We start from the raw sequence: 72,089 nt of genomic DNA on the forward strand, positions 1-72,089 counted from the left end.
AAGGGTTGCTCCCTCTGTTTGATGGGAGCCAAGAAGCTTTCTCAACACTGAGAGGCGGCCCTGCCTGGCCCTGTCTGTGTAACACAGAAGAAAGGTGGTGCCTGGCAAATCTGAACTGAAAGAGCAGCTACTGAGCAGCGTGGGGCCAGGAGCAGGCCATGCTGGGCAGAACCTCTCTTGCTTATTTCCAGGAAAACCCCCCTTTCCTTTACCTGAGAAACAAAAGCAAAATGCCTTCAGACAGAACAAAACAGAAACAACCAACAAAACCAAAAACATAAATCATACCCTGTCTCTCACATATGAAGCACCTGCAGAGTACCCAGAAGACCCTCATAGCTTTGCAAACAGCATTTTTTTCCTGGAGGCTTTTATTTCCTCTCGCACGTTTCAGGTAAGAATGCTAAATGTCTGTCCTGTAGAAAAACTAAATTTTCCTCATATTACTTTCAGTACTGAAATCTGAATGTCTTGGTTGCAAATCATCTCTGATTCTGTGCTTTGAGCTCAGGATGGTATTTACTGCTAATCAACAATCCAATAGACGTAAAAGAAAAAAGTGCATATCTTCAAATTAACTAAGTTACAAAGTATGACACATGTCATAGTTCTCTGCTCATGTATGATGAAAATTAAACTCTTCAAGAAGAGAAATCTGAACAGGAACTTCTGAAATAAACAAATTTGTAAATGGATATGTTCCCATAGTGTAGAATTTCTCACAGGCTTTTGAGTTGTACCATTTCAGTGATAGCAGTTTGGGGTTTTTGGTTTAGAGTGTGCAGAGACAAAGATATGCCAGTCTGCGGAGTCACTTAGTTACTAGGATCAGAGGATGTGAAATTTGGACAGGGATGTTGGTGGGGTGCAGCAGTGTTGGATTTCTTTGGAGATTAACTAAATTTCTGATTATTCAATGGAGCATGTCCTAACATTCCATACGTACATTTTTGGCACTGCTCTGAGTCAATCAGCCAGCTTTCTATTTCTTGCTTTACCATGTTGAAGAAGTAGGCAACGTGAGAATTGGCAAAATAAAAGAGTAAAAGTTCTCCTAAGTCAAAGTAAGAAACAAAGAGAAGGTAGGGTTGTGGGAAATGAGAAAGAAAGTTAAAATATGTGTGAAATATGGAGTAAAAGCCTCCTTTTCTTTCTCATGCTGAATTGCAACATCAATGATTGCTGCTTCCTCATAATGATGAGAGTGTTTGTGGCCTTTAGCTCTGCCAACCTTGGCCAGTGAATTCTCAGACCAAGTTCAGGCAAGTCCTGGTTTTCCATTTTTTCCAGGGGGAATATGCCAAACTACATCTATGACTATTAGAGGTTAGAGATGACCAGAGGCCACAGACTACGGGTTTCTTCAGGGTCCTGTACTCTGCTGGAACACACGGCCACCATTTTAGTGGATGCACTTAATTAGAAGGCCTTGGGCTATAATGGAGTATCCTCTGGAAGTGGCTTCAACAAGAAATCAAGAGGTACATGGCCACAGCCAGGGTTGTAACATTGGCTCAACCATATCACAACATCAAGATGTTTCTTCCCTCTCCCTGGCTGGTGTTCTCAGTGGTTAGAGCATCTTCCTGGGCACCGAGGGGTTGCAGGTTCCACCCCCAGCCCCAGTCAGGGTGAATGCAGGAGGCAATCAATTGATTCATCTCTCGAACATTGACGTTTTTTCTCTCCCCCTCCCTCCTTCCTTCCCTTCTACTTTCTCTAAATATCAATGGAAAAAATATCCTTGGGTGAAGATTATCAACAACAACAAAAGATGTTTCTGCCCTTGAAATCTGTCATTCCTATAATGGTGCATTTGATCCTCAGGTTTGTCATCTCGTGGTCACAAAATAGCAGCCACAGTTCCAAGCATTATATTCTTTCACAACTACATCAAAAAGAAGAAGATGGGGTAACAAGGAAAAATAATTAACTCTCCTCCCATACCTCTCTCATTTTATCAAAAAGAAAAATATCTTCTAGAATTCACCAAGGTAGAAATGGCCAGGACTGAGTCACATGGCCAACCCTAGGTGCAAGGTAAGGCTGGAAAGCTAGATGCTTATGCAGCATTTCAAGTTTTTACCATGGGAATTGGTGTCTGCTAAGAAAGACAAGGTGGGAAAATGGAATTGTGAAGACATCAGTGTCTACCATCGCTGTAAGTTCAGAAAGACTGCTGGCTATCAAGAGAAAAAGTCATTCCTGTAAAAATGATATTTAGGGTTCTTACTGGGATGCAGGACTGTCACAACCAAGTAATTCAGACTTAAGGAAAAAGTCAACTAAGGTCCTTCAGTGACAACCCCCACTATCCCTGATCTGATTGACTCCGTAGTCTAACCTTAATAGGGAAAAACATAATGCGGAGGGGTCCACCGGTTCAAAGCTTTTGTACCATGAGGCTGGTTTTGCCCTTGTTGCCTATCTCCCGCCGTTCTATTTCTTAATTCTGCTAGTCTCAGATGGGATTCACTCTGTACAACTTAGCTTTCATTGATTCCCTGGGGGCCAATGTTTTTCACTGAATTGCTGGAGTTGAATATTTTCATAAAATTTCCCATAGAGAGATGGAGGGTGAGAACCCACCCAATCCAACAAAAACTGCCATGTCCTCCTGCAGGACCTCCCATCACCAAGCTCAGAATACTGCAGCTCAAACACACCATTTATTTTTCTGCTTAAGATGAAAGGCATATTTTAAAATAGCCAGTACTTCCAGACTGGGCTCATCCTTGCTCAAGAGTCTCAACTAATTCAGATCATCTTACTTTACCTTGCAGAAAATCTCCAGTTCTTTTTCTTTGCTTGAACAATGTTTTGTTTGAGAATTTTAAATTCTTCCCATGCTAGGAATGCAAATATTCTTAGCTCTAATAAAACGATCTTCCTTTAATAAAAGAACAGAGAGATCACCCACAAAACAAAATACTTAGTCTGGGTTCAACTTGAAGAATTGAAAATATTTGTGTTATCTTGGTTTTCAATAGGAGTTGCCCTGTGGGATCAAATCGCTATTTGTCAGGGCTAATATCCCCACCTCCTGTTTGGCCAGAATCAGATGTATCAGAGAAAAGCAAAATAAAGAGGGGAAAGTCAAGCCCATTGCACCTGGCCCATTGTGTAATATCCCACGCTGGACTGCGAGGTGGGAATTCCTTCTTGCCCCTCCCTCTACATGTGATCAGTTTACATCCTGGAACATGAGACTTCATTTCCTCGTATCTTCTTTGTTCTAGCTCACATAGCTTTAAATGTTAGTCATGCTCATAAAATTATCTAATCCTTCCTCAAATCCTACTGTCCCCTACCTCAGCAGCTCCCTGTGGTAGTAAATGCCATAGATTGACTCTGCTGGTTGGGTTGAACGGAAGTTGGTTGATTTGCATCTATTTTCCTCCCATTAATTTGTATTTTCTATCTTCCAGTGGCAATGAATATACCCTGTTCTTATTTGGAATAAGCTAAAAAATGAACGTATTTCTTTATTCCCCTAGATCTCCCATTTGATCTTGATTAAGTGACTTATCTGAGAATTTTGTTGGCTCCAAAACACTAGCTGAGAGATGTACTCTAGAGAAAGTGAACATACTAAAGTGGAAGCAAGGTACGACAGAGAACTGAGAGAGTTATCTAGAGCAGCCTTTCTCAGCGTTTCAGTATATGCTATTCCTGATGACCATAGGCAGATGTAAGGGACACACATACCATGTCTATGTGAGCTTCCAACTCATAAGTTAAAGGCTCTGAGAGTTTGGCAGTAAATAGAAAACTCCATGTATTTAACACTGTGTTTTCCAAACTCATTTGTCCTTGAAACTATTAATTTCTTGTAGAACCAATGTTTGAGAAATACTGCTTAAATATTTTAGGTAAACATCTCCTATTGCATAACAACTTAATCATTAGTCACTGCTTTGAACTCTTGCAGTATTTATCCCTAGAGGTAAGGAGTCAATATGCAATAGGGGCAAGACCACAGTATGTGGAGTGAGAAAATCTTGGGGGAAAATAAAGCATTAGACAAATGTTTTTTGTTATATTTTACTATTTATTTGACGCTTAGAATATATTATCTTGAATTCTTTACTATTTATATACTTTTCTATTTTTAGCTGGGTTAGGGTTATTGCAGGAACAAAAACTCCTCAAATCTCAATGCCTTTATATAATAAAAGTCTTATCTTTTTCTTTTTTTTTAATCTTCACCTGAGAATATGTTTTTATTGATTTTTAGAGAGAGAGGAAGGGAGAGAAAGAGAGAGAGAAACATCTATGTGAGAGAGAAACATCAATCGGTTGCTTCTAGTACATGCTCAGACGTGGGATTGAACCTGAAACCTAGGTATGTACCTTGACCAGAAATTGAATCCATACCTTTTGGTGTATGGACGATGCTCCAACCAACTGAGCCATTGGCCTGGGCAAAAATCTTATCTTTTTCATCAACACTTCATTTCAGATGTTTCTGTTCAGGTATTTATCTTGGGTGGTTTTCCTCTAAGCAGAAATTCAGGGGCCCAGGTCCTTTCTATCTTGTGGCTCTACCATACTGTGGCTTTAAGGTCACCCTGGCACTATCCAGCCAGCAGACAGCAGGAGAAGCTGGAGTTAGTGGAGGGACAGACAAAGTCATTTAGGGCCTGAAATTGGCATACACCACTTCTCCCATTCTATTGGTCAGGACCAATCATGTGACCCCCTCTTCAATGCAAAAGCCTTGGAAATGTGATAGTACTGTGAAGAAATGAAATATCTGCAGAAATATATAGCATTGTCTCAGGCACAAGACCTGGTTCTCAACTGGCCTATAAGCCCCTCCATTTCTAACATTTGAGCCCTAGCTCCCAATAAATGTTAATGCTATTAATGAAGCAATTTAAGCAAGTTTGTTTTTCTCTCCAAGTTATTTACAATGACCTCAATCAGTTAACATTTGGGACAAAGAGTTTCCAAGTCACTGTGCACAATTATAGAGAAAACACAGGGAAAATACTCTTGCGGAAATGCAATCTGATGAGGGAGAAAGAACCCACATAAATATATCTAAACACCAACTACAGACTCTGCCAAGTATTCAAAACCAACTGCAGCTGTGCAGAGGAAACATAAATCTGAAGAGAGTGAGAAAGGCATTATGGAAGGGGATGAGCTGGATGTCTGAATTAATTGGAGCCAGAAGGAAACCATTGGGAAGACTAAACTTTATACAGTACTTTTCAATAGCATATAGTTTTCCTAGTTAAGAAAGGTACAAAATTTAGAAAACACAGAAAAACACAAAACATTCTTTAAAAAGTCACCCATAATCCTAATACCCATCTACACTCCATACACATTGTCTCTGTGGAGATGACTTCAATTTCTTTTTTGACATAGGCTCTTTTGATCTTTTTTCTAAGCATACATTTTCCCCTCAAATATCATACTCTAAAGGTTTTATAGTTTGTTTGTTTGTTTGTTTGTTTGTTTGTTTGTTTGTTTGTTTTAAAAACCAACCAGTGTAGTCTGAATAGTTCCCAATATTCCAAACATGCCTTTTAACTGGCTGTATATTCAACTCTGGTCAGGCCAGAAAATTGTTTCTAATTTTTCACTCTTATAAAAAATGGCGTGTTGAACATCTCTTTATATCCAACTTTGTGTACATCTCTGATTATTTTGCACTCCAAAGGAATTATAATAAATGGAGACAAGCGTTTGTTGAATTTTATGATGTGTTTACCCTGAATTAAGTTTCTTATATGCAATATCTCATTTAATTCTCAGGACAACCGTACTATTGCTCATATTATTAGTATCATATTCATTTTACTGGAAGGGGAACAATAACTTAGAAAGATTAACTTACTTGCCCCACATGGCAGAACTGGGATTTCAGCCTGGACTGGCTGACTTCAGTCTAAGCTCCATCCACTGTGAGAATACTCTGTCCCAGGGGTCCACTTAAATTCTCACTAGTAGATTAACCTCAATGGGAAGTTGACAGAGTAATGGATATGGCTTGAGAAGAGGCATGTATAATCAGGAAGAATGGTTTATGTGATGGCTTAGAGAAAAGAGAGGGTAAAGTTTTATGAGGGATAATAATTTTTGCCAGGTCGAAATAAAAAAATATGAGTTAGTCTGTCCAGGGAGGTAAATTTGTTTCAAAGGAGGGTCTCCAAGCCAAAGTTCAGGAGTGTTTAAAAATTATTTAAAGAGACAATGGGAATGCCTGCCCCATCATACAAAGGACAGTGGTGTCAAAACAATACTCGATAAAGATGTACTTTGTTTCATTCTTTGATTTAGGAAACTGGCTTTTGGCTTGTGCAAAAAAATAGGATCCAAGCTTCAGAGGTCCTTTTGGAGACCTTTTGTCATAATTTTCTTCCAGTCTGACATGTTCTCTGTGGGAATGCAGCTTTCTTCACAGTAGCTGTAGAGTTTGAAGGGAGCCTGAAAGGCAAGACCTTGGATGCCTCTTCCATTTCCAGGCTCCAGACACAGCCACTCTCTGAGGGCATTCCAGATCCCAGGTGGAGTCAGGGTGGGACAAGAGACAAGAATGTTGACAAGAGAAATGTCAGGACACAGCATACCTCAATGGTTATGAGCGCAAGTTCAGTCCTCGGACCACCTGGGTTCAAATATTGGCCCCACCACTAACTAGCCATATAACTTTGGATAAATTACTTCTCTTTTCTGTGTCTCAGTTTCCTCAACTTTCAAATGGGATGTTAATAATGCCTACTTCATGTAATCATCGTGAGGAAATGAGTAAAAACAAGTAATAAATGCCAGCTGTTATGTCCACAAGGTAACGGATGATCTCCTGATAATATTTGCACTTGACCTTCTTTCCCCAGCTCTTGGGACACTGTAGGTCTTTAGTAGATGTGTATGGATTCAAACTGGGAGGCCAGTTCTTCCTAAGTCAGATAATTCCTTCCCCTGAGGAAAAAGCACCTGTTGATGGAATGGCCTACGCATCAGGGTTTACAGTCACAGACTGCCCCCTAACACTTTCCGTTTCCCCTCTGAACTTTCTGGACAGTCACACAAAGGCCCAAGGCCAGCACTATGCACCACACTATGAACAGCACAGAGAACTCTCAGCACCAGGGCCCTTCCCTCCCCTCTCTTATGCGTGTCTGACTTCCCTCCTTCTGTCATTGTTCACTGCTCAGTGAACACACGTTTATGTAAGTTTAACCTTGTGCCCCTTTCCTTCTGTCCAAGTCCTTGTACTGTTACCTTGGTGGTGATTGAAGTTGAATGGGGGCCAGGGGCCTTTTTCTTTCTATTTCTCCCTTTAGTCATAGTAATTAGATGGAATTAGACACCTAGAGACCTAGTATCATCTATCTCTAGAGTTTTTAAAAGTACCCCTAAGCCTTCTATAGTAATTACTCAAAAGTCTCTATATACTAGCTCAAACATCTACAATGAAACTAATCTTTTTAGATGTTAACATTTAAAATAGTGTACAAAGTGATCAGTTAGTTTTGTGCCAATTCATTAAGAATATTAAACTTAAATGATAATACAAGAAATGCACAATAGTTTGCTACACTATGGGTTAAATAGCACTTAGAGGGCAGTCTGGGAACGAACTCCTATGGGTGACATTGTTTCTATGGGAAAATGCACTCTGAATTCCAGACAAACCATTTACTCACTAACTTTTGGGATATGACTATTTAGTAAGTTGGAGACTGACTAAAAATACCAAATATTTTTATGTATTTTTTTTATCAATGCATTAAAAACACATTCTTTGGTTTTATCTTAAGAGATTGAAGCAAATTCTAGACTCTTTCAGAAGAGTTGCTTTTCCGACCTCCGAAGGACAAGCAAAAGAGGCCTTTGGATTTTCTGCAAAGAAAGGGCCTGGCTATTTTAATTAGTTTAATGTATGTAAGATCAATTATTTTGAGACAGCAGACAAACAAAATCATTCATATCATTGGCAGGTTTGCACAAATGATTTCACAAAGGGAACTCACTTTCAGGTTGCATAGGACACATGCAGGCAGCCTGTGTGAGAATGTTTGGGAAATACTTTGTACTCTTTTTTCCCAAAGGCATACACTATGTGCAGAATTAACTGGAATCTGTTTCTTTCATTGTTTTCTTAGTACCCACACAATAATGATGGGTTCCTACTCACAGGGTGATGTGACACTGATATGTTACCAAGTTTCCTTTTGACCATTTTTTAAAGAATGCAATGCTCGCCCTTTGCCACTGGATGCTGGGTCCCCTCTGAGGTTTTGACACAGGAGAATGAGTTGAGGAAGCACATTTACGGAGGATGGTCTGTTTGAAATTCATTTTCACTGAGACGAAAACTGCAACCTCTGGAGTCGAAAGGGCCCAGGACTGGTCAGAAGACTTCAGTTTGGGGCCTGACTCTTGAACTGAGTGACTGAGCAAGTCACTCACCTCAGAGCCTCATTATCTTAATCTGCACTGTGAGGGGTTTGGCATTTGTACTTGAAGTTCCTTTCAGCCCTGTGTCTTGTTTCTTAAGTAGGTAATCATGTAAAGAAGTGGGGGCACCTCTTGTCTTTCCGCTCACACCACCTCAGTGCAGAGCAGAGGGGGACTGCCAATATCACAGTGCCTTCTCTTAGTTCACATTAACTTTACAGTGTTATTTTAACAAATACCAAGTGAGGTATCTGTGAATAACAGTCAACATTTCCCCACATTTGACTTCTTTCTTTCCTCCCTCCCTCCCTCCTCCCTCCCTCCCTCCTCCTTCCCCCTCCCCCTCCCTCCCTCCCTCCTTCCTTCCTTCCTTCCTTCCTTCCTTCCTTCCTTCCTTCCTTCCTTCCTTCCTTCCTTCCTTCCTTCCTTCCTTCCTCTATCCCTCCCTCCCTCCCTCCCTCCTTTCCTTCCTCGCTCCCTTCTTTCCTCCCTCCATCCCCCTCCCCCCTCCCCCTCCCCCCCTCCCCCCTCCCCCCTCCCCCCTCCCTCCCCCCTCCCTCCCCCTCCCCCCTCCCTCCCCCCTCCCCCCTCCCTCCCCCCTCCCCTCCCTCCCTCCTTTCCTTCCCCCCTCCCCCCTCCCCCCTCCCCCCTCCCTCCCTCCTTCCTTCCTTCCTTCCTTCCTTCCTTCCTTCCTTCCTTCCTTCCTTCCTTCCTTCCTTCCTCTATCCCTCCCTCCCTCCCTCCCTCCTTTCCTTCCTCCCTCCCTTCTTTCCTCCCTCCCTCCCCCTCCCTCCTCCCTCCCTCCCCCTCCCCCCTCCCTCCCCCCTCCCCCCTCCCTCCCCCCTCCCTCCCCCCCTCCCCTCCCTCCCTCCTTTCCTTCCCCCCTCCCCCTCCCCCCTCCCCCCTCCCTCCCTCCTTTCCTTCCCCCCTCCCCCTCCCCCCCTCCCATGCCTTTAAGAGGCCAAGACAACAGCTTTGGCTTTTGAACACAGCTCTGCATGTCAGGATCTAACAAAGGGAAATCCCTCATGTGCTGGAAGCGCACTGCTCCAGAAATGAGCCGTTTGTGAAAGCTGAAGTACCGCAGGGGTTGGCCAGGAAGCCGCTTGTGATTCCAGCCAACTGACCACAGCCCAGACCATTCGGAGGGAAAGGCTCTGCCCATCTGCCTCGAGCTGCCCGAACCCAGCGGGGGCAGCGCCTGCCCGGCGAAGCCAGGCCTGCCGAGCGTGCCACGCTTGCTCTTTTGCGCGGCCGCACGGTCCTTTTCTTAGCTTCCAATATTCTTTCCCTGGATGTGGAAGGTCTATGTGAAGATTGCTTTCATACCTTTAGTTTCCTCCACTTGTTAACTTTTAAAACTCATGGTAAACGGGACGCAGGTAGGGTGGGGTTGGGATGGGGGAGGGTGGGGGAGGGGATAGGAGCTAAGGGTAGGCTGGGGTGGGAAGGCAATGGGCGGAGATAGAGAAATGCACAAATAAATGACCAAATGAGAGAGCCGGCAAATAAGCAAACAAAACAAAATATTTCTTGCATGCCTACGACTTGCTAGGTGGTATTTTGTTAGGCGCCAGGCACGTAGCAGTGAGCAATGCTGCCAGATCCCCGCTTCATGGAACTTACAGTCCAAGGAGGGACGATATTAAACAAATAATAACAAATACTTTAACCATTAAAATGGATGCAATTGCAATGAAGAAATACAAGGGACCTTGACCTAATCCGGGAGGTGAGGAGGGTGGCGTTCAACAAAAGTTGGGTATTTTTATACCATTTTCCAAATAAAAATCTAGAAGTAAATTATATTGCAATATAATGTTTGTTTTTTCTACATGAAACCCAAGCATACATCTTGCTCTGCCCCACCCTGCACCCCCACACAGGAAGCGCCCCCTCCTCTCAGGATCAGCCTGGGTGTTCTGTGGTTCTTACTCCATTCTTTTTTTTATTATTAAAATATAGTTAACATGCAATATTATATTAGTTTCACGTGTACAACATAGCTACTCAACATTTATATACCTAACAAAGTGACCACGATCCTGAGAGCTCCACTGCCGGGCTCCTTCCCCCACCGGCCGCCTGCTGCGGGCGCCGCCTAGGGTTTGCCGGACACATTCCCACAGCCATAGAGCGCAGTGATGCTTACATCCCTAGGCTGTTGGCTAGTTTTGGGAAATTGAATGGATAAATAATTAAAAGACAAATGAAAGAATGAGTGAAGGAGCCAAACAGCAGGCAAATACACAAATAAGACAAATAATTTCATTCACTGTCCTTGGCACTCAGAGTGAGTGGAGAGGACTTCCAAGTTTTCTAGGAAGAACGGCTTTCTCCAGGCGCTTTCCAAGATTTGTTTTGCAAAGCTGCCAGGGAGAATTATAGACAATGAATTGAAGTGGGAAGTCTCATGGTGACATCCAAAGTGCTTTAAATCCAAACCTCAGAGCTATAAGGTTCTAAGAATATGCCTACAGTGAAACCAAATTTGCTTCTTTCTTGCTAATAACTATCTGATAATTTATCGAAAAGTCTATGATACAGAAACACTTATGGCATTAAGACAGAACCAGCCGTTGTGACTTATGGTGCAGGCTAATATTACAGCCACCAAGGAAAGGAAAAACATGCATGAGGTTTGTCATTTTTAAATCACTGTAAGGCACGATAGCCAGCTCTGTGCCACCGCAGTCCACCTGGCCCGGTAAGAACAAAGAAGCATGTTTCACAAAGGCTGTCACATATATAAAGAGAAAGACGGAGCTCATCTTTCCCTCTTGCACTGGACATATCCTTTCTCTCCCGCAAAAACTGGCCCCAAAGGGAAAGAAACTAGATAAGGAAAAATCGCATTCACTCCTCCGTTCACTCATTTCATTTCAACCTTTATTAAGCACCTACGGTGGTAATGTCGAGATGAAGGAAGGTTGTGTTCCAGGGTGCTTATGGTCTGGTTGGAGTAGGTTGACAGCAGATGCCAAGACGGTAGCTATGACAAGAGTAGGCTGGCCGGGCGTGGCTCAGCAGCTGAGCGTCAACCTAGGATCCAGGCGATCGGGGCTCAATTCCCAGTCAGGGCACATGCCCGGGTTGCGGGCTCGATCCCCAGTTGGGGGCGTGCAGGAGGCAGCTGATCAATGACTCTCTCATCATTGATGTTTCTCTCTCTCTCTCCCTCTCCTTTCCTCTCTCTGAAATCAATAAAGATATATATATATATATATATATATATATTTTTTTTTTTTTAAAGAGTAGGCTATTTCTAAGTACTTTCTAGAAATAGTAAGCCCAGGGTATGGAGAGCATGGGGAGGGTCTCCTGACCAGTTTGGAGAGGACAGAGAAGACTTCCCAGTTAGAGTGCTGGGTCTGTAAGTACCAAATTCTTGGAAGGCTAGGTTAGACACAAAGCTACTTACAGACTCAAAAAGGTGAAGGTTATCACTTTTCCTGAAAACTTTTCCATCTAAGATATAGAGTCAAAAGAGAAAAAAGTAATGAAAATGAATATTACTAGACTCCAAGTTCCAGAAGCGTAAAGGCTGTTTTTATCTTCATTTTGACCTTGTCTTCTCCTGTAGCTCTATCACTTTCCCAGATGTCTAGCAACATAATAGTCATTCAGTAAAAATTTGTTAAAAGCTGGACAAAGGCTGAACAGAAACCCTGTTATGCATAGTAAAAAAAAAAGTTTGTAAATTAATATTTTAACCACCCACAGTTTTTGTGCAAGTTGGTTTACTGACAAGCTTTCTTTTTTTAAATTTATCTTTATTGTTGAAAGTATTACAGATGTCCCCTTTTTTCCCCATTGGCCCCTTCTACCCCACACCCACCCCCTGCCCTAGGCCTTCACCACACCATTGTCTGTGTCCATGGGTTATGCATATAAATTCATTGGTTAATCTCTCCCTCCCCTCCCTCCCCCTTCCTCTTAGATTCGTCAGCCTGTTCCATGCTTCTATGTCACTAAATCTATTTTGTTCATCAGTTTATTATGTTCTTTAGATTCCATGTATAAGTGAGATCATGTGATATTTGTCTTTCTCTGCCTGGCTTATTTCGCTTGGCTAAGTGAAATAAGGCATGTTTTCTTAAAAGCCTTCATTGGCTTTCTATTTTCAACATCACCAGATTTCAATGCTTTTGCCTTTTTTTCTACTTCACCCAATTTCACTGCTTCTACCTAGTTTTCATTTGCCCACATCAATTCAATTCCTTCCTATGTCTCCAGATTTCTTCCTTCCTACTCTTCCACAGGCATTGCCATGGCCATTTGGGTAGGTTTGTTCACAGTTCCACCAACACCTCCCGCATTCTCACTTGCAGACATTCACTGTTTAGCTTTCCCTCATCTGCTTTCACTCCATTGTCTCTCTTTCTCCCCTTGCTCTTATTAAACTCATATATACTCTACAGTCTATGCCACATGAATGAATCTTAATTACATAAAACCCTTACATCTTTCACTTTTGTAGGTGTTAGTCTTATCTTCTCTACTAGACTCCAAATTCCTAACGGTTATGGTTCATGCCTTACTCTCCATCTGTTTAAAATAGTCACTTGGCTGACACCGAGGTTCTGAATAGGTGGTGGTGGAAGATAAAAGTACAAGGAAAGCTGGGTCCAAGTCACAGAAAACCTAGAGTGAGAGGTTAAAAGATTGACTTTGGCCCTTAAGCAGAAACAAGAGCTTGTTCCACCATGTGGGTTAGAGAAAAGGCAAGCTTTTCTAAAAAGCATCCTTGCCCTAGCCAGTTTGGCTCAGTGGTTAGAATGTCAGCCTGCAGACTGAAGGGTGCCAGGATCGATTCTGGTGTGTTCGGAAGGCAACCAATCGGTGTTTCTCTCTCACATTGATGTTTCTCTCTCTCTCTCTCCTTTCTACTCTCTCCAAAAAGCAATGGAAAAAATATCCTCCTGTGACGATTAAAAAATAATTAAATAAAATAAATAAAAAGCATCCTCTTATCCATAGGTACTTCACCTTTAATAGCCAAGTGGTTACCAATCACTCATTAGAAAGAAAAATCATGGCGAAGAAAAAAATTTAGGAAATACCTTTTCTGGTTTTCAGCATCTTGATTTCCATGTTGCACAGAGTTTTCTGAGAATGATTTTATGTGTCAGGTGTGTGGTTAACTAAAAATCCTGCACTTAATCCCTCCTATCTCTGTTATTAAACTCATATATACTCTACAGTCTATGCCACATGAATGAATCTTAATTACATAAAACCCTTACATCTTTCACTTTTGTAGGTGTTAGTCTTATCTTCTCTACTAGACTCCAAATTCCTAACGGTTATGGTTCATGCCTTACTCTCCCAATCTAGTCTGATGGGATTTCAAAGGTGTTGTGTCCCAGCCAGGGTTTGACGGGGCTGAAATGGCTGATGATACTACTTCTGACTGAATTGCGCAGAGCAGCTATCCAAAGGTCTGTGGAAGAACTGATAAAAGAATAAAAAAATAAAATTAAGTATTGCATTTGTAGACTCTTTTGTTTAATGAACTCTTCTCTCCGGAGGCAAAAATTTCATTAAGAACTTAATTTAAAAGAAATTCTGGAAACTTCAAAGGCAAATGCTTTTTCTAAAACTCTTCGTCTATATGGAACAATGCATTAAACTAAGAGTTGCAGCTTTGGACTCAGAGAACTTAAATGAGTAGAAACTAAAGGCACACATTTAGCAATGATCTGGGGTTTTGCATTCAAACATTTAGGCCAAAAGAGCAATGTTTCATTTTTTCTCTGAAATGTGGGATTTCTTTTCCTGGACTAGTACAATAACTATGTTAGGAAGTAGTCTATCTATTATTCATGGATCCCATAATCATAAATTTTTCTACCACTACAATTTATTTGTTACCCTAAAATCAACATTCATTGCAGTCATTCACCTACTTGGACACAATGGTGAAAATCTGAGATGCACACGTTCCCAGCTGAGGCTGAGCAAGGTCATGCTCTGTCCTTTTGTTTCAACTCCCAAACAATTAAAAAATTGTGTGTTGCTCGGCCTGCGTGACTCGGTGGTTGAACATCAACCTATGAACCAGGAGGTCACGGTTCGATTCCCAGTCGGGGCACATGTCCGGGTTGCTGGCTTGATCCCCAGTAGGGGGCGTGCAAGAGGCAGCCAATCAGTGACTCTCATCATTGATGTTTCTATCTCTCCCTCCCCCTTCCTCTCTCTGAAATCAATTTAAAAATATATTTAAAAAATTGTGTGTTCTTTTTGTGGTCTATTTTATGCCATGTTTTTGCATTTTTGTTGGCATATTTGCTTTTTAAAATACCCCCCTAAGTGTAGTGCTGTCTGGCTTTCTAAGTGTAAGAAGGCTGTGAAGTGTTTTATGGAGAAAATATAAGCTTTGTGAGATAGGCTTTGTTCAGGCATAAGTTATAGGGCTTTTAGCCATGAGCTCAATGGTAATAAATCAGTAGCATATTACAAATAAGGAATCTTTAAACAGAAACACATATAAAATAAGATTATGTATTGATTGGTTAACAAAAATGCTGTGATCAGAGACTATCAGGTACTTTACCCTACATTTCCTCTAGGAGCTATGATTCAGTATTTGCTAATTCAGTGTCTGTGGTGACTTCATAGCACATAACTACCGTAATAAAACAAGAAATAACTGCACATGGATAAAAAGGCTGCATAATTCTTGATGCCCCATGATGAGAGTTAAACATTTGACAAACTAGTAGCCTACACGAAATGTAATGCCTCAGCTTTGATGTCAGATGGATTTGGGGTTGAAACTCAGACTGTCTGCCCATCCACTGAGTGACTTTACACAAATCACTTTCCCTTTCTAAGGCTACATTTCAAGGTTGTCAAGAGAATTAAATGGAACAATGAGCACAGAGCCCAGCACAGTTAGCATATGGTAAGCCCTTGATAAACTTTTACTATCAATTGTTCCATTTGATCTCTCAAATAGTACACTCTTCATTTTAATGGCTCGTGAAATTAGAAGGATGGAAAATGACTTTCTGTTGGCCATGTTCTCCTCTCTGCAGCAGGGCTCACAGAGTCCTACTCACATAAAATCGCATGTTAAGAGCCAAACAGGAAGCTGGGATCCCAATTTACAAAGTATGTGCTTATAGGTTTAACATATTCCCAGGCAATTTTCTGTCCAAACAGTGGCCCTATAGTTACCACATCCCAAGCATTATTCTGAACTCTACATATATTAAGTTCATTTACGTACAGACAGTAACAAAATGGCCCTACCGTCAACACCCAGTCGCAAGGATAGAGTCCTGAAAATTGTGCAATCTCTCCTTCAGTTCAAAGTTAAACGTCATCTCCAGGCCCATACAGAGTTCACCGTGCTGGAGTCTCAAAAGTGACTCCTCCAAACTACTTGACCTGCCCCTCTGCTCCTCAAGGATGGAGCATTAGTCCTGAGCTCCAGGGAAACATTCCCTGGCCATGCCTTTGAATATTAGAATGCACTCTTCTCTGAGACTTCGTCTCCCAGATGGACAGTGATGCCCAGACAAGTCCAAACCCACTGCTGGGTGGAGAGGCAGAAATGGACTCGGGATTCTGCTGATGCAGAGGAGAGGGGACAGAAACCCTTATCGTGTTTTGGCCCCAAAGGGAAGCATCTAAGATTTAATCACACATTCTTCATGGAGAAAATTAGCCTCCTTTACCTTCTTATCACAAAAGAATGGATGACTCTTTCCCAGCTCTGAGTTATATTTCCAAAATAGATCTCCTCTCGTCTTGCCTCCATAGTGGGTAGTTGCCAGGGAAGGGAACTTCTCCCTTACCTGGTACAATGAAGTCTCGTCTTTTCTTTGAAGTGGGGTGAAAAAGAGAGATTCAGTAAAGAGAAATAGCACTTACAGTCCCAGCCAATTGAACACTGCTGGGGTTATTAATCACGAGGGCTTATTTTCCAAAGACCATCAGAGCACATCTGGAAATTAAATAAAAATAATAGGAGGGTTCAAATCAACTGACATTTTCCAGAGAGTTCCTCAAGACAATTAATAAGATGCTGCCCACAGAGGCACACAGAAACTTTGATTCTGTTCTGCCTAAACAAGCTTTTAAAAAAAAAAAAGTATCAAAATTCACCTCAGATAGTTTGGTTTTTATTAACTGGCCTCTCTTGAGGGGCCCCACATATAGAACTGAGACCTGCCTCCTTTGTATTTGCTTCCTTTGATTTGGTTTTGTGCAGACGGAGTGGACGAGCGGCTGTCCCTGAGCGCTCTTCTGACACTGCGTAATTCTCACAGCCAGGCCGCTCTGGGCGGGCAGGGGGACGTGGAGGCCGCATTTCTCCTGAGAAATACTTTGATTAGGTGACTCTCGCCGAAAAGCCAAGGTCAAAATGAACTCTGCATTAAGCTCTCCCATGACAAGAGGGAGGCATTCATTTGAAGATCTTCTTTGTTCACAAGATGGTTGTTAGGGAACTGAAGTGACTTCAGCTTCTTCCTTACCTGGGGACAGCCGTGACCAGTCCCCCTGGTCTGGCACAGCCAGCTGGTCAGGGGCCACCAAGCTGGGCCGAATGGAGGCGGGAGCAGAGGAAGAGCCAGGCCTGGTCTTGGCAGCCCCGCCCGCCTCTTCCCTGCCGACTCTCCCCATCCGCCTGCCCCTCCAGCTACCTGGGGACCTCCAGCAAGTCACCAGGTGCTCTAGGTTCCCCAGATCTCTTTAAGTAATCTAACTTGGGTGTCATGAGTTGAAATGTGTCCCTCAAAATTTATATGATGAAGTCTTAACACCCAGTATCCCAAAATGCGACCTTATTTTGAAGATAGGGTGTTTATAAAGGTAAGCAAGTGAAAATGAGTTCGTTAGAGTGGGTTCTAATCCAATATGACTGGTGTCCTTATAAAAAAAGGGGGGGAATTTAGAGACAGACATGCATACAGAGAATATCATGTGAACATGAAAATAACCATCAACACCCCAAAGAGAGAAGCTTGGAGTACACTTTTCCCTTATAGCCCTCAGAAGAAACCAAACCTGTAGACACCCTGATTCAGACTTCCAACCTCCAGAGCTGTGATACATTAAATTTCTGGTTTTGAAGCCATTCAGTTTGTGGCAGCCCTGGCAAACTAATATAGTAGGCTACACAGTTCCATTTGCTATATATTTGGTTCCCAAAGTGTGAACCACCAACCCAAGGGAGCCTTGGAATTCTTGCCAGGGTCTCAGATTTATATAGTCATTTTATTCTTAATTTTAAAGCCAAGTAAATATGCTGTGTGAGGTGCCCAATGATTGCCTTTTGCATTCCTTTCTAGATCTAACTCTCATCACTCTCTCTTATCACTTTATTCTAGCTGAACTGACTTCCTGGAGGGAAACCTGTTCTCTAGCCTCGGAACTTTGCACATGCGGTTCTCTTTTCCTTCAAATACCCTACATATGCCAAGTTCTGGCCAACTGGCAGAGTTGCCCCATCTTTGGGAAGGCCTTCCCTGAACTCTGCCCAAATTGAGTCAGACGCCTTTCCTCTGTGACCCCCCAGCACCGCCTGCTCACTTCTCTTCTATCAGCAAACAGATTCTGCGGTGACCACTTCTGTACTTGGTCCCTCGCTTGCTAGGCTGGGGAGGGGCTACTTCATTTTGAATCCCATCCTCACAGCACCAGGCTCGGGGGGTTCACAACATTCCCTTTCACGCATTACAATAATGCACCGGAACATTTTGGTTTTGTGAATTTTCTTAATCAATAGATATGAAACTACTATGTTGGGAGACCTCACTTTTTTTTAACATTGAAAATTGGTTCTCATTCTCAAAAGTTTGGAAACCATTGCTCTAATCCAGAGGTTCCACAAAAGTGGCCCAAGGGCCTAATCCAGCCAGCAGATGGGAGGGCTTGGCCAGCCCAGTGCTCCAGATGTCTCTGGATATGGACATTTCTCCCGGGGAGGGGGTGCTCTGCAGGCACCGGAGGCCCTTTATTCCCGCTCTCCAGCATTCACCTCTTTCCTCATTAGTGTTTCCTGTCTGGACCCTGAGGCATTGGTTCCTTGAAAACATTCCCCCCAGATTCTTCATCAATATTTCCTTTCCCGATATTCCCTTCCCCAAACTTTTTAATCTAATTTGAAACAAAGATTTCATAGTTGTCTCTTTCAGACAAAATCTGTATTTTATCCAGAACTTGTGAAGGGGGTGTTGTTTGGGGTATAATCGTGCAGGCAATTTTTTTTCTGTAATCCTGCAAAACAAAACACTCAAAGGAGGGTAATCAGTTGCTCCCCTAGAGTTTCACTTGTCTTGTAGAAAGTACACAAGGCCTGCAAACAAATTCATTTTGATCAACCTTCATTTTCCTTTCTGGACCCTGCCAGACAGTAACAAGCAAAGGAACTGGCAAGTTAGGGGAAAGTGTGGAGGCAGGAGGGGGGGAAAGAGCCTCTAAGCCCCAGTCAGAATGGCCAATCTCTCCATAGTGGCATATTCGATCACTGGATGTGGGGTCTAAAATGTTGTTTTATGAACTCTCTTATCTCTTTAAACAACTTCAGAAGAAGGAAAAATTAGTTTCATCTTAGAATATATCCAGATTGCTCTGGATTCACACTATGATAGGTCTAAAATCAAATAGAATTGCTTAGTGTCTTTCCTTTGGAGATAAGAAAGAAAGAAAGAAAGAAAGAAAGAAAGAAAGAAAGAAAGAAAGAAAGAAAGAAAGAAAGAAAGAAAGAAAGAAAGAAAGAAAGAAAGAAAGAAAGAAAGAAAGAAAGAAAGGAGGAGGGAGGGAGGGAGGGAGGGAGGGAGGGAGGGAGGGAGGGAGGGAGGGAGGGAGGGAGGGAGGGAGGGAGAGAAAAGAAAAGAAAGAAAAGAAAAGAAAAGAAAAGAAAAGAAAAGAAAAGAAAAGAAAAGAAAAGAAAAGAAAAGAAAAGAAAAGAAAAGAAAAGAAAAGAAAAAAGAAAGAAAGAAAAAAAGAAATGTGCTGTGGAGCTCAGGCTGACAACCAGGCCGTGATAATGCAGTGCCCTTCCAAGTGGAGGAAAAGTCCCCACAGAAGAAACCTGTCTGGCCCAGGCGAGATGGCTGGGTTGGTTGGAGCGTTGTCCTGTACACCAAAAGGCTGTAGGTTCGATACCAAGTCGGGGTGTGTAGGGGAGGCAACCCATGGATGTTTCTCTCTCACATCGATGTTTCTCTCTCTCTCTCCTTCTCTCTCTAGAATCAATAAACATATCCTTGGGTGAAGACCAAAAAAAAAAAATTCTGCTTTCAGCCCAATTCTCTCTAGAGTTCCACCCCCCCCAACCCCCTGCCATATAAACTTCCCAGGGGGACACCTTTGTGTCTTTGGGAAGCCCTGGTTGGTACACTAAATGTGGCTTCAATTCTGAGCCCTCTTATGATCCCCTTCTTGAGGCTGACACATTTCTGTTCATAGTTACCTTTTCTTTCCTCCCTTGTTGCCAGTTTTCAGTCCAAGATGCCAATTGTCTTCACTTCCATGACTTCAGACCTTAAACATTTCAACCAACAGTGGAGGATTCTGTGGAGCCCTTTCTGAAAAACGGAGACTATAATCTCCTCCCTTCCCCCATCCAGCTCACTGGGGCAGTGATTTCCTCAAAGAATTCCAACAAATTACTTAGGCTCGACTCCCCTTCCTGAAACGATGCTAGCTGTCTTTAATCAAGCTTGCTTTTCCAACTGTTCCCGATTTGATACCTTAAAGCAGTTACAGAGTCCTTCCCCCTGACCAGCTAAACTGACGGGCTTATCTTCCCGTGCCCAGCCTACCCACAAACACTAATAACACTTCAGGGAGGGGGTGTGGGTGATGAAGAGGGAAAAGATTCATTAAATCTTTCAACTTGAATAAGTTGCTCTTTTCACAGAGAATTTTTTTTTTTTTTTTTAAGCCCAAAGATAAATGTTTAACATCAGAATCCCAGAGACAGGCCTCATAAAAATCAGTCTCGGTGCTTTAAAAATGTTAGTACTTCCTCTACACTTTGGAACAAATGTTTAAAGTAAGACCACCTTAATTATTTGATGCCAATGGCGTGAATTTCCTACACTAATCATGGCTGGTATTTACTTGGTGTTTGCAGTGCCGAATCTCAACGTTTGAAGTCAAGAGGTTAAGTTATAAATACAGGCTATTAGATAGCTGTAAAATATTTGCCTGAAGGTTTTGACAGTTTAAAGCCCTCCATAATACGTATATACAGATATGTATATTCTTGTAGCTATGTATAGTTTAAGATACATATGTATCTCCACAACACCTCATGTGTGGTCATGATATCCATCACATAAACTTCTGCATTTTCCAAACCCTGGGATACAGTTTCAAACCCTATATAAACTGACTTTATACTGCGCATATGACCGCACGGGCCCTACCACGTGGATGGCATCATTATTTCCACACAGCCTCATTCACAGTCCAAACCCAGGAGAGGGTCTCCAGGAAAAGATGTTTTAGGACCAGGTTTCCAACTTGAAATTCTCCATGGGAATTTCCAAAATAGCTCTGATACTTCAAGGGGGAAAAAAGTGAAGGACTGAAAACCAGAACCAAAACCAAACAAAAGGAGAAGCATTAAAAAGTTATGTGATGAAGTGGGATGCTGTAAAGTTTTTATTATGACTTGTTTGGAAAGAGCTTGCTTAACAAATGCAGTCATCCTCTATTCAAATGCAAAGCAATAAAAAATTTTATAGTCCGCTATCACATGCCATAATGTGTATGGAATGGTTAAGCCCAATCAGATCTTGGAAAAGAATGTTTTGTTTGCTCTTCTAGGAAAGTTTGCCCTTGAAAACAGAAAAATAAAAATAAGTGAGGGAAGAAAGAACTTCTGCAGAGTTATGGGGATGAGGCATTGTCTGGAAATTATATCGACTGAGGGATGGATGCAGAAAGGGGAGCTATCTGTTTACTTGGGAAAGAGAAAACTGGTGAAGGAAATGAGAACTGTCTTCACATATTTTAAGGGCAACTTTGTAGAAGAGTTACTCATTTTTTAGTTAGGATGTGAAGTTATAAAGTACAGAACTAGATCCAATTGGTAAGTGTTGGGATGAAAGGAGGGGGGTAGATTTGACTCAATAAAGAACCTTCTGACATGATAGCGTCTAACAAAGGAACAGTTTGCCTTGGGATTTATTGAGTTCGCCGTGTCTAGAAGATGACAAAGGGTTTCGGTGCGCATCAGATAGCGGTGTGATGCTGGAGGGGCTCCTGCAGCAGGCGGGCTCTCACCGGCTGACCTGCATGCTACCTCCCGTATCTATAAGGTTTGCTTATAATTGCAAATTGGCAGAGACATTTCACATCCTCTGTAAATCTGAACATGCACCTGAATAGGATTTTCATTAGAAAAAATTAAAAAGTATAAATTCATTCTCATTGGTTAGTGCGCCCTATTAAAAGGGGGAGGTTACAGTGGGAAATGTCGGAAGTAAAGCCTTTTTTTATCTCAAGTTTGGAGCACAGAGTTTTTCTATTGTTTATTCATAACCCTTTTTTTTGTCAAATGTTTTCAAGTTGGGAATTATAATATGTTGAAAGGCTGTGGGGAGAATCGCAAAAGGTGTAAAGAAATCGAAATCAGAGCTGTCAAATTCTGAACAGAAATTTGATGTAAGTAATAAGCAGATTCTTTTCCTTCCACATTGTCACCTCTGATTCCCCTTTTTTTTCACATCACACATCTGCCAAAGGCTCCCCTTCCTTTTGATCCCCACCCCACTCCCTCATTTTCACCTCCTGTGTCTTCCTAGGTTTTGCTCTTGCCTCCCAGAGCAGATTTCCCTTCCGAGGTAAAACAAAAGAAATCTGTTGCTATACCTCCCTCCTTAATAGGGGACACCCAACAGCCTCTCTGAAGGGACCAGGGGTAAAACCGTGGGAGAATTGTTGAGCTGGTCTGGCGATCTTACCCCTTGTTTATCCTCAAACTTGCCAAAAATTGCCCAGGACCAGACTCCCTGCTCCACCATTTAAAACTTTTCTCTCTTTCTTCTACTTTCTTGCCAAACTTACTTCACGATACAAGGGACTCTGAGACGGGAGAGGGCAAGGTAATAAGCCCAGGATGAATTTTATCTTTATTAAGTACCTTTCATTCCTCAGAATCCCCAAAGGCCTGACAATCTATATTTCATGCCCTTCGAGCTCACCACAGAAAGTTGGACTCTATGCTGTGAAAGGAATGCACAATAAAAGCAGAGGTAAACTCCATTCAAGCCCGATCATCACTTCCATTATGCATGAGCATTTCTGTGACACTCTATATTGGTCAATGTTATATTACTCAGTCTAGACAGGAGGGAAAGGGGGTCTTCCTGTAAATGGTATTTCCACACATTTTCCTCTCTTTATTTACCTTCCTTCTTGGGTTCCCTTTTGGGGTACTAAATTTTCCCTCTCACACAGAATTCTTCTTATTTAATTCCTTAAGAATTCATTACAGATTGGCGGTTGCCAGAGGCAGGGGGTGGGGCGTGGGTGAAATGGGTAAGAGGGAATCAAAAGGTATAAACTTCCAGTTATAAAATAAATAAGGCACAGGGATGTAATGTACAGCATGGCCACTAACGTTAACAAAACTATATTGCATATTGAAAGCTGCTAGGAGTTCTCATCACAAGCAAAATACCCCTGTAATTATGTGTGGTGACAGATGTTAATGAGACTTATTGTGGTGATCATTTTGCAATATATACAAATATTGAATCATGATGTTGTACATCTGAAACTAATATAATGTTACATGTCAGTTACACCTCAATTTTAAAAATCCGTTTCAGGAAGTTCTATGAGGAGAGCACCTACCTCACAAAGCACAAAGCAAGAAGCACAGAGTGACGTTTTCTTTTTCAGTTTTTCCCCGCTAACTGGAAACATGTTATGAAATAAAATATTAAATATGAATAGCATATGGCCCCGCCTTGAAGGAAAATATATGTCATTCATCAGGCAGAGGAAAGAGGGACATATTAACTCCACCAGCCTACCACTGTCCATGAAAACATTAAAATACCTGATACATGGCGCGTGCTTAGTAGGTATCACCTGTTTTACATTTAAGATCTCATTTATTTCCCACAACGACGTTATGAGGTGACGTTCTATTATTTTCATCATGAAAGAGAAAAATGAAGCTTAGCGAGATTAAGCAAGACTTGTGTGAGGTCGTGCCAATTCTTTAAGGAATCTGAACCCACGTAGTTCTGACTCCAGAATGTTCTCGGAACCATCATTTTCCACCCTGCCTCAGGTGTTTCGAGGAACTTGAACATGAGGCCATTGCCGTCCTGAGTGGACCCTTCTAACTCCCTCGGGCCCTGCGTAGGGTTAGCGCGTTCCTTACCCCGTTGTGGCTTTGGAGGCGACTCCCCAAGCACTCGGAGCTCCCCAGCATTCGGGGGCTCCTGGCCAGTGGACCTTTATTCGGGTTTCAGTTCTTCTTTGCACTGCTTTTTGCAGTTCGTTCCTCTCTGAAGAGCCTAGGCTGGAGCTTGCGGGCTGGGTGGGGTGGGCAGAGTGCTCCAGCATTCCCTTCTCGCTGAAAGGGCAGCTGTCCGCCGAGTTCACACAGTAACCTGAGTAGGTGTGTTACTTAATACGCCACGAGAAAATGCCCACCCCGAGAGTCTAAAATTGTGGATTTAATAGGCCTCCCGCTGCTGCTCGGCTGCCTTCCAAAGGCCCGTGGAATTGCTTCCTCTGCAGGCAGGACCTTCTGCCAGAGGCTCCGGGGGAACCGGCTTGTTGATCTGCGGCGAGAGGTGACAGGTGGCTGCTCTGCAATTGTGCGATGTTAAAATGGACATGAAAACATTTTTTTCCTAAAGGGTAGAGATCAAGTGAAGAAAAAAAAGGGGGGGGGAGCTGTTTGATACTGCGCCCTAAGGTTTCTGTATGTCTCTGGGGAAGGCGCGCTGGCTGCCAACCAGCTTTCCACACTCGGAGCCCTGAACCCTCTGAAGGCTCGTTCTGGGAAGGTCTTGGCGTGAGGACGGGTGGCTGTGCCCGAGCTGGATCTTCGCGGAGGTTTGTTTAACCCGAACCCCTCACCCGGCCACACCTCCTCACCAGTGTCAAGGAGGTGACTCCATGAAGAGTGGCTACTGCTTTTACAGGGACAGTTGCCCTTTTTTTGTTGTTGTTTCTTTTCTCAAGAAGAGCAAGGAAATGCTACAAATGGCCTAACACATGACAATTCAGGAGGTAACAGACCTTCCTTTTCTTGACCCAAGACATAGCAAACTTCAGTGAATGACTAGGAGCTTTTTACAACTCACCTGATTAATTTGCCACCATTGTAGGACAGTGGAAGGGAGGAGGTTCTTCAGCCCATTGGAAGTGTTGCTTCATGAACTTTAGGAGTCCAAAGAGCCTTTTGGTAAACCCACTACCTCCTAGAGACAGCAGATGGGTCATTTTTAGAAATAATGTGGGGAAGGGGGTGGGGAAAAGTGAGAGATGTTATGATATTCCAATTAAAGCATATATTGTATGTTTTATAACAATGGTCATGCTTTTAAATATATATATATATCTTTATTGATTTCAGAAAAGATATATATTGATTTCAATATATATCTTTATTGATTTCAGATATATATATATATATATATATATATATATATATATATATATATCTTTATTGATTTCAGGGAGGGAGAGGGAGAGAGAGAGAGAAACATCAGTGATGAGAGAGTCATTGATCAGCTGCCTCCTGCACGCCCCCGACTGGGGATCCGGCCTGCAACCCGGGCATGTGCTCTGACCGGGAATCGAACCTCCATCTCCTGAATCCTAGGTCAATGCTCAATTGCTGAGCCAAGCCAGTCAGGCTCAATGGTCATGCTTTTGTTCTTTATTCAAGTTTCTTTATGGAAATAGCTGCTCCTTAGGCTTGAGCTGTCGCTTTCTTAGTGTTGTGATAGATCAGGGTGCTCCTGGGGGACTGTGCAACTGCTCCTGAGACCAAGAATGTCTTGTGTAGACTCCCCTTCTCAACGACCTTCTTCAAAAATGAAGCCAGGCTCAAGCCTCTGACTTTGGAGGCACCTGTTGGTACCACCCTGTCAATGTGGACATTGTCATTCTCTTTGGTTGCCAGGCAAACGTCTGAGCTCCAACTTACCCATATTTGGAGACTTCCCCACCGTAGGATTCTTGGTGGAAGGTCATGCCATTAACTGGCAGAGAAGCTGAAAATGCTGCATACTCACTATTTCCCATATTTATTTACAGCTGGGGCCCAAACATGGGACCCAGGCTCCTGCAACCAGATACGCCCAGGTAGACTTAGATTCTGGAATCGGTGAGGCAAGGAGCTTGGACAATGACAAACACTGGCAGTGGTGGCAGTTGCAGGGTGACCGAGGCCCTGAGCCAGCAGGGTAGCAGCCAGTGCCTGGAGCCGGCAGCCCGTGAGCCCAGGGTTCGCAGCAGCTGGGATGTGCTTCCAGAACAGTTGTTCAGTTTGATTCTGGACATTGTTCTGTCTCTAGAGCTCAGAAACTTGTGCTCTGAGTTACCTGGCAATTCTCTGAGTACTCAAAAGCTTTTAATAAACCCTTCCTCTAGAATGGCTTTCTGTCTGCTGCTTATAACTAAAAATCCTGACTTACAACAGAAATAAATTTAGAATTGATAAAAGTTCCAATTTCTTAAAATAACAGAAAATCATCTTAAGGTATAAAATTATACTGATATAATTCAGAGCCTACTGAACTTTATAAGTATAAGGGATGTGTCACAAAGATAAATACAAATATTTACATATCCATGCAAAGACATCTGTATAGAAACATAAGCATGTGTGGTGGGTATGGGAATATCCAAGTCACACAATTCAACATGTCACATTTAGGACCAGAAGCCAATGCCAAACTTTAAATTCCGTCCTGCAGTTGTTAGACCACCCTCCTTCTCCTTAGTCAATTGCTTTCTGTTCGCTCCCTCTCTTTATTGAAAGAATGTATTTTATTTTTATCAAGCAGAACAGCACTTCTCCTCCTTTCCTGACCAATTTCAGCCACGTTAATCACTGACACGAATGAACTAAGACCAAGCTGGCACACGCGGCCAACACCAGCCGTGGGGTGGCATTCATTTTGGAGCATTAAGTGAAATGTGAAGTTGTTAAAAGGGGAGTGTGTACTGTACACCCTCAGGGACATGTGCTGGGCTTGTTAAGGAAGTCTGGGGCTCTGAGATCCTGATTCACGGAGCACACACATTTTTTTTCCAACAAGAAATCCAATAATGCAGAGGAAACTGAAGCAAACTTCCCTGGAATCTCCACTTAACCATCGCCTTCCAAGGCTCTTAGCCAAGGCATGGGAATGTTTTCAAAGCTTGTTCCCCCCAGTGGATAATATTGTTTAATCCTTACAATGGCTGTGGGGCTAAACCAAGGCAGGCACTGCTATCTCTGGGTTACAGATGAAGAAATCAAGGCCCAGGGTCACCTAGTAAATTCATCACTGAGCTGGAACCAGAATCATGAGCTTCTGGCTCCTTGTTCATTGGCCTCCCCCCTCCACTATGCCATTGCCTGCCGTCTCAGGGCTGCTTTTCCTGTTTCCTATTTTTGTTTTTTGTTGTTGTTGTTTTGTGTTGTTTGTTTGTTTTAATTTATCTTGAGTATTGAAAGTATTACAGATGTCCCCTTTTTCCTACAGATGTCCTCCCCCTTTGCTTCTTATTTTTGGTTGAAGATGCACACATGCCCTCACGCACATAAGCATACATATTTATATCTACGTATCTATATATTTATTTGTTTGTACATGTATTTATGTTATGCATTTTATATGTTTATTAAAATATTTAAGAGCACAGATATATAAAACACTATACAATGAAATGACTTACAGTCAAGGGAAAAGATCAGGAAGTTGCTATGTGGTTTTCTTCCAAAATTATTGAGTAACTGGCCTTCCGATGAGCCAACCATGAGGTGGGGGCTCATCTTTGACATTTCCTGCTTCCTCCACAATAACTGTCCTTGATCTTCTTTCCCAAGGTCCCTCCTACCCATCCTCCATCATTCAGCATAAACATCTTTTCTCCTGGGAAGCTTCCTTTGATCCCCAGTCTAGGTCATGTGTCCCTAGTAGTGTGTTCCTTTCTCATTTTGCCATTCATTATTCATGAGCTAGCGCAACTGCATGCCTAATACCTGTTTTGCATACCATGGTATACCCCCTGGCACAGAGTGGGCGCTCAATAACCTTTACAGAAGGACAACATGAGAGCACAGGAGAGGCGTTAACCTACAGCAGGCAGGGCTCTCCTCATTTGGTACAGTTAAGTAGGCAACGTGGGTTCTAGAGTCAAACACCTATGCTTGAATCCTGGTTCTGCAGCTTCCCAACTGTGTAACTAAACAAGTTGCTTGAGTGGCTTCATCAACAAAATGCGGACCATACAGTTACCAATCTCACAGAACTGTGAGAATTCATTGGGTTTATATATACAAAGTACTAAAGACACTGCCTTTTGTATAATAAATGCTCAATAAATATTGAGTGACTATTTTTTATAACCAGGTGGAAGGAATGGGTGGGTGAAAATGGGTTTATGGGTTCGATACCGGGAAACTGAAGAAGATACAATACAAAGACTTTTATTTTCTGAGCAAGTTAGGAGATGAGAATGAGGGGAAGTTTGAGTGTCAGAGATAAGAAATCCTGCACATGTCTGTCCCATTGTGAAGACTGCCTCTCACCACTTTCCCAGGGCTTCCACGGGGGCCCTCAAAGCCAGCCTGTCTCCCCACAGGGTGAGCAACCGGAGTCATTTTGCTTCTATTTCAGGAGTGGAAAGGTCAAAAGCCTAATGCATCGAGTACCTCATTGCACTAACCAGTCAGCAGTACCAAAGCCTGAGACTCCAATGTGAATTTGGAATGCACCAGATACACAATTAGGAAATAGCTTTGCGTTCTGGAAGAATCTGACCCTTTTGCAGTAGTTCTTAGTTTCTTGTGTGCAACTGCAGACATCCGTCCGTTAGGGCAGACGGACTAACCTGTCACTGGGTGATGGATGTTTTCCTATGGCTCTGCTGAAGAGCATTAAGTTAAGCTTTCACTTCAGCTCCACAGATAGTGGAGACAACAGATGGCTTTTTTTGCAATTGCTGCAATAGGAGGTTCAGAAGAGTGGCTCCTATTTGTGGATGGCTTAAAATAGACTAGGCAAATAAAGAACTATCATTGTTATGTATGCCAGGGAGTATAGCGGCTGATGAGGATGCCGTTGGAGGAAAGGAGCGAAAACTTGGTCCAGTTGCCTTCCTGACCTTGCAGGATGCAGTAAATTTCAGCTGCAGGGTAGATGAGGGAACCAGAGTAGTTTTGAAGACGTTAAATTCTAGCTCTAATACTTGCAGATGTTGAATATCTTTTTGGGGGACAAAAATGTCACCTTAATCAAACAAGCACAACTAGAAGACAGACAATGAAAATCCTTTCAAGAATTACTGATGTGCTTCAGTGAATATTCTATTCATTAAAAATATTTATAATCAAACTCTGAAACCTGTACTTTTTTTTAATAAAAAAAAAATAGTTTGGAGGCATATGGACAAGCTTGGTATCATTTATTCTGTTTTTCTGAAATTTCTACTTACTGCCAGGTCAGGCCTTTAAACTATCTTGAAACCAACAAAATAAGGATCCTTTCAATATATGTGTACTTTGCTTCTGACCATCTATGGGATTCCGACTTTCACCAAATAAGTATTCTGCCTCATATAAAACTGCAATATTTTATGAACTCATGGGACTATTAGGGGTGTACTGACTAACTGAAAATAGTCATTGTTCAGAGCTATAACCCCCCCCCCACACACACACACACACAGACAAAAAAAGAACCGAAAGCCTGTTGGAAGTTTGCTATTTATCTTACATGGTAAAAACCTTGCTGCCATCTTGACAACATGCTACTTAAAAACCTTGGGTGGCATGTTGCAGAATGGCCTTCAGTAAGACGCACCTATTGTTTGAAACGGGATTTGATATTTGTCTCAGAAAAGATGCTTAAACGGCATTGTTACATGTATCATAAATTAAAGAAACAGCTTCTAGCATAAATGTTCTCTATCACGTGCAGGTAGAGAGCATTTGCTCATTCCAAGGGCAAGAAACGCAGACTCCATGACATCTGCAGGTCGCCCAGGCACACCACCCTACTCAGGAGGCAGAGGGTCACCCTGCAGTCTGCTCACAGATCAAGGATGCAAAGCCTAAATGCTCGGAGCAGGTGCTTTAAACCTTGAATGTGTATGTTGTTCATACCTCTTTAGAAGAAATCCCCAAAACTGCTGGAATAGTTGAAATCATCTGGCGTTTGGGAACCTTGATTCCTCTATTCATGGGAAAGGAAAGCCAAGAATTGGGTCAGAAAAAGACAGTCCAGTGCAAGGTGCTCAGCAGTTTATGCAATAGAACTTTAACCCATTTACCGTGAGGGCAAGGTGAGGTTGATGATCCGTGGGTGATAGGGAGGAACATGCGCTCCCTCTGAGCTATCTCAGCAAAGTAACACTTCACAGTGTCTTTCAAAGAAGAATTTAGGCTTCAAATTGCAGCACCCCCACAAGAATGACGCTGCTGGAAGGATATGGGGAGTGCCTCTTTGATTTTATGCCTACAATGTGGTAGGCTGCCTGAGAGACACTGGGGATACACAAAACCTCACGGAGTCAGCGCCCCCAAAAGTTATTTCCGTCAAAACAGTCTACTTGTAGGAAACTACAATATATCCTTCCACCTAATCTCCAAAGAATTTGAGTTTCACAGGGAAACCCTGGTCATTTCATTTAGATTTAGTTATTGTAATGGTTCAGCTGAAATCTAGAGATGGACCAGATCTGAGAAATGCAAAGATTTGAATATGCAATTAAACAAGACATATCAACTAAGGTTTCTCGGTTGCAGTCAACAGAAGGAGATTCTGGTTAACCTGAACAGAGAAAGGAATTTAATGGAAAGATTTGGGGAAGCTCAATGAATTAAAGAAAACTATAAACCAGGACATGAATCAGGGCAGCTTCTAGGACCCAAACAACAGGAGTGAACGGAGCGTCTGGGCAGAACACCTACAATATAATGAAATTTTTTGCCCAACAAGAATACTTTTACTTATAAGGTTAAAAAAGAGATGTTTCTGAACAGTGTAGAACCAATTATAGAAGTCATTGCTGTTTATCGGTTTTTGTTTTCTAGAAGTTGTGGTTGAGATCACCTTGACTGAATCCTTCAGGCTAGCGCTTCATTAGTGATGGTGTCAGCCCCATGCTTAATGTGAACTGAGGGATGGGAGAGAACATTGTCTTCCGTTGACACTCTAATAGACCGGAGCACCACAAGGTTCTCTGTATGTTTCAGTGGGCTACTTGTCTGTAGGTACACTAATGCCGCAGTGTCCTGATTACTTCAGCTTTTTAATAAGTCTTTGCAATAAGGTAGTGTAAGCCCTCTAACATTGTTCTTTTTCAAAGATGGCTTGGTTATTTTATTTTTATTTTTTTTACTTTGGAATGTATGTCAAATAATTAGTTTTTGTGGGTTTTTATTTATTTATTTATTTACTTTAAATGTTTCTTTATCTTTATTGTTGAGACCATTGCAGACGTACCCCTTTTAACCCCACTGATTATTCTAGGTTCTTTGAATGTCTATATATTTTATAATTAGCTCTCCACTTTCTACCCTCAAAAAAGCCTGCTAGAATTTTAATTGGTACTGCATCAAATCTACAGATAAATTTGTCACAATATTGAGCCTTGCCCGGCTGGGCATGGCTCAGTGGTTAAGCGTCAACCTAAGATCCAGGCGATCAGGGTTCGATTCCCAGTCAGGGCACATCCCCGGGTTGCGGGCTCAATCCCCAGTTGGGGGCTTGCAGGAGGCAGCCGATCAATGACTCTCTTATCATTGGTGTTTCTCTCTCTCTCTCCCTCTCCCTTCCTCTCTCTGAAATCAATAAAGATATATTTAAAACAAACAAACAACAACAAAACAATATTGAGCCTTAAGGCCCATGAAAAAGATATATCTCTGCATTCATCTAGGTCATAGTTCATTTCCCTCAGACATATGTTGTAGTTTTCAGTGTAGAAGGCTTGCCAATCTTTTGTTAGAGTTATCCCTAAGTATCGTGTATGTGTGTGTGTGTGTGTGTGTGTGTGTGTGTGTTTTAATCCTCACCTGAGGATATGCTTTCATTGATTTTAGAGAGAGAAGAAGAGAGAGAGAGAAAGAGAGAGAAAAACATCAATGGGTTGCCTCCAGGCATTTCTTCAAATATTTTTTCTCTCCCACACACCTCTCTTTTGGGGATTCTAATTGCACACACATTAGGCTGCTAAAAATGTGTCTCTGAGCTACTAAAGCCTTTATCATTTTAAAAAAATACTTTTTTCTCTTTGTGTTTCTATCTTAGGTTGCTTCTATTGCTCTGCTTTCAAGTTCACTAATCTTTTCTTCTGTAATGTCTAATCTCCCGTATCCAGTGTATTTTTCATTTCAGACATTATAATCTTTAGCTTTTGTTGTTTGATTTCTTTGTATCTGTTTTTATGTTTTCTCTATCTCTATGTCATATTTGGGGGGGTTCAGAATACAGTTATAATAACTATTTTAATGTCTACATTTGCTATTCTAACATCTGTGTCTGTTCTGAGTAGGTTTCCACTGACTGATTATCCTCCTTATTATGAGTCATATTTTCCTGCTTGTTAGAATGCCTGGTACTCTTTCATTGGATGCCAGACATTGTGAATTTTACCTTGTTGGGTCTGGATATTTTTGTATAACTATAAATATTCTTGAGCTTTTTTCTGGGATGCAGTTAAGTTTTTTGGAAACACTTTTATCCTTTTGGGTCTTGCTTTTTAAGATTTGTTAGCCTGGACCAGAGCAGCATCTAAACTTGGTAATGTGTTCCTTAGTACTGAGGCAAAATCCTTCTAACTACCCTACTCAGTGCCCCATGAGTTATGAGGTTTTCCAGTCTGGCTGGTGAAAACAGATGCTATTCCTGGCCCTTTGTGAGTGCTGAATACTTTTTCTGTAATGCTTTCTCCAGCCTTGAAGAATTTTTTCATATACATATGCTGATTAGTACTCTGCTGAATACTCAAAAGGAACTCTCTGCAGATCTCCAAAGGTTTTCTCTATGAAGCTCTCTCCTCTGTTCCAGGCACTCTGTTCTACAAACTCAAGCTGCCTTGACAGTTGTTTGAGGCAAGAAAGTAAATCTGATCTCTGTTATTCCATCTTGGCCACAAGTGGAAGTCAATAATTTATTTTTTTAATTATTTCAAACATACAGAATATTTTCAAGGCATGTACAAAGGACTCCCATGTCCTCTTTACCCAGATATTTTACCACATCTTTATTATTCTTTTTAAACCATTTAAGCAGTAATGGAGTAATGGCAGACTTAATGAATCATCACTCTTAATTCCTCCAGTCTGTTTAAAAAAAAAATCATCCTACAAAAACATAGTACAATCAAGTTAAGAAAACAATATCAATACAACACTACCATCCAGTTCTCAGAACACTCAAGTTTTTCCAACTGTCCCAACCACGTCTCTTTATTTTCTGATCCAGTAGCCAACCCAGGATCATGCATTGCATTTCATTGTCATGGATTTCCAATCTCCTTCAAGCTGGAATAGTTTGTCATTCTTTTCACGTTTTCATTCTATACACACTCCTCTACCTGAGTTTGTCTGATGACTTCTCATGCGCAGAATCAAGCCATGTGTTTTTTTGCAGGAATGCAATAGCATGTTGTGCTTTTCCTGGGATATCACATCAAGAGACACATGATGTCAATCTGCCCCAAAACCAGTGAGGTTAGTGTTCACTAGGTCAAATTGAAGTCTACCAATTTCTCCACCATAAAGTCATCATTTTCCTTCTTGTACCAGAGAAGCACTTTCTAGGAAGATATTTTGAGACTACACCAATATTCAGCTCTTAATCAAAACTCTACCCACCAGCCATGGATGGCTCAAGATGAATCCTTGGTCTTAATACATAATCCGTTTTGGTTTCCAAAGGCATCAGCTATCTTTATGAAAAACTGTTTAGCAGAAACAGTCCTACTCTCTGTTGAAGACCAGTATCAAAAGAAAAAATGTATTTTACAGAAGCTGTTCTATTCATTCAAATGTGTGTCCATCCAACTATCCATCCTCATATCATCAATTTGTTCAATAAATATTGATAGTACTTTTACATTTGCCAGGCAGTGGAGATACTAAGACACAGGTGTTTATATTTCATAAGCTCCTGGTTTTACTAGGGGAAAATAATGTCAACAAATAATTATAATTCAATGTGATTACAACAATGTATTATAATGCAGGTATAAAACATAGGGAATACCAAAGGAACATAAACTTTATTAGCATATAAGAGAAGGTTTCTTAGAGAGCTAATATTGGATCTGGATTCTTTAAAGTAAGTAGGAGCTTGGGAAATATTTGATGAGAGTGGAAATAAGTGGAATGTTTCAGCCAGAAGAAACAGCATGTGATAATGTCAGGACATAGAAATAGTTCATTGTCTGGGGAAGGGGAGGGTAGAAGACAGGAGAGGGGGACTGGTGGTGAAGCAGCAGGAAGAGACTGGAAAAATTGAGGTAGGGCCAGGTTGGTGTGGGGCCAAATTATTTTTTCATGTGAAGGAGTCTGGTTTTTATTCCCACTAAAAGTAAAGATTCCTGGGCCCCATCCCAAAGCCATTAAATTAGAATCTCTGAGGAGGATGTGGGAATCTGTATTTTAGCAAACACCTCAAGTTTGGGAATCACAGCTGTAAGTCAAAGGGTGCTACTGAATGTTTTAAAACAGAATGAAATAATCAGGTTTGTGTTTCAGAAAGTTCACTAAGGGATTCGCGGAGGGTGACTTCAAAAGCAGAACAGGTGGACACAACATCTGTGGCAGCGGTCATAGCACTCTACCAGTTATTCGCAGCACACAGCTTGCCAAGCTCTATCTGTCCTGGAGCTGATCTTAGCTAAATAGCAGAAACTTGTGAAGAGGACTTCTAAGCCGCCAGCTGTGTCTCATGCCTTTGAATTAGTCAGGCTGAAAGGATGGCCCAGACGCTAAGATGCTCCAAAATGGAGTGTTAGAAGACACTGGTCAACAAGACTTGCCGAATGTCTCATTGTTAAATGTGTTTATCATTCCATGTTTAGTAGTAGGAATTGTGGTGGACATGGTGAATTGACACTCAGCATCTATCCCACCCTTCTCCTGGTGCAGTGGCTTTCAAACTTTCTTTCTTTTTCTTTTTCTTTTTTTAACTGCATCCACCATAAAAAAAAATCTCACATTGCAATCCAGGATACACATGTGTACGTGTTCCACAAAACAGTGCTTACCCATTTCGAGCTGATGGCCTCTGAAATTTCTATCCTGTTCTATTTCAGTTTTTCCAGTGCTCATGATTAACTAATGATGGGTCCTGATCCCCACTGTGGAAACCATTGCCATAATGTGCTTTCCTGCATAACACAGACTGGAAAGGTAAAGACTACATTTTCCCACCTACTTTAGCTAAACTTCCAGATGTTTTCAGGCTCCACAAACCAAATGCCTTCATATTGCTTTTGTTATTTCTGCTGGGCAAGCATGTCGTGGAAGGGTTTGGTATTTCTTGGCAATGCCAGCAGAGGGTTAGTCACCAGCATAGGCACCTTTCCCAGGTATCAAGAAGAAAGGCAGGGGGCATCCATTTTCGCTGGTGGAGCTTGTATCGGGCACTGAATGGCTCTGGAGTCTGAGGCATTCATGGCTTTGTAAGATGGGATGTTCTTAATCAGGACATTTTCTGATTGCAGTGGTTTCAAGATCAAGGCTTTGACAACGTGGTGCTGGAGTCCAAGAAGTCCCAATCCTAAAGTGGTCAGAGCTGCTTGGGTGCCCTGTGTTGTGTCTGAAGAGAGGGAAGGAAGATTACCAAAAGCTCACCCTAGAGACTGTTACATTGGGCCTTCCAATGAGTCTACATGCCACTTAAAAACCTGCAGGAAATCTCTACCTGCCTAAGTAGGGTCGAGGAAATTCTATTCTCTGGGATGGAACCCAGGGGCTCAGGACTTGCCTAAGCCTTTACTCCTCAAATGTTACCTGGGTCCAGCTACCGATGAATGAAGGGAAACTATATCTGATAGCATGAGTCAATCTCAGAGCATAAGGTTGAACAAAAAATAGCAAAACATACAAATATATGGTTCTGTTTATATAAAGCTTAGAACACAAGCAAATTAAACCATATTGCTTAGAGATCCATACTTGGGGGATAGAGAGAGCTATAAAGAAAAGAGGTGTTTACCATAAAGTCTGGATAGTGGGCATGTGGTCGGTAAGAGTCATGGGAAGAATTCTGAGGTGCTGGTTATCATATATATATATTTTTTTTAATTTTTTTTAACCTCAGTGATGATTTCACAGGTGTTTATGTAGTTTCCTGTATGTGCATTATACTTTACATTCTTTTGCACATACAAAGGGTGGAAAACTTCAACAATAAACAAAATATTTAATTGGGATTCACACAACTTCAGGATTAAAAAATAATTTATGATCATCCAATCCATCTACTCATCTGATGCTTGAATCTCCCTACAAATGTTCCTGTCCCCTGCTTGACCCCTTCTGAAGAGCTGGAGTCTTGTAGATGTCACTCATGAGAGCAGTAACAAAACTAGGCAAAAAACAGGTGCGCCTCCTAGCTTTACTGTCCTGTAACTGATTATCCACCCCCTTCCCTCAATTCCCAGCTGCCAGGTCACTGCAGACCATACTTAAAGATCTAAAAATGACCAGCAAATCTAACATTCAACCTTAGCACCCTTAGGACGTAACTTCCACTCCCTGACCCTTGGGTAACAACATAACTTCTTTCATTCAGCAGGGGGATATCCATTTGTGATTTCTTGTGATTGCTTACAAGAGAAAAGTAAGACAGCAATGATCAATACCATAGCAGAAAAGGAGATATATAACACATGGGCTACCTTGGAGTATACATTGCTTTCTTTTTCAAATGGGCTGCTAAGTTGGGAAGGAGTGTTAGGAGGGCAGAAATGAGAGACGAGAGAGAAAGAAAACCTCACTCTGCATGTAGTCTCATTTCATATTTTCAGATCCTACAGGATGACCTGGCGAGTTGAGCAGGTAAGAGACAAGTGGCCTGGTTCTAAATGATCATCCAGTCGAGGAAAAGACACAATATAAAGGCTTCCACTTCTCCAGGCTTCAAAGAGAGAGAATAATTTTGGGGACTAATGTTGTCAAGATTAAATGTTCACGCCTGAAATCTTTTCAAGCCAAAGGTGCTGTGTCCACTTCAAATAATACACTTTTTATAAGTTCATCTTTTTGTTTTTAAACAAACATGAAACTTTTCCAAAAATTGTTCCCTTTTTCCTGGTGCTCTGTAGTACTTAAAAGATTCATCAGCTGATGGGAGATTCCTGAATAAATGGACATAAGGATAACATGTCTTTTGTTTGTCCAATAAATATTTGCTGAATGAATCACAATGAACAAATAAAAAATTACAAAAGAATAAATAACTGTTTGGAATTAGGGGGTTCTTTTCGATATATACAAAAGTTACACATTTTCATAAGAATGATTTCTGAGAATTACAGGTAAGGATTCCATTGTGACAAAAGACAAAACTAAATAAGTAGAGCTGCCGCTCTACTCCGCACAGGCAAAGGAAAGTTGAAAAGTGAAGCAATTATCTGGATAATTCAGATAAAAAACCAACTACTGAGGAAAAGGAGGCCCTTTTTTTTTCTGGCCCAAATTCACTTGAGCCATCCAATAACATGAGCCACCAGAGTGGAATTTGGCATTAAAGAGGCTTGTCTTGGCTCCTGTCCAGTGGGGTTTAGTTACTGAATTCCTTAAAGGGCATTGTTCAAACATGGTCTCCCATGTCCCTGGGTTCTAAGGCATGAGCAGCAGGAACCTTGACATCATCACGTGACAGCGGGGTATTATTCCATTGGATCGAATTATCCAGAAAGTCACTCTCATTCCAGTTCACCTTTCTGGGCTAGACAAAAGCGAAGTGTGTTGCCCAAGATTTGAGACACAGTAATTACATGCAAATACCTGAAAGCTTTGCCTGCAAAGTGTGTTAATAAATATGATCCAGATTCCAAGATTGTAGAGATAGAAGCAAATGGGCCAAAGGTGATGGTTATTTGGCAATTCCTCACTCACCACCCCTGCCTTCCACATTCTTGGTTGCTCTGAATGCACATTTGATTACTGAAATAATGGTGTTGATTTAATGAATGGCAGAAACCACAACACTTGAATTGTCCACCATTCCAACTGTCTTTCATGACTCTGATTTGCTCCCTGAACACTTGTTTACCAATTGGAGAAAACCCAAGGGTGTCTTGCATAGAATAACCTTATACAATTAGCCATTTGTGGCCTCTTGCTTGCTTTCCTAGGGCTTCCTCTGCCTTGCTGGCCATACCTAAGCAAGGCTTTTTGTAAAATTACCTGGGTTTAGGCTTTCTGCCTACGCACACACCTGGGAGATCAAATCCTCCCATCCTTGGAAACTGGGATGCAAGCTAAGTTCCCATTTTCTTTGATTGCAACAGACAAGGACCAGCTGGTCAGTGCTGACGTGACTCACACTACTGGCGGGAGCACTGCTAAAGCATTCTGCGTTCGTTCATTATTTATCAATGGGGAGAGATTTCTCCAAGAAAAGCATGTCCTTTGTCTTTGGCTGGGAAGTGCATGCTTCCAAAGAGGGATAAGCCAGGCAGGAAAAATCGATCACTCATTTCCCGTGCATAAGTCTCATGTGTAAGTTCTCATTTTAAAGGTTTGAATTCAAATATAGGAAACGAATTGTGACCCTTAAAATACCAGATAGTTAGATTTTTCTGTAGCAATATGATTTTTAATAGCTGAGTACTCCATCTCTCATCGAGCAGGTTGCTTTCATCACCAATTTGAAGCATATGCTATTGTGATAAGTGCTAGTAATTCTTTGATTGTCACTTCACACCCGAAATAACTTTAAACATCATCAGCCTCAAGGCACCAAGCAATGCAGGGCTGTGTTCAGTGCACTTTCCTATGTGGATGCGTGACCCTCGCAGGAGCCTGGGGACTCTGGGAGATAGAAAAGTGGACAATTAGACGCTTAGGATCTCCTGGTGCCCCTCCCATCCTCTTTTCACGATTCCACAGGTTTTCCAACATTATGTGGGATAACATAGAAAAAACTCGAAAAGGGAATTTTCTACACATTTACCTACGACTTACAACTCTCATGCTCTTATTTTTTTTGGTCTCCTCTTTTTTCCTCCCCTCCTCTGTGTCCTTCCCTCTTTCTGGTTTCTGGCTCTTTTTGATCCTGTTACATAGACCAGCAGGGTCTCTGCATTATCCCTGCTACTCCCGTGAACGCCGTAGGCATATTCATCCGAGGGAGCTTATTTTTGCTTAAATTTTCCAGCCACGAAACTAATAGACATAATGGAAATGTAATTGATACTTAGCTATTGTCCTGGAAATAGGTCTCATTACCATTATACGTAAGAGATATTTAAAAATAACTGTAAAACGGGAGACATATTTATGCACTTCTGAAGATGAATAGACTTTTTAATAGGTGGAGAGACATTCCATAAGATAAGCTAAAATTAATCATATTGCCAGCGTTTTCAAAGAGGTTAGAGTCCAAATTAAACATAAAAGGGCAAACCGGTTTCTTCCTCTTGCGTATTTTAATGAAGACTAGAGAGGCTGGAGAAATATTTATATTCTTTTATTCATATTTTCAGGATTGCCTCATGTCTCGATTTTTTTTTTTTCAAGTCTCTCATTTAAGTGAGGGTACTTCAAAGTGAATATGGGTATTCTCAACTCCTCATATCTCTTTTAAAAAGGAAGAATTAATGGGACTGGAAATGTAAAAACAACAGATGTACTAAAAGTGTGATTACTGCCATGAGTGAGACATGCGGGGGAGCCCCAGCACTCAGGGAGCCGCGGGCAGGGCCGCTCGCATCCAGGCGCTGCAGGCCTCCGCAGGGCTGGGCCCGTCTCCGGGGGCTGCCGACTCCGGGGAGCCCCGGAGAGAAGGCGCTGTTTCTTTCTGAGCAGAGCTAGCCGCTTTGTGCCTAAGGAGAGGCCCTGCTGAGATCTGTGGGTGATTCACTTAAGGATGGAGATGGAGATGGAGGTGTGCGTGTGGTGAGGGAGGAAACTGTGATCCCAAAGACTCGCTGCATTAATGACTCCGATGGAAGCCAAGGGCACAGGGGGACCTGCTCTTCGAGTCCCCCACTGAGGGACAGGCCCAGAAAAGTGAGCTGGACTCCGGAATTCAAGGTCAGAAAGAGACTCCTAACAGTGCCACTTGTGCTGAAGTGACGTCTCTTCCATTCTGGCCCCGGATTTTTTCTCTCCCCACAGAGCTGCATAGTTGAGTCGTGACGCCCTGAGGGAGAAAACACTGTCTTCAGACAGTGGCTGCGATAAGAGAAACTGAAGCTGAGTCCCAGGCACAGTGGTGTGCATGTTGATATCGCTGGGTTATGAACTATTTTCTTTTAATCCAGTTTCAAAAGATGACTTCCTCCATATGCAATTAATTCCACATAGAGCTACAAGGAACTGCATATTTTAGAACAGTTGTGTCATCAGTATGAATGTTTAAACAATCTCTGTGGTCTCTTTCCCACAAACTGATTTAACATGTATATAAAGAGGCTTTTGAAATGAGCACTTTACATTTGCTTCTCAAACTTCAGCGTCTGTTTTCAGTAAATATTGAAGATGAAACTTCCCTCATTCATGCCTGGAGCACTGGCCAGTTGCAACCGAGGAATGCAGTTCTAGGGTCCTCATGAATAAAACTCTCCCGTCGTGAACCTAGTCTTTCTCAGGCCGTGTCAACAGGACCACAGCAGCAGGGATGTGGGAGAAAGCATTCATGGCCATGGGCTGAGCTAGCCACAGGTTATCCCAATTAATACCAAAACAGTGGGAGCCACACAGACCTGGGTTCAAATCCTGGCTCTGTCACTTATAGACCAGGTGACTATGCATCCCTGTCTGCCCTTGGTGGTCCCAGTTCACTCTTATTGTTCTGATGTAATTATTGATAGAGATCCTTTCAAAAGTGTCCCAGTTTGAGCTAGAATGTATATGGCACCCTAGAAATAGCAACACCCAGCTTAGGTCTCTGTGCCCTTGTTTTTTATGGGTATTGCAGTATGTGATGGGGTTCTTGTCCTAGAGACCTATTCTGCAGGCCAAAATATCAAAACTAATCATGAAAATAACTTACAGTGAATTGAAGCACAACTATATATGTGGCCCAATAATTTATTGCAACATTAAGGTGTGTTTTTTTCTCCCCACAAATTTCTTTTCCCAATTCAAAAAGAAACCAGGTTTTTTTGTGCTTTCTGGGCTTGGGGACTTTTGTAGGCTCGAAGGCAGAGCCCCTGGAATCTGCACTCTTCCTGCTTTTGGTGAAGGCCTATAGCCGCTGAAGGAGTAAGTGCCCCCGACTCTAAGGAACAGGGGCAAAGCATTGGAGGGCAGAGGGTCAGAGTCAGAGGCTCTTCTGCCTAAGGGGGTGGAGGAGGGAGACTGGAGACCCCACTGAGAAAGCAGAGGAGGCGACGACTAAACCCACAGGCAGGATCAGCTCTGCAGTTTGCGCGGCCCAGTGCAAAAGGAAACTGTGAGACTGCTTCTTCATATTTCAAGATGGCAACAGCAGAGCATTAAAACAAATTCAGGGTTCTGAGCGTGGTGCCCTGTGAAACTACCCAGGTTGCTTGGCCATGCGGCTGGCCCTTCTCAGAGGAGATGGCTTCCTGGAGATGGCTTCGGCAGGGAAGCATCGTCTGCAAAGTTCCCTAAACCTAAATGTTGCCACCAAAATTCAGGGCACCACTCTGGGCCTCTCAATGTAGATGCCAGTGGTAACTTGAAAAACTGGAGATTAGAGGCCCTTCCTCAATTGTCCCCATTCCAAGTAAAGCTTCATGGTTCTAATGTGAATCTGGAAAAGAGAGGGGGCCCCAACTAGGATGGGATAGACGTTCTTACCATCTTAGAGGGAAGATGGAGGCCGAGGGTCCAAAAACTAAGTTAATGTAAAGAAATAAAAAACTGATATGTTTTGCACACTTCAGTTTGTAGACTAAAGTTTATTCCACATATGCTTTTATAAATATTTAAGTATATAAAACCAAATGTTTAATATAAGATCCACATTGTAAATACTCCTTTGAGAGTATTTTTCTGCATGGACTGCAATGGCTGGACTTGTTAAAATATAAGTCACTGAAGTGGAGGGGAAGATGCCTGCTTTCTTGGTAAACCTCCCTGAAATACCCACAGGCTTTCTTCCCTGCTACAGGGACCCTTGATTTGCATTTAAAAATTCAGATTGTGAGGATTCCAAGATGGCTGCAGAATATGTGGAAGCTACACTCACCTCCTCCGGGTGCCAAACTGGATTTAGTGCTAAATTATAGAGCAATCAACCTGAATAAACCAACTGAAGGCTAGTTGAACTGAAATACTATAAACAAGGATTTACAGAAGAAGCCACATAGAGACTGTTAAGAAGGGAAGAGATGCCCGGAAAGGACTGGCCCCTGCACACAATGCATCAGCTGAGAATCCTGAGGGATATCTTGGCTGCAAAACTCCCTCCTCCCAGGAGCAAGGGGTCTCAACCGCACACAGGAATCCCCAAACCAGAGCAACAGAGAGGAGCCTGCACAGCATCTGGTGGTGAAAATTAGTGGGCATTCAGTCCACCTGGGAGAGAAGGGAGTCTGCTAGAGGCCCAGATGACAGCTTTCCAGGGATGAGCACTCCTATTGTTACGGCACCAGCCTGGGGAGTGCACTACCCGGTCTTCCAACTACTGATGACACTTGGGTCCTGCAGAAGGGTCTACTGGCTGCACCCAGCAGAGACTTTTGGGGTGCTCTTTTTTTCTTTTTCTGAAGAAGCTCTTGGCAGAGACTCAGACAGTGATTGAACTTTGTAGCTTTGGAAAAGGGACCGTTACTCCCCACCTCAAGTTCACAGGCAGCCTCCCTGCCGCTTGCACACACACATCTGTTGAATCACTGGGCCTTCCTGCCCCGCCACTCTGGAGCTCAGCCCTGATGAGTTCAGCCCTGCTGAGTGCAAGGGGGTCAGAGTGCTGCATGAAGCTGGGACTTTCAGCATGTCTCCTGGGGAGGCTTTATCTGGGCATCAGACTGATGGATGCTGGGTTGTGTGGCTGCATTGTGGTGAGGGGGGAGTACTCCTATCTCCTCTCTGAGCACAGCCCATGCTATCCTGGGAAGGGAAAGAACTTCCTGCCCCACCCCACCCCACAGGCTTGCTGACAACACCCCCCCAATGGAAGACTGTTTGGATCAGCCCTCCCAAGTCCCAGTGGCCCCATCAGGCTGAGCTCAGTTCCATGGGGGAAAAGGGTGTGCTGCCGGGAGCTGTGGCATTCAAAGTGTGTCTCCCTTCGAGGTTATTGTCTGGGTCCAGGACAAGGTGCTTGACCCCCTCCTGTGGGCTTGGCCAGCACCACCCCAACAGGAGATTCTTTAATCTTTCCTCCTGAGCCTCATGGCTCTGCCCTGTTGAGCTCGCTTCTGCAGAAGAGATGGCTGGCTGCACCCAACCAGAACCTTCAGTGCGCTCTCCCTGGAGGAACTAGAGTTGGAGACTCTAGCAGAAACTGAGTGGTTTGGCTCTGGAATAGGGGCCACTTTCTCCTCAATGAGTGCCTGACCACATGACCCCCAAGTAGGGGACCCACTAGCCCTGTCCTCTCAGCCCCTGTTGCCCCACCATATTGAGCCTGTAAGCTGTATAAAAGTCTGTGCATTGTGGCCTGCCTGTGCCCACTCTACAGTATTTCTTTGGAAGGTTTTGGAAAAAGACCAGGCCACCTCTGGAAGAGGCAGAGTAGCTGACAGGTGAAGGCAGACCTCAGGGAACCTTGGACTTTTCATAGATCTTCTTCCAGCTCTAAGCTGTAAGAAGCCAACCTTTGTACACAGATTGGCTCCTCCAATGCATACCCAGGCCCAGTAGATGCAGCCACAAAAGTGAATAGTGTGGTAGCTCCAGACAGGTAGCCCAAGGCTGGTTACACACAATGTCAGACATCAACCTGAACCTGAATCCCACCCAAGTGGACCCAGAGCCAACACAACCAGTGGTGAGCATCAGACCACACTAGAGCTTGACCCAACCAGCCACACAAGCTGCACATCCAAAGGGGAATTCTGGCAGGCACCCTGCTGGGAGCAACTCTGCCTCAGGGGACAGACCCCTACACTGTGATCAAGGTTTATCCTTATAGTCAGCCAGCCTAAAGAGATCACTCCACCCATGAAAGGGCAAACAGCATTCAAGACACAAATACAACAGGAGGTTGCACATAATCCACAAGAAACATTTCTGGAGTGCCACTGAGCCCAAGACACTTACATCATAAAGTCATCATAACAAGTTTGGGAGTCATAGCAAATCTACCTAATAAACAGAGACAAAATGGAGAGACAAAAAAATATGCCCCAAATGAAAGAATAGAAATCCCCAGAAAAAGAATTCAGTGAAATGGAAGCAACCAAGATACCAGATGCATTGTTCAAAATAATAATTATATGGATACTCAAGGACCTTAGAGGAAAAATGAGTGATCTCAGTGAGAACTTAAACAAAGAGGTAGTATAAAAGAGCACAAGTTAGAAATGAAGGATACAATGTCTGAAATAAAGAATACACTAGTAGGAATCGACAGCATGTAGATGAAGCAGAATGTCAAATCAATTATTTAGAGGACAAGATAACAGTAGGCACCCAAGCAGAACATTAAAAAAAGAGAGAGAATTTCTAAAAATGAGGAAAGTCTAAGGGACCTCTGGAACAACATCAAGTATAACAACATCCATATCATAGGTGTACCAAAAGGAGAAGAGAATGAGCAAGGGATTGAGAACCTGTTTGAGGAATTAATGGCTGGACACTTCCCTAATCTAGTGAATGAAAAAGTCACACAAGTTTAGGAAGCACAGTGTCCCAATCAGATGAGCCCAAAGAGACCGACACCAAGACACTCATAATTAAAATAACAAAGGTTAAACACAATGAGAGAATCTTAAAGGCAACAAGAGAGACACTTACAAGGGAGTTCCCATAAGGCTTCCAGCTGATTTCTCAACAGAAAACTTTAGTACAGAAGGGATTGGCATGAAATATTCAAAGTAATTAAAAGAAAGGACCTGCGATCAAGACTACTCTATCCAGCAATGCTATCATTTAAAATTGAAGGTGAGCCTTAGCCAGTTTGGCTCAGTGGTTAGAGCGTTGGCCCATGGACTAAAGGGTCCCAGGTTCAGTTCCAGTCAAGGGCACGTACCTTGGTTGAGGCTCAGCCCCAGTCAGGGCGTGTGCAAGAGGCAACCAATCGATGTGTCTCTCTCACATTAATGTTTCTCTCTTTGCCATAATAAGAGACAAAGAAGCTCACTACATAATACTAAAAGGGTCAATCCAACAAGAGGATATAACCCATGTAAACACAATACACCCAACATAGAAGCACCTAAATATATAAAGAAAATATTGGTGGACATTAAGGGAAAAATCGACAATAATACAGCCATAGTAGGGGATTTTAATATCCCACTGAAATCAATGGGTATATTTTCCAGACAAAAAAAAATCAACAAGGCAACAGCAATCTTAAATGACACAATGGATCAGATGGATTTAATTGATATTTACAGAACATTTCATCCCAAAGCAGTAGAATATACATTCTTCTCAAGTGCACATGGAACATTCTCAAAGACAGACCACATGTTAGGACACAAATAAGTCTTAATAAATTTAAGAAGATTGAAATCATATCAAGTATCTTCTCTGACCACAATTGTATGAAATTAGAAATCAACTACAGTAAAAAAAACTGAAAAACATTCAAACACATGGAGGCTAAATAACATGTTATTAAACAATGAATAGGTTAACAATGAGATCAAGGAAAAAATCAAGTTACCTTGAAAGAAATGAAAATGAACACACAACAACCCAAAATCTATGGAACATGATGAAAGCAGTCCTGAGAGGGGAGTTCATAGCATTATAGGCCTACATCAAAAAGCAATAAAAATCTCAAATAAACAATCTAACTCTACACCTAAAAGAACTAAAAAAAAGAACAACAAACAAAGCCTAGAGTAAGTAGCAGAAAATAAGTAATAAAGATTAGAGCAGAAATAAATGACACAGAGACTAAAAAACCAATACAATAGATCAATGAAACCAAGAGTTGGTTCTTTGGAAAGATAAATAAGTTTGACAAAACTTTAACCAGACTCATCAAGAAAAAGAAAGAGTACCCAAATAAATAAAATCAGAATTGAAAGAATATAAATAACAACTTACATCACAGAAATACAAAAGATTGTAAGAAAATACTATAAACAACTAACTATATGCCGACAAATTAGACAACCTGGGTGAAATGGATTAATTCCTAGAAACACACAATCTGCAAAAACTGAAACAGAAAGAATCAGAAAACCTGAATAGATCAATTACAACTAATGAAATCAAAGCAGTAATTTAAAAAACTCCCAGCAAACAAAAGTACTTGGCCAGATGGCTTTATGAAACATCTGAGGAAGAACTAGTACCTATCCTTCTCAAACTATTCCAAAAAATTCGAGAGGAGAGAAGATTTCCAAGCTCTTTTTATGAGGCCAGCATTATTATCCTAATTCCAAAACCAGATAAAGACACAATAAAGAAAGAAAATTACAGGCCAATATCTCTGATGAACATAAATGCTAAAATCCTCAACCAAATATTAGCAAACTAGATCCAGCAATATATGAAAAGGATCATACACCCTCATCAAGTGGGGTTTATTCTGGAGATACAAGGTTTGTACAATACTCACAAATCAATAAACGTGATACATCACATAAACAAAATGAAGGATAAAAATCACATGATCATATCAAGAGATGCAGAAAAAGCATTCGACAAAATCCAGCACCCACTTATGATCAAAAACTCTCAGCACAGTGGGAATAGAAAGAACATACCCCAACATAATAAAGGCCATATGTGACAAACCCACAGCCAAAATCATACTCAACAGGCAAAAACTAAATACTGGAAGTCCTAGCCACAGCAATCAGACAAGAAGAAGAAATAAAAGGCATCTAAATTGGGAAGAAGGAAGTAAAATTGTTATTATTTGCAGATGACATGACATTGTATATAGAAAACTCTAAAGACTCTACCAAAATATTACTAGATCTAATAAATTAATTAGGAAAAGCAGGATACAAAATTAATATTCAGAAATCAATGGCATTTTTTATCAGAAAGAGAATTAAGAAAATAATCCCATTTACTATTGCAAAAAATAAATCAGGTACCCAGGAATAAATTCAACCAATGAGGTAAAAGACTGGTGCTTGGAAAATTATAAGATACTGAAGAAAGAAAGAAATTGAAGAAGATACAAATAAGTGGAAGCATATACCATGTTCATGGATAGGAAAAATTAACACCATTAAAATGTCCATACTATGGAAAGCAATCTATAGATTAAATGCAATTCTTATTAAAATATCAACGCATTTATTACAGACCTAGAACAAATAATCCAAAAATTTATATGGAACCACTAAAGACCTCAAATAGCCTCAGCAATCTTGAGAAAGAAAAACAAAGTTGGAAGTATCACACTACCTAATATCAAATTATACTACAAGGTCATAGTAATCAAAACAGCATGGTATTCATACAAGAATGGGCATAAAAGTCAATGGAACAGAATAAAGAGCACAGAAATAAACCCACACCTTTATGGTTAATGAATATTTGACAAAGGAGGCAAGAACATGCAATGGGGTAAAAAACAGTCTCTTCAATAAATGGTGTTGGGAAAATTGGACAGGTACATGCAAGAAAATGAAACTAGATCACCCACATACACCATACACAAAAATGAACTCAAAATTTATTAAAGACTTAAATGTAAGTCTTGAAACCATAAAAACCCTAGAAGGAAACATAAGGTAGCAAAACTTCATTTCTCATAGTAATATTTTTGCAGATATATCTCCTCAGGCAAGGGAAACAATGGAAAAAATAAAAAAATGGGACTCTATCAAACTAAAAAGCTTCTGCATAGCAAAAGAAACCATCAACAAAATGAAAAGGGAACCCAGTGAATGGGAGAACATATTTGCCAATGATACATCTGATAAGGGGTTAACTTCCAAAATATGTAAAGAACTTACACTACTCAACACCAAGAAGACAGATAGCTTAATTAAAAATGGGCAAAGGACCTGAATAGATACTTCTCCAAAGAGGAGAAACCATACTTTATTATTGCCCATGCAGACTGTCCCCTTGCTAGAGTGGGGACACAGTCTCTAGGGGGCCCGGGGAAGCAGACTGATGCAGCCCCCAGCTTTTTTTAGAGGGGAACAGGCTGCTTTAGCAGCAGACCCTGGGCAGTGGTGTTTTGGTTGATCAGCTGCTTGGGGCCTTGAAGGATGACCACTGCCTACACAGAAAGGGGCCCTGAGGACACACCACAGCCTGCTTCTGCCCAGGTTGCTAGAGAGGAGGCATGAACAGTGTAAGGGACACTGAAAAAATTCTCAACATCACTAATCATCAGAGAGATGCAAATTAAAACTACAATGAGATATCACCTCACACCTGTCAGAATGGCTTCATCAATAAATCAAACAAGTGCTGGCGAGAATGTGGCTAAAAGGGAACCCTAGTGCACTGCTGGTGGGAATGCAGACTGTTGCAGCCACTGTGGAAAATAGTATGGAGTTTCCTCAAAAAATTAAATTGGAGCCTTTTGACTCAGTGATCCCACTTCTGAAAATATATCCAAAGAAACCTGAAACACTAATTCAAAAAATATATGGACCACTACATTCATTGAGGCATTATTTACAATAGATAAGCAAGATTTGGAAACAGCCTAAATGCTCATCAGTAGCTGAGTGGATAAAAAGATCTGGTACATTTATAGCATGGAATACTACTCAGCCATAAAAGGAAAGAAAGAAAAAGAGAGAGAGAGAGAGAGAGAGAGAGAGAGAGAGAGAGAGAGAGAGAGAGAGAGAGAGAAAGAGAGAAAGAAAGAGAGAAAGAAAGAGAGAAAGAAGAGAAAGAGAGAAAGAGAGAAAGAGAGAAAGAGAGAAAGAAAGAAAGAAAGAAAGAAAGAAAGAAAGAAAGAAAGAAAGAAAGAAAGAAAGAAAGAAAGAAAGAAAGAAAGAAAGAAAGAAAGAAAGAAAGAAAGAAAGAAGGAAAGAAAGAAGGAAAGAAAGAAGGAAAGAAAGAAGGAAAGAAGAAAGAAAGAAGGAAAGGAAGAAGGAAAGGAAGAAGGAAAGGAAGGAAGGAAGGAAGGAAGGAAGGAAGGAAGGAAGGAAGGAAGGAAGGAAGGAAGGAAGGAAGGAAGGAAGGAAGGAGAGACAACCTTTTGCAACAACATGGATGGACCTGGAGATTATTATGCTAAGTGAAATAAGCCAGTTGGAGAAAGACAAATACCATATGATCTCACTTATGTGTGGAATCTAATGAACAAAATAAACTGACAAACAAAATAGAAACCAAGGAATGGATACATGAAAGAGACTGACAGCTGTCAGAAAGGAGGGGGTTTTGGGGGTTGGATGAAAGAAGGTGAAGGGATTAAGCAAACACACATACACATATAACAGAGACACAGACGACAGTGTGGTGATAGCCAGAGGGAAAAGGGGTGGGGGGAGTAGGTGGAGGTGGGGAACAGGCAGAAATGGGTAAGGAAAGAGACTGCTTGAGGCAGTAGGCACACAGTGACGTGTGCAGATGATGTTTTGTTGAGTTGTACACTTGAAACCTGTGTGATTTTGTGAACCGATGTCACCACAGTAAATTCAATTAAAAAAATAAACATAAAAATAAAGTTCAATTTGTTTGTCTCAAACATTTTCCTTACCCATTTCATGTGGAGAAATGCTGTGAGAGTCACTGAATGGTAACTTCTATGGGATGAGAGGTTCCATGGTTTGGGTTAACTGTATATTTGAACATCTTATTTATGACAGTAAGTGATTTTTGTTTTTTAAGTTACATTTCTCTGTAGCAGTGTGTGATATTTAAGGGAGCTACTTAACCTGTGGTAGTATCCTTAAGTGAGGACCCTACCCACCTCTTCAGGTGTTATCAGGACTCTATAGTACCCAGCACCCATAAAATGCTGAGGTCTGGGTATGACTCTGCCATATTTTTTTGTTTTTGTTTTTTAAATATATCTTTATTGACTTCAGAGAGAGGAAGGGAGAGGGAGAGGGAGAGTTGAAACATCAATGATGAGTCATTGATCGGCTGCCTCCTGCACGCCCCCTGCTGGGGATCGAGCCTACAACCCAGGCATGTGCCCTGACCGGGAATCGAACAGCGATCTACTGGATCCTAGGTTGATGTTCAACCTCTGAGCCACACCAGTCAGGCCATCCAAGTAAGATTTTATTTACCAAAAGGCATAGCTAATAAAATAAAAAGAACACTTGAAAATTACTGATCTGGTCCAACCCCTACATTTTAGAATTCATGAAATTTCGAAGTTTGTTTTAACCAACATCACACAGCCAGTTGGTGGCAGAGCCAGGAGCAAAGCAAGGTCAGCTCCCAGTCCTGAGCAGCTTTCCTTCCATCAGGCTGCCTATTGCGGAAAGATGTCGCAGGGTCGAGATTTATACTTTACAAATCAGACGTACAAAAACAGTAGCCTATTTGTTTTCTATAACCAATTTAATCTTGCCCCGAAGCTCTCCTTCCTACAGAAGGCGGAAACAAACTTGCTAAGTAGCAGCCTCTTTCGAGGTGAAAAAAAGGGAGGGGGGAACTGAATTCAATGCTGAAATTCTCTATCAGAGCCAGTTCCCTGCCTTCCAAAGATCTCCTTGCTTTGCTTTTCCCGAGATGGCATCTGAGTGATGGAGAAGCTTATGGATTCTCGTGGAACGGGAGCAGGCTGTCTTCCTCTGCAGGCCCCTGCTGTTCTGCGGCTGAGGTATGACTCCTCTCGGTCCCCAGGCATCAGCCTCTGTCCTCTACATGTGCTCGGTAAGTGTCTGCAGCTGGTGTAATTTGCAGCCTGCTCTCTCAGCATGGACAGTCTATGGTGACAGCTCCCAGGGAGTGAGGCCATCTCTCCCTGGGAAAATCCTAACCAGGGTGCCAGTGCCGCGAGAAGGTCGTCTTCAGAACAGAAGTAACCGCCACTCAAGGAACTGCTTCTTTATCAGGCACCCAAGCGACCGAAAGTTAACTAGAATTTTGTATACATTTTTTCCTTAACTTTTTAAGTGAAAAATGAAAAGCAGACACATAGTTAATTTTAAAAAGGAGATCTTGTTAAAGACAGCGGAGTAAAAACACTTATGCCATTCCTCTTCCTAAAATCCCAGCAGAGACAATAAATGGAACAAAAACAGAAGGAAAAAACCCTCCCCATCATGAATGAAACAAGGAAACAGTTACATTCCCAAACCACAAACTATGAAGAACACCTGCCAAATATTGTGGGCACAGATGGAGATAAGGGAGGCCCTTAATGCTGACAAATTCCTCCTTGGATCGCAAACAGGATGTATATTTCTCTAAGATTAAGTGAGGCGGTCCTAAAAGCCAAGCCAGTGATCCTTTGCTCAGAGACGGGAGGCCGAAGGACATGAATGAGACATGGGAGAAAAGGAGACTGTCCTTAAAAGATGCCAAGTTTTGGATGCCACACAGATTTTTCACTTCTTTGTACTTTTCCAAATTTTTAAAAAATTTTAATGAGTGCTTTTTGCCAAAAAATAGCCATCTAAACAATAAGTAAAAGCTGAAGTCAAAACAAAAAAACGAGCAACTGGTTTTATTAACTGGGTGTAACAGGCTTAAGGGTAGCCCTGGCCAGTGTGGCTCAGCTGGCTGAAGCATCATTCTGCGCCGAGGGGGTGTGGGTTAGATTCCCAGTCAGGGCGCACGCCTAGGAAGCAGGTTCTGTCCCCTGTTGGAGCACCTATGGGAGGCGGCCGATTGATTCTCTCTCTCTCTCTCTCGCTCTCTCTCTCTCTCTCTCCCACTTGCTCTAAAATCAATGCATGTCCTTGGGTGAAGATTGTAAATAAAAAAAATTGCTAAAGGCTTCAAGGATACTTAATAGTTGCATTAGAATTTTTTTAGGGAGGAGCAGTCTTTATTATAATACCTTAATAGGTTATTGAGTTTAAAAACATAAAAAAGACCTAGAGTCTTGAAGAAGAGAAAACAGAGTGAAGGCCAAATTGTTCTGCATTCAAACATAGGCACAATCAATAGGGTTTGGCTGAGATTATTACTCCTGAGAGCCGAGCAGGAAGAAGAGGAGAGAAAGACTTAAGAAACAATGGGGGTGGAGGAGGGGTGGTGGCAATATTAGAACCCCAGTTGACAGAAATCGCCAAGAGCCTTTCTAACCTTGAGAGTCCTGAGGTTTTTAAGTTATTTGCATTACTTTGACACGAAGACTTCTCTGGCTTCCCCTAGCCTTCTCCTGCGCCCACAAAGGTCTTGGTTTTATGTATTTGTTTGCTTACATTATTATGAGGTTGGGTAGCAATGAAGCCAACCAAAGGAATGAGGTAGCGCTCGTGGGTTGGAAACGACCAGCAGAGTGTGAGGTCTGAATCCGAGCGAATGGGGAAAGCTCCTCCACCCTCCATCTCCAGCCCGCTGACTGACTACTTTAAAGTTCCTCCCCACACTTGCAAGGGGTCTGAGGCACTTTCATTTGTGCCTCAGTTGACCTCTAGATTAACTACGCTGTCAGCTGCTGGATCAGGAGGGAGAAAGTTGGGGCTACTTTGATAGCATCCAGGTAGGAAGTCATCGTAAGGAGCCTTGGAGAAGGGCATCCAGAACAGGAAGATCAGCATGGTTTTTGTTCACAGGTGACCATTCTCCATCTTAAATGGTCACCAAAATCCTATAGACACACCCACCCTAATTCTTTCTAGACCACTTCCTGTCTCCCAGTTCATCAACCACATGTTTAAAAAAAAAAATTCCAATAGATGAGCAAGAGGATAACACAAGGATTCTTATTGGAATCCGGAGCTCCTTCAAGATTCTTGTCCTTGCTAAGAGATCTAAATAACTTCTAAATAATCCAGAATACATTCCTTCTTATTCTAGGATCTTTTTCTGAAGAGTCTTTTATTTTAAATAATAATGGCTTCTAATAGTACTGATTTCTTAAAATCATTATTTACTGAAAACCTAAAGCTCCAAGACGAGTTCTCTCCCAACACCTGTGATGCAAAGGTAAAGAAGAATCAGGATGACCAAGATCTGGAAAGCTTCCAGGTCAAAAAGTAGAAGACTAGGAAACACCCAGAAGGCATTAAGCAACAGCAAATAGCAAACTCTACTAAATATGGATATGGCGATGGCCCTCAGCCCAGACACTCAGTTGGTGATTCTAGAAGCCACCTTCTGAGATGATCTCCATGTTCATTATCACATATGAATTTATCCTTGGTGGGTAATAAGGAACATAGCCCTCTTGGGGGGTACAGAATTTTCATAGACTTCTTCATGCTGGTGCGAATCTAGAGGCCTAGGATTTGCTTGAAGGATAAGATAACTTCATAGGCAGTTACCAGGCAGGCTGAGATGTCTTTGACAATGTGGTTTCCTAAATATCTTAGTTGGCTTCTCTTCTATGTGCTTGCTGTTGATTGGATGTGCATGATGACACAGCGAAGAATCTTGTGTGGACAGTCTTTAAACTTGAAGATTCCCTCCCTGCACTCTGACATTAGTGACCTGTCCTTTCCTAGCCCTTTCTCAATGTCTACTTCTTGAGACTATTTGAAATCACAGCTTTTCACGGTAAGACACCTCTGAACCCCTAATTTTCCAATGGGCCCAAAGAAGATATATTACAGAGAACTGTTAATTAATGGGAGAAAGGCACAGCACCTTTCTAGATAAGGCTGCCACTTTGATCATAGTTTCTAACTGCTTCTTTGGGGGAAGCAGTTGTCTCGGTCAGCCTTTCAAAGCTCCCTATCCCTGGCTTCTCGCCACCTTGCATTGTGGCCACAGTCAGAGAGCACCTCCTCCAGGAAAGCAGTACTGGCTACCCCTGGGACTCGGTGCAGAACCAAAGACACCTTGCCTCTGCCCAACTGTGCCCCCCTCCCCCAAGCCCAATTCCACATTTTAGATCCTGATAGATTTTGGATTTACTCTTTTACAGACCAAAGTTTTTATTAGTTTTCCCTTTCTTTCTCTCTCTCTCTCTTTCTTTCTTTCTCTCTCTCTCTTTCTTTCTTTCTCTCTCTCTCTTTCTTTCTTTCTCTCTCTCTCTCCTTCCTTCCTTCCTTCCTTCCTTCCTTCCTTCCTTCCTTCCTTCCTTCCTTCCTTCCTTCCTTCCTTCCTTCCTTCCTTCCTTCCTTCCTTCCTTCCTTCCTTCTTAGTTGCAAATGATAAAATCCATTCCGTCTGATTTAAGCAGAATTTATTAAGAGTCATTAGTAGCTCGGAGACTCATTGGAACGCCTGGAGAAAAAGAAGCTGAAGTCAAGGCTCTGTGCAACGCATCTCGGAACCTCGGCAGAAGCGACCTGATGAGGAAATTGCTGCCACCACCACTCTTTGCCAGCACCTTCACCTGCAAAATGCACGCACAGCGCTCTGAACCAATTTGCTTTCTCACGCGGCTGACTTCCGAATCAAGGCTTTCATGTGGATGTGTATGACGGGTGAATCTTAGGTCACATGCCTGCTCCCTGGCTGCAAGGAATGCTGGGAAAGCCTTCGGGGAAAGTAAGACTCACAGTTAGGGAAACCATGGAAATGTAGAGCAGGGGTTTAACAGAATGACAGGTGTTTTTTAAATAAACAATTTTCTCATTAGAGCTCCGTAAAGATTCAGGTCTTAGAGACACTAAACACTGTAGAAGGTGAGGCTGAAGCATGAGACTGAAGCATGGTTTGGCTGAACACCTGTGGAAGGTAGGCCTCTAGATCCTCTCACGCAGCCAGGCATCTATATGTCCTCCCTTCCTCCCCCTGCCCTCTCCCCTTAGAGGACTAGAAATTTATTCTCTGCTGAAGTTCCAGGCCCGGAGATACCAGGCGTAGAGGAGGGCGAGGGCGAGGCCAAGGTGCTGGGCTGAAGACAAGGAGATTAAGGTAACTTCTGCTTGATCAGTGTGGAAATAATCTACTTTCAAAACCCCAAGTGATGCTTTCCTGTGCCTCCGGATTCCAGCAGCAGGCATTCTAGGGAACTCCGCTCTGATTCCAGGCATCTTTGTTGTGGGCTGTGCAGGAATGGGGTGGGTTGTTAAGATCATCTGCTTCCGTTCTCAGAACACATGCGGATGCTGTTCACATCATCTTCTCCCCAGAACCTGTTTATCGCCTGCCCTGCTCCCCCCTTCTACAGCATCCTCGGAGGCTCCCCAGAGTGTCGGGGCCCCATTGGGGAGAATGGTAGGCTTTATCCATTTCCAACTGAAGAAATGAGGGAAATGGTGTCTCTTATATTTCGCTTTGTTTCCGCCACAGGTGAACTACACATCATAGAAAGACAGAGCCAGATTATCAAGTACAATATCTAATAGCTAAAACTAAAGTTTAGAACTTTATGATAGAAGAAAAAAAAAAAGATGGCTTTCCCAGGCTCCAGGAGTCCAGGAGCCTGACACCACATGCCATCTGCTGGTCCTAAGCTGCATAGCTCCGGAGTAACTCCAGAGGCCAAGAGGGAACAAAGGGACCCTCTGACCTTCGGAGGGGGAGGCTCCAGAAGCCCTGGGCTGCAGATTTTAGACGTGAGCAAGTCCAGACCACTCACTACCTTAAGAGGAATGAGGAAAATGAAGACATCCTGTTTTTGGCACATATCTCAAAATTGCCATCATTCACTTCAAGTTCATAACCGCAAAGACATTCCTACTTATTTTCCCAGGTGTTGTGAAGCTTTGACATGGGAAGAAAATATCACTTCTAGAAACATAAATTAGACTAATTCAGAATGCCTTGATTTTTGCACCAAACTTCTTCTCAAAGAACATGGCATCTTCTGAAGGAATGATGTCTTGGATTCTATACCAGCATGTGCTGCAAAATTGCCTCCCACCCAGTGATCTTCCTTGGGTTCCAATCTTTTTCACTGCTGGGCTTTTTAAGTGGCTGCCAGATAGCAGGTAAGTGCAACCCACACCTTTTTTCATAGACAATATCACTAATTAGTCTTAGTTAATGGATGCTAAGTCTACTCCCCCTGCCCCCGCCCCTTGTATTAAATTGTCTTTGATCAAAGTTAAATTATTTGAGCAAAGCAGGTCTGTCCCAGTCTTAATGGTGTGAAGCCCCTGGACAGACCATATCTGATGGCAACAGATTTATTCCCAACTTTTTAAAATACAAACAAAAACTTTTCTCACAAGGCACACATTCATGTTTGATCCAATAATCCAGTAAAATGTATGCAGAAAAATAACACAGACATTCTTGCATATTAAAAAATATACTTAAATCTGACCACTGTTTGCAAATTGTAGCATCAAATATACTAAAAATGCCCCCCCCCCAAAAAAAGAAAGAAAAAGACAAAAATTGTGTTTTCATAGAGTCTATGATCAAGCTACATGCAAAGGCTTAGAATCCCGGAAGCCAAGCTCATCAGCCCAGCAGTGGGGAAAATTTCTGAATTTTGTTCTGTCAAGTTACTTTGACAACACACATGCGCCGGCTGGTGTAAAACGGAAACACTCAATAGTCTCTCTTGCATCTTGTACAGCAAATACAATGAGCTATTATTATTCATTAATGTTGACTTGGCACCGACCCTGACTATTCTCTGCAAAGACAGGTCTAGAAAACTCCACAAGAAGGCTTAGAAGTTGGGGGAGGGGGAAGGGCAGGTGGTAGAGGGCAGAGGGTGGCATATTTTCAGTCCTCCACAGGCCACTGATGGAACCTTCGACTGGCCAGCGTCTTTGTTCCATCCTCAATATATGGCTGCCCTAATTGCCAAAGTGCAGATTCCAAACTCTTGCATCAGTTATTGCACTGAGGTCTCTGGGTGCAGAGAGACATCGGCAGGCAGGGGTGGAGAGGTATTGAGACTAGCTGGATATCCTGAAAGCTGAGTTCTAGACCAGTGTTGCCAGAAATGGGCTCGGAGACGTTTGCAAATTGATTTACCTTTTCAATTCCTACCCTTACTCCCTTCTCACTTCCCCCCGCCCAGCCCCTGCCCCTTTCCAGACTAGGTGAGGAGAAGGGGAGCTGCCGAAGGTTCTGTGAGTTCCCGTGTCAAGGTGCTAGTGCAGTGGGCTCGAGTCCCATGGAGCAATTCTTAACTATACATGCCTGGACCTCCCCATCCCTGAGTTCCGGCCAGCCCAAGATTTGCCCCCTCCTTTCTCACTATTTTCCTTTTTCTCTCATTTGTTTTCTTTCCTGTCCCCCTCTGTGTACATCAGCAACCTCCTTTTACTGGTATCTAACCAATCCTCCCAATCCTGTTTCACTTTATTGACCTAAGATGCTATGTTCCTATGACTGTGTGTTATTTCTTTTTAAAAACATTGTGTGGCCCTGTTCGGGTGAGTCAGTTGGTTGGAGGACCGTCCAGTAAACACACACACACACAAACAGGTTGTGGATTTGATCCCCGGTTGGGGCGCGGTAACCGATTGATGTTTCTCTCTTTCTCTCTCTCTAAAATCAATGAAAAAGGATCCTCCAGTGAGGATTAAAATATATAGTGTGTATGGGTAGCTGGCCTTCAGAAATTTTAGAAAACGTAGAAGAGCACATGTTGATGATGATGATAGCTATGGCTTATTGAGTGATTACTTTTTGCCAGGCCGTGTTGAAAGCACTTCACATGTACTCATTCATTTAACACCCCGAGAACCCCATGAGATAAGTACCGTTATTATCTCCATTTCTCAGGTAAGGAAACCGAGGCATAGAGAAGTCAAGAAATATAAAAGAGAAAGCTAAAAATTACCCATAAGATCATGCTGAAAATAACTACAACCACCACGGAATCCTTATTTCTGGATGAAAGGAAGGCTTCTTGCCTCACGCATGCATTTATTCCTTCAAAACCGTTTTGCCCAGTTGTGGACCGAAGGATAACTGCATTTGAAGCGTGGCCTTTTGTCATAGAATGCAGAGGGAACTTTTGGCCGGTGAAAGGAAAAATAGACTGAAATCCACGGACATCCTCCATCCCTACTCCCAGAGACAAAAATCCAAACAGAACTCAAGGTCTTGCCAAGAGCCAGCTGTGGGAGTGAGAGTATTAGAAAGAACAGCCAAAAAGTAGCCACTACTTGTGCCCTGAGAGCAGTCATTTCAATGACTGACATATGTCCCAGAACAAGTGTTGTCTTACTGACGGCTGTCGTTAGTGATGGCAGCAACTATAGAACACATATACACGCTGCGTGTTTAATGACATGGGAAAGTGCTCGTGATGTATGAGATGAGAAAAGGAAGCCACAAAACACGTGTGTGTGTTATGATGGCAAACACTGTTCAAAAAAAAAAAAATTGCCCGTATGCATTGAAAAAGCACTGAAAAAACACGCAAAATAACGTAGCCATTCTGCCTAAAGAAAGACTATAGGAGATTTTCTTTTCTTTTAGTTCCTCAAATTTGTATAAAGAACATGTATTACTTATATGTTCAGAAAAAAAGTCAAAAATGTTAACTTTTTAAAAAAAAAAAAGGCTGTACAAGTTGATTAGCAGTTGATAGTCAACAAATTATATTCAGGTGAAATTTAGAATTCCTAATTATTTTTTTTAAAAAAAGAAAGCTAATATTTACCGGCTAAGCATTTTCTCCCACATTACCTGACGCAAGCTTCGGAAGGCTTCGGGAGGGGAGCATCCTACTACTGCGAGGACATTCAGTAACACGACCAAGGCCAGTGGGCTGCTAAGGGGCAGAATGCCCGCCTCTGGCTGACTCCCAAGCTCAGATTCTGTTCTCCAGGCCAACAGTGTCCCTCCATTGTCTTTTCTTTTTTTAAAATATATCTTTATTTATTTCAGAGAAAGGAAGGGGGAGAGGGGCAGAGAGAGAGAGAGGTAGGAACATCAATGATGAGTCATCATTGACCCGCTGCCTCCTGCACACCCCTGACCAGGGATGGAGCCCGCAACCCGGGCCTGGGCCCTGGCAGGGAATCGAACCATCACCTCCTGGATCCCAGGTCGATGCTCAACCGCTGAGCCAGGCCCAGCCAGGCGCCTCCCCCCATTTTCTTTTCTAACATAAACGTAGTAACGGACTCTCATCTGTGGCTCTTTGAAGCCATGATGCAGAGCGAGGATGGGGCGGGGGTGGCGGGCATATATCAGAGTCGCTGACGGCCCCCAGGTGATGCAGGTCTGCTCGTCCTTTATCCTCTCTCTTCCCCAAGGGTGCGGCGTCATCAGGGGTCCCACTGAGTCAGCAGCATGATTCCCAGGCTAGTGAGAAGGCCCATGGCATCAGCAAAATACCTCTCCAGAGACGGCCTGGGTTGAGACATCTTGTACCTTTGGCTAACACGCAAATGTCTCCGAGCATAAAAATGCCTTCAGCCATATCACTCCTGAGCATCAATAACTTTGTCAGCTTCTCTCCCAAGCGGACAGAGGAGGACGGGGAACACCCAGAGAAGCGCAGATAACCCGGCCGGCCAGGAAGGCTTTGAAAAGCCACTGGAATCTACATGCCCTTCTCCGCAGCCCTGCCAATGGCTGGCCTTGATTATAATATTTAGGTTTCTGTGTTTATATGCTGTCAAGGGAAAGCAGAATATCACATTCTATCAAGTCACTTGAAAAGAACCACTGATTTACAACGCCGGGGCACTAACAGAGTGTTTGATTTAAAGGAGTGTATCTATGTAACTGGAATAAACACAGCACGCTTCAGAAAGCCTGCAGATAGCTGCTTGCAGAGCAAACGGCAGAGAAGGACTCCGACTTGTTTATATTCTTTCCCTTCCCTAAGGGTTATCAGGGCCTTTTTTCATCACCTTGGAGGGAAAACAAATGATCAAAAGATGGATGACCCCTCATCCCTTCCATATCTTCTCCTTGGTATGTCAAAAAGCTTTCCAGCAAGGCAGGGCAAGCTAATTATTTTCTTCTAATCAATCAGCTATTTTAATGATGTGTGACACTCCTGATCTATCAGTACCATTAAGATAACGTCTGCTCTGATGGGCTGCAGCCAGTTTACAGCCAGCCTGGACCCCCTAGAAGTCCAAACCCACATTCCTCCGGGTGTATCTCCAGGGTCTCCAGGGGGAAAATCAGGCCTGGAATCCTTGTCCAGGTGGAACTGATTCGAGGAATTATTGAAATTCAAATCTTCCGCCAAAGGACTACCACAGAACCCCCAAAATTCCATTTGTTCTGAGTTCTTTCTTGGTCTTTACTTAGAAGTCACTGTTAAAATTTTTATTTTTTAAAAAAAAAGTATTCCTGAACATAGATGTTACCATCTGTTTCCATGTTACCTCAGAAACCTTGGTCAGAATAGCTGCCTTGCCCAACCGGGCATGGCTCGGCGGTTGAGTATCGACCTGGGATCCAGGTGATCAGGGTTCAATTCCCGGTCAGGGCACATGCCCGGGTTGCGGTCTTGATCAATGACTTTCTCATCATTGATGTTTCTATCTCTCTCTCTCCCTCTCCTTTCCTCTCTCTGAAATCAATAAAGATATATTTAAAAAAAGAAAAAAAGAAAAAAAAGAACAGCTGCCTTTAGCAGAATGGACAGACACAAAAAGAAAGATCTGGAATGTAGGCTAGGTGTCCCAGCTCTATCCTGCAGAGAGGGATGAGATACCTGGGCGAACACCAGCGTCCTTGGGGAGGGACTGGGAGAGACGTTATTAAGAGAAGTTGGGAGAGCCTGACAAGGACATGCACCTAAGTTCACGAAAACAAACTCAGTTTTGCCGGGCAGGTTGCCTGGAGCCTGCCCTTGAGGCCCGGTGTACTAAGCAGGGAGCAGCCCCTATCCTCAAAGGCCGGCGCTCTCCACCACAGGCCAAGCAGAAGTCCAAGGGCGGCCACCAGGGAAAGCAAGAGCGTTAGGGACGAGCCTGGCAGTGCCACCGGCCTGGCCTTTCTGCCAGCCTCGCCCGGGCAGGCCACCCCTTTTCCTTCCTTCCTCTGCAGCTCCAACAGCCTGGAGATATCCGACGGGGACTCCCTGGCCTCAGGGGCCCGGCCAGATGTTCCCGAGGAGCCTTCGCACCCCCGGCGTTAGGCAGCGGGGCACCGGGGCTGCCGGGGGAGGGGCGGGGCCGCTGGGCCGCAGCTGGCGGGCAGCGTTTGTTCTGCGGGGCTTCAGCCTGCACATCTGCCTGGGGAATCCTCTCCTCGCAAAGGCAGGGCAGGCCCTACGAGCATGCACCCCCGCTTTCGCCGCCATGGGGCAGGGGAGGGGGAGGGCGCGCCCCCTATAGAGGCTCCTGGTTCGGCCGCAGGAGGAACCCGGGCCATCGCCGCCGCCCGCCGCGTGGCCGAGCCCGCCGGGCGGCTCGCCTTCCCCGCGCCCCCGGGCACGCGTGAAAGCCTGTGGGCTCCCGCAAAGTGAGCCTGACGAGGATTCCGCTCCAGGCACCGCGCCGGAGCTGCGGGGCGCCGAGGGCAAGACACGCCTGCTGCGCTCGGAGGGCGGAGGCGCGACGCGGGCCCCAAGGTGCTCGCAGGGCCAGGAGGAATCTGGGCGCGTGGTGCGAAGACACAAAAACACGTAAGAGGGGACTTCACAGCAGAAGAAAGGGGGTGTTGGGTGTTGACGCGGAAGGAGTAGGGGTTTGGGGATCGGTAAGAGGCAAAGGCGGTCCAGGCAGGGGGGCTGCGTGTGCAAAGCCCTGGGGCATGGGGCACTCGTGGGGTACAGCTGCCTGTGAGAATTAAGGGGAAAGAAGCTCAAACTTTTATTTACTCCTTTGACAAATATTTGTTGGACACCACCCTATGTTGTAAGCAGCAGGGTCCGGTGAGTCAACATAAGTGGATTTGGCCTTCCTGGAGTTTACAGTGCAGCCATGGAGACAGACAACAAGCAAATAAATAAGTACGGAAATTACAAACGAGGGCATCTGCTTTGAGGGAAGTCCTCAGAGTTCTGTAACAGAGCAAAAGAAAGCAGGGGAGGGTTTGCCTCAGCTAGGATGCCAGGGAAGCCTCTTGGAGCTGAGGGGGGACAATCCGCCAGGGAAGAGCTTTCCAAGTGTATGCAAAGGTCCTGAGGTAGAAGGCTTGGAAAATTTGGGTAATCAAAAAAGGCTGGTGGGTGGATGGCAGGGAGAGAGGAAACAGGTAGGAGATATCTTTGTTGATCTCTTAAAAGGCCAGATCACACAGGGTCCTGTAGGTCACAGCAAAGGATTTGGGGTCTTTTCTAAGTGCTAGAAGACACTGAATAGTTTTAAACAGGGGAAACTCATCGCCTGAGTTTAGCTGGAAAAAGAACCACTGACTTCTGTGCGAAAAACGGACTGGAAGAAGTCAGGAGTAAAAACTAGGAAATCAATGAGAAGGCGTTTGCCTCTAGCCCAGTAAGAGCTGACGGTGGCTCTGTCAGGGGTAGCAGCGGTGCATATGGGAGAGGTGGATGGATTTAGGATATTAATTTGTCATTCTGCTTCTCTTTCCTGGCTCACAATACTTTCTCTTTTTTGCATGTCATAATTTAAGCACCTCTGAGAATAATACACCATTTGCCTTTATGTTTTCACTGTGCCAAGTAGTTGACATGTGACCTTGGTCTAGAAGAGGTGGAGCCATAAAGAGCTGAGGTGTAGACTTCCCTCCAACAACCTCTCACCACAAGACACTCTTGGGTCTTCCCTGGCCTTCTTTGTCCATCTCTCTCTGTCCAACCCTGTCTAGAGTGCCCACCTCAGGCTGATTTTAGAGAACTGGGCATGGAGAAGAGAAGTGGGAGGTCATGTCCCTCCTCCCAAACACAAAGTATTCATTACAAGCCATTCCTTCCGTAGTGTTTTCCTGCTTCCTGGGGTTTGGGTAGAAGACACTCACTGGGCCAGCCTGTGCCAGGTGTTCCTGCAGGTGCACCTTTGGCACATTTCTGGGCTGTGTTACACTGTTGTTATGACTGCATCTCTGACCTTGAGGTTTGTCAGATTATCCAAATGCTCCAGAAGTCTAAGAGCATGCACACAAAAGACCATCAAAAAATGCTCAGGTGGGTTTGTGACTTATAACCTGCTTCCCTCCAAAAATTCTTGAGAGAAGCCTCAGTCATTCTCAGGATCTTAATTCAGTCATGAGAAAGTCTCCACACAACCTCCCCTTTAGAGAAAGATGAGATTTATGTCATATTCTCTTTACTAAACTTTATCAGAACTTCACCATGCTTTGCAGTGACTAGGAGGCGATTGTGCCTCTGTGCGCGCGCGCGCGTGTGTGTGTGTAACCTCCAATATATAAAACAGCATTTATAAGGCATTTTCCCATACATTTTCTCCTTTAGTATTTAGTACAACCCCATTTTACAGATGAAAAAAGCGAGTCTAGAGAAATAAATTTATTTAATTAGAGGCATAAAACTTACAGGTTCTAAGAAAGTAGGGACTGTGTCTGCATTGTTCTGCATGATATCTCCAGGGCTTAGCACAGTGCCTAACACATAGTAGATATTTGGTATTTGTTAAATTAATTAATAATTGAATTAACGATACCTTGATGCAGCTGGATTAAAATTTTAAACTTTAACTTTTCTGTCTACCATGTATTGATCCCCTCTGATAAACAGCGGATCTATCTACAGAAATCAAAATAAATGAAACCACTTATGCTGGTGTGGTCAAATAAAATGGTAAAATGCAAAATAAACTCAACTCAGCCTTGCAGCTTAGACATGTTCTTGTGTAACATTCATCTAAATGACACTTTGTGTTAGTGACTGTACCCAGTGGACTTATTGTGGACCGAATGAGGCCATGCAGAGAGGACTCTGAGACTTTGGGTCCATGACCCTTTGTGGGACTGCACACCCCTTCCCCCACCCCAGCCCCCAAATGTACACATGTTCACACACACGTTTGTACACCATTTTATGGAGTGTACATTCCATAATTCCGTAACATTCAAACTCCTTACCCATATTCAGGACTGTCTTTGGGGACTTTTTTTCACCAAAATGGATGTTGAATGTAAGTGCCTCTGATAAACTATATGCCAGACAATGTCCAAGGCTCCTGCTGGGCTTCTAAGAGTAAGAAAGGAAGGAAGAAGAGAGAAGCTCACAAACAGTGGTGCTTTTCCGCATCTACAGGTGAACAGCAAGTCAGCTTCCTACAACTTCTAACTGGCTTGGAAAGCTAAAGGATTCCAACACTGGTGAAATAATTCTTTTAGGCCCTTCTACTCAGGAAACCTCAGAGCAGCCTGCTGGATAGTTGATTAGTTTTTCATTTACTTCTGAGGAAAGAGAAGGTTGATTGTCCACTTAAATCCTTGCTGACCCATGGCTAGGAGAGGAGTAGCCTGACACACTGCATCAAGTCCTGGCTCTTCGTGTAAATATGATCTACTTATCCTCCGAGGATTTTGAATCCCAGGCCATCTTTTTGCCCCTCTCCCCCACTAATATTCTTGGTAAATACAAACAGAGTGGTTTTTATAAACACTTCTTTTAATAAACCCCAGAAATGGAGCCAAGACTAGCAGCTACAATCCCACTTTCAGGAACAGGCCCCTTCCCTCAGATCATTATTCCTTGTGAAAATACCACATTCAGTTAAACAGACTTGCTGGTGTGGTCAAATAAAATGGTAAAATGCAAAATAAAAAACCTTTTGTGTGGAAGAATGGACGAAGTAAAATAATTCTCCTGCCAGCTCAAATACATCTAAACATCTCTAGAGTTCCATGACCTTCAAAATAAAGATGAATTTGTGAAGATTAGCAGTGACAGCCATGGGAAGTAGAGAAGGATAGCAGAGCCCAGCAGACCTTTTAATGAGGAAAAAAGAATTCAACCTTTGAGAAGTCGGGGGCCCCAAATCCTGTATATAGCAACTGAGTATAATGTAAGCTTCCCATATCCTGCTTGCTACCACTCTGCCCTCATGTTAGAAAGGCCAAATTTCTCCAACAGAATGAAATTTTTATGTTATCCATATGTGATATATATTAATTATGAAAGAAAATATGTAAAGAAATTATGCATATGTAACAAAACAAAATATATTTAACAAAATAATGTAGAATTAAAACGTGTAAATGTATACCTATATATAATGTATTACAAAATATTTTAATACTTAGGCAAGCTCAAAAGCAAGAAATAATGATATTAAACACATAATGAATGCTTGCCATGCACCAGGCACCATTCTCAGTATTTCACATATGTGAACTCCTGTGATCCTCACAACAACTCCACGAGGATACAATTATTATCTGCATTTTACAGTTGAGGAAACTAAGTCACAGAGAGGTGAAGTAACTTAGCCAAAGTTACACAACTAGTAAGTGGCAGAGCTGGTATTTTAACTCCAAGTTTCAGAATCTAGACTCTGTGCTTTTAATCAGTATTCTAAAAGGAGAGCTCAAGGTAGAATTGGAAGACAGAATTCCCTAAGGGCATGTTGGAGCTGGAATACACCAGAAGCTGGAGTACTATCAGCTCTGTGTGACAGGTATTGAAATCACATACCCCATGTGTGCTATAAAGCTGAACTCAAAATCCTGTCTAAAGCCAGACACTGGGATGTTCTGTCTTGATTCAGCAATAGGAACACTCTGTCCATCAGGTTAGGGATGTGGCACCGAAGAGGGCAACAGTCACTTACAAAAAACAAGAACAGAGTGAGTTCCAAATACACACTACCTGCATGACATGGGAATGAGAAATTAACATAAATGCTGGTCCACAAGCAAACTTTGCACCTCCCCAAAGAGATGCCTTGCACAGAAAACAACTCTCCCTGAAGATGAGCTCAGAAGCACATAAGGAAACAAACTCCCATGAAAGACAGTGAGCAAATCCACAAGAATAGAGACAACTGAGCAATCTAAAAGAGGTTTTTAATTAGTATATTTTTTAATATTCAAGAGAAAAAACAACAAAGAAATAAGTAAAAAAATATTTTGGAGGAATAATGGGGGGATTTTAAAAACAGGCAAATAACGATTTTAGTTATGAAAAATATACTCATCAAAATTTTTAAAAGCATTAATACATGAGTTAAACAGAAATATAGAGCTGAAGAGAAAATTAGTAAATTAGACATAAATGTAAGGATATCACTCAGAACACAGTTCAGAGATGAAGAGGTAGAGCACATAAAACAGATGATAAAAAGACATGGAGATAGAAGGAGAAGTCCCACATGTGGTAGAAAGGTATTATTTGAGGAGACAACGGTAAAAACATTTTTCAGATTTAAAGAAAATTATGAATCCTCACATTGAAAAAGAATATAGACTCCAAATAGGATAATTAAATACATATCTGCACCTAAATACATAATATGAAAATGCATTACATAAAAATAAACATAAAGGCTACCAGAGAGAAAAGACAAATAGCCTTAAAAGGTGTGATAATCATGGTAATCATATTAACAGTTGATGTCTCATCAGCAATAATGGATTCCAGAAATTAATGGAATAATGTATTTTTTAATTTTTATTTTTTAAAATTTCAGTTGGCATTCAAACTTATACTAGTTTCATGTGTACAGCATGGTGGTTAGGCATTTATATAACTTACAAAATGATCCCCCGGATAAGTCCAGTACCCACGTGGCACCATGCATAGTTATACAGCATTATTGACTATATTCCCTATGCTGTAGTTTACTTCTCTGCAATTGTTTTGTAACTGCCAATTTGTGCAATGATATCTTTTAAGTGGTACTGGGACACAACTGTTATTTCAGCTTTTCACAACCTGTGAAGGTATCACTCTTAAATGGTAGCAAAATAAAGATCTTTTCGGACTTCCAAAAACGAAAGAAGTTTACTACTAAGACCTTTGTGGGAAGAAAAGATAATACTTCAGCAGGAACAAAATTTAACCCAGAAGGAAAGAGGGAGATGCAAGAAGCATTGGTGAACAAAGAAATAAGTAAAACACATTGGGAAATTTAAATAGTGTTGACAGCGGAAATACAACGTTCTGCTCAGCCATAATACAGAAGACGGGGGGTCACTTTGGAATTAGGGAATTTTGAGCTATTTGTCTAATTGAGGAGAAAATAGACATTGAAAAACCTCATACTTAGAAAAGTATAAATGTAACAGTATAAAACTTGCTAATTAAGTAAGATGCTATTTTTGAGTCTGTTAACCAGTCATTCCTATGTCCCTTGAGATGGTGTTTCAACATTCCCAGGCCCCCTTGAAGATTCTCTGTTCTTATAGTTTTTGAAAACTCCTCAGCTAATTTTGCTAGGAAGTCATAGTTGCTACTGACTAGCCAGATGGTGCATCTTCTAGGTTCCTCCTCACTGGGCCTCCAAGATGCAAAGACATGCTGTGGGCCAGAGCCCATTGGAAACGCCAAAGGACCCTAAGAAGCAGCTCCTGAGCAAGTGTCCTGAGATTTTAATGGGAAAACTCTCTGTTCTCCCTGGCATGTAATGTTTTTCCAGGTGATTAGTTTGAGGAGGTAATTTAGTAGATCCTGATAATTAAAAACAAATTATTTTGAAGTGCTGATTTAAATTGTGTACTGGAAGGAAATGAATATTTAGGCATAACGAGTTTAGTTGAGTATCAGGAAGTGTTTCTTACGATGATGTAAAAACTGTCGGCAATCTATATGCAGTAGCAGAGGGGTTTACATTTTTGAAGTGATTAAGCAGTACTGCTTGCGAAAAAGGACTTTTAAAAAATATGTAAAAGTTATTAGCTCTTTCTTTAGCCTGGGTGAGAAGCAAAAGTCAATGCCCAAAAGTCCCATGAAAATACAGCTTGAATGAAATGTCATCTACCAGATCCTTGAGTCAAGGTCCCATGATCTCTGACTGACTTATTTCTCAGTAGGGCCCAAATTCGCAAACCCAGCAATAGGTATCATACATAGAATGAGCCAAAGCCTATGGAAATGCAATTTACCTTTTCCTAACAGCATTATGTTAAAACTCTCCCCCTTTGTTTGCAGGCCTTGGGGTAGGAGAGCAGTTGGAATTTAGGAACCAAGCCCTTTGCCTGTAGAGTTGAGAACAGCCAGGGCTGAGTGAGAGGAGACTTACCCCTCAGCTCTTCCCATTAACAGCCACCCTAAAGGAGCAAGACGCTGTCACCTCAGTCACAGTGTATCATTGCTATTGTGCCTCTTAGCCTGTTCCCTCTATTAGACTGCAGATGTCTCAAGAGCAGGGACTTGGACTTACGAATCAGGAAATCTCCAGGTTTAGCCTTGTGCCTGGCACACAGTGGAGCCCCAGTATATTTTTGTTTCTCAGTGAGAGAGTGAATAAATGGAGTCCCTGAGGTCAATGCACTTATCATCATCTCAAGAAACATTTCCCCCGCTTCTGAATGACCCTCTGCCCCAGGTAACCTGGGCTAGTTCAGCACTTGGTTCATATAGACCTGTGCTTTCCAATATGGCAGCTACATGGGGCTACTGACATTTAAATTAATTAAAATTAAATAAAATGTTAGTTCCTTAGTCACACTAACCATCTTTTAAGTGATCAATAGTCACATATAACTACTGGCTACTATCTTGGACAGTATAGCATTAGGACATTTTCATCATTGTAGAAAGTTCTATTGGACAGGGTTAGTATGGACCCCAGCTGGGACCCCTGGAGCGCTACACCCATCTCTGACTTTACCAGTTATTGACTGGACAAGTCACCCTAGTTCACCTGTGCATGCTTTTTGCTCTGCCCCAGCTCAGTTTCTATCCACAGCTAGGTAAAGGCCTCTTACAGTACCTTGTGCAAGTCTTTGTCAAGATTGGTATTTTATGTATTTTTATGTGATTATTCGATTAATATCTGTCTCTCTTAACAAGCTTTCAGCTCCAGGAGGATGGGAATATGTCTCGTTTTGTTCAGCACTGTTCCTCCAGTGCCTAATGAAGCGAGTGGCACATAGTAAGCACACAGTAGTTACTGAACAAATCAGTGAATGAATCATCCATTTCAATGTCTTTGCCACAGCCATTGCACGTGGTTGGTGCTCTGCTGGACTCATACTCAGCTGAGACACACAGGAAAGGCCTTACCTGTTGTGACAGTCGTCATCCCTGTGCCAAAGATCATTGCTAATGATGTTCTTTCTGCTTCATTGTTACCTGTGCTAAGTATTTTCAATGTCACCCCTGGTGATGTGCCAGCATAATTAAGACTTTCAAGGTAGATAGACTGAGTGCTAATTGAGCATTCACAAAGAAGGAGAAGCATCCTAGCCAGTTTGGCTCAGTGGTTAGAGCATCCGCCCACAGACTAAAGGGTCCTGGGTTCGATTCTGCCCAAGGGCATGTACCTCAGTTGCAGGCTTGATCCCCAGCCCTGGTCAGGGTGAGTATGGGAGGCAACCGATTGACGTGTCTCTCTCACATCGATGTTTCTCTCTCTCTCCCCCTTCCACTCTCTCTGAAAAAGCAATGGAAAAAATATCCTCAGGTGTAGATTAAAAAAAAAACCAAAAAAACAAAGTAAGAGGACCATATATGTGACATTCCATATAAGCTTTAAGACCGGCCCTATTAACCTTTATATCTAGAGGCTACTCATCCAAATTCTCCATCAAGTAAAACACCTGACACAAATTCTGGACAGTCTTCTGGACAGTAACTGTCCTCTAGGAAACGCCCCCCTCCAGGTTTTAGCAGCCAGCCCGCCTCTCAGGGTTACATATGCAAAGTTAGAGAACATACATGTCCGCGCTCCAAAATTCTAGCCACGTTTCTCCAGGTGCCCCAGAGGTTTGCAACTGTCCCGGCTCTCCTGAGCCTCATCCCAGCCTCTTGTTTCAGCGGAAACTGGAGGACGCGGGCGCAGCGCGGGCGGAGCGTCCCCTGCAGCCGTCCGGGCGCACGGCCCCGCGCCCCGGAGCGCGCAGCGGCGCGGGCCAGCCCGGCGCGCGCCCCGCTCCTGCGGCTGCACTCGCCCGCGGAAAGGGAACCCAAATACAGTCAGCTCCACCGAGGGCCCGGCGCCGTAACACTGAGCAGCCGCACGAACGCCGGAGTGATGCATCATGATTCATGTTCTTACAATAAATGCCTAAGAAAGTAATAAGCATTTGGCACTTGGTATAAAGCATTGGCAAGACGGCTCCAAGCTTTCCGCCTGCTGCAAAGAGCAACCAGGAACATTCTCCCGCGCTGAGCAATGCGCGCCGGCAACGCTCTCGAGAGGAGCAAAGGACTTACGAAGCTTTATTAAGCGATGTCAAGACTTTCATTTCTTTGTACTCTTCTTTTCTGTTCTGGGAGAGGCTTTAGAAAAGACACTAAGTTGTTTTTCCCAATGTGTCTACACCAGCCCAATATTAGAAGATAAAACACATACCTAGAGGATTAGCAATTCAGAAATCACCTTTTTTCAAAGTGATCCACTTTGGGAAAGAAGTGTTGAAAAATTAAACAAGTACCCTCTTGATTTAATACTGTTCATGTTTGCGGAATAGACTGCAAAGAACAGAAACAAGTTAAGGCAAAGAGCATTCCTATGGAACAAACGTTTAAGGCAGCGATTCTCAACCTTTCTTTTTAATCTCACGGCACACATAAACTAATTGCTAAAATCCTGTGGCACAACAAAAATATATATATATTTTGCCAGTCTGACAAAAAATAAGTATAATTTTGATTGATCTACAAAAAAATAATAGTAGTAATTACCTGCCCTTTTTGCTCCAAAGTGACTTTTTAAAAAATCAGGTGCCTATAATTGTATGTAAAGATTTCTAGTACCAAGAATTAACCAATCAGAGGCAACCTTATTATGCAACGTGCCAAAAAGGTACAACCCTATTATATGACCTATATATTCATGGTTCAAGACAGGGCATTCACAGCGGCTATTGTTGTGTTGGCTGTTGTCATTTTTTTATTTAAGAATCTAAGGGAAAAGAGGTCCGCGCCCCTGACTAAATAGTTGGGTATTGCATGTTTTAAGAAGTCCTGGGGCACACTGGCTGAAAATTGCTAATTTAGGGAATAATGACAAGAAAAGAAAAAGACCAGATGATTCCCTAGGCACTCACAAGTATGGGAAACAGTGTGATGCCTCAGCAAAGGGGGCTTTTTCATTTAGAAAAACAAAATAAATAAATTTGCATCTCCCCAGTGGCTCAGCCAGCTGACAGCCTTGCCAATGCATTCGTTCTGGCCCACTTTAACATGGACCCATCCTTACCAGCAAATCAATTGTGTGATGATCTGTGTTGCTCATTAAGGCAGCTGAAATAGATAGGAAAGGTGCAGGCCATTTATCTTTCACAAAGAATGAATACTTCCCTGGCAGATGGCCTGATGGTGTGGATTCCTGCTTGAGAATAGAAGAGGTGGAAGGGACCTTGGGAAGAATAAGTCGTCTCTGCCTTCCTACCCAATGTGAGAGATGCCTAGAGAGCATTTCCAACAGTTTTCCAGGTCTCTGCTCTCAAACAACCTGAGTCAGAGGGGAGCTTAAGGGGCAGTGGGACATCTTTGCAGGGCAACCTGTACCTATGGCAGTGGAAGGTCTTCTACACTCTCTCCCCAGGCCCCGCACTTCCTCATGGTCTTCCTTTCCTCTAGTTCTTTGCACACATGGTTCCTTCTACTTGGAACCCTCTCTGACCCTCACACCTCACCAGCCTTGCCTGGCTAACTCCTACTTATCCTGGTAGGCCATCCCTTCTTCCAGGAAGCCCTCTCTGACTTGGCAAGATTAGGTTAGGGGCTGCTCTTCTGGCTCCTCCCACTAGGGTGACCAACCATCCCTGTTTACCGGGGACTGAGGGGCTTCCTGGGATGTGAGACTTTTACTGTTCAAATCAAGACAGTCCCAGGCAAATTGAAACACTCCCCCTATTTCCCATGCTCTCTGTGCTTACCTTCCCTGGAGTTAGGGTCTCCTATTTTAATTGCCCATTTTCTTATAGTCCTGAAAACTGCCAGTTCCCTGAGGGCTTGGGATTATTAGTCTCTGTAATTCTGCTGCACACACCTAGCACAGGAATGGCACATGGCAAATAAACAGAAATAATGACTGGAATAGGTACTTAGTGCTCAATGAATGAATGAATGAATGAGAAATTGACTTTTTCCCTAACGGGTCTCTCCTTCCTATTTCCTGCAGCCTCCTCAGTCCTTTCTCAAATCTATGCATGGATGCTGAGATTTGCTATGGTGTCTCCCCTGCCAGCACCCTAAGCAGCTAATGTACACCTGGCAGAGGCTCCTGCATACAAATCAGTGCACCCTTCTTCCAGCTCCTAGTCACCACTTACCTTTAGTTACTGGTATAAAGATACTAAG

This window comes from Miniopterus natalensis, chromosome 2 (genome assembly GCF_054644295.1).
Source record: "Miniopterus natalensis isolate mMinNat1 chromosome 2, mMinNat1.hap1, whole genome shotgun sequence".
Classification (NCBI taxonomy): domain Eukaryota; kingdom Metazoa; phylum Chordata; class Mammalia; order Chiroptera; family Miniopteridae; genus Miniopterus; species Miniopterus natalensis.